Genomic DNA, 72,089 nt, shown 5'->3' on the forward strand with positions numbered 1-72,089 from the left:
TACTGGAAATAAAGTCTGGAGGTGTATCTCCTGCTCAATTTTCTTTGGCATATTTAGGGTTCAGAGCTCCTTTAACTTGGCAAGCCTGGGCAAGGAACACTTATCCATGTGCATGCAGTACATTCGCTCCCATATAATTACTTTTCGTTAATGCTCTGAAATAATGTTCTTTCATTTTAACATAGTCTCCAGTCCTGCAGACATCCAAGCACACGAATAACAGACTCCTAACTTCAATCAGATTACAACTGGGAATAAAGTACTTAGCCATGTGCAGCATCTGGTTGCAGAATTAAGATCATTCATGCCTTGGGTCTTCCTAGGAAGCTTTAGTATGGGATATGTGCATGTGGACTGTGGGGGTCATGCACATGGGGCTGCTTTACCTAAGACGGCCAAAAAAGTTTTTAGAATTCATTGGGCAATTCACACAGCTAATCCAGCAGCTCCTGCAGAAAGTGTATCAGCTCCAACAATCACACTATTTACGCACTGTGGCCTTTAGAGGGGGAAGTACAGTCTGTGTAGGGAGTTCATTAACAGTTCAGGCTAAAATGAAGTGTGGGCCTATGTGTTTCATCAAAATCAAGGACTTTATATATATATATCACCTTAAAAATACATTGCATCTGATATTTCAGAAAGGACAGCATCTTGTAACACCACTATTCACTGAGCTTTACTTGACTATCTTGAAAAGAAGTTTGATTTCTTTGATATCTACAAGTTTCATTAACGTGTACACAAGCTCAGAATAGTGCATGATATTAAAAATTTTAGTGTAATATGTCACACTTTAACCTAAATTCCTCATGAGTTATCTCATGTATTTTTCTATGTCTACACACATTTATAAGATGTGTGTATTTCCAGCAGTAAAGGCGTTTTCTGGTATTTTGCTAAATACATTAAGAGCCTATTTTTAAATTTATGAAAACATTTAAAATTTTAAAAAAAACAAAAAAGCCAACATTTTGAGCTGTTATTAGAAGAGCTAATGAACTTAATAAGCTAACGTAAAAGGGGAAAATAAAGGCATTTTCTGAGTGTTTCTGAATGTTGTTTTTAGTATGTTATCATTAATGTATTAAAACATGTACAAAAATGCATTAAAGGATTGGGAATATTTTCCTGCAGGTACTTAGAACCTAATAAATAATGAATGTGATGATTAACTACATGGGCAGAAGTACAGAGCATTACCAAGGAAAAAACCTGCATAAAATCTGGCCTTTGAATGGATGTGCAGCGTCGTTTTTAATACTTAAAAACCCACTTGAATATACTCAGTTGTGTGTGAAGAGAAAACAAAAGAAGCGAGCGTGCTTGAATTAATATCATATTTTCAAATGGAACATTTAAATACTGCCAGGAGCAGTGAGGGTGTCTGGAGAGGAGTGGAAGGGCGCCAGGGTGAGATGAGCAGAGCGCGGCGTTGCCCGTCAGCGCTGCTTGAGCAGCCACAGAGGTTTGTGCAGGTCCAGAGAGCTGAAGTACGACCACCACCAGGGCTTCTCCCTGCCCGCTGAGGACCCTCCTCGAGCCTCTGGCCGCCCGTGCTGGGCGTGAGGGTCAAAAAGTTCCAGTGGGTCGTAAGGGTCGTAGGCGTCCTCCATGGAGCGGCGGAGGAGCTTGCTGGGCCAGGCCTCGGCAGGCCGCAGCACGAAATCCACCCGGCCGGCCTGCTTCATCCTGGCAGGGATGGTGACCCTCTTCATCACCCGGCTGTAGCCCGGCGCCTGGGCGCTGACGATGTACGTCCCCGCGGGCAGGAGCCGCCAGTAGTCGCCGTCGGCAGCTTGGGAAAGGCACAGGCACAAGAAAAGCGAGCTCAGTGTTTAGCCTCACCTCTGTAGCTGCACACACACGCGGTGGCACAAGCGGCTAAGGGGCCGTGGAAGCAGCACAGATTTGGAAAAAATGTTTGAAGGCAAACTCAAACTGACAAAAAGAAACTTTGCCTGTGAAAACCTGGCCCTTGGGAGCTAGTGGAGTAAAATTCACGTACAAAATGTCAGTAACTGCTGTTCCTGTATCACGGGGAAGAGATGCTTTCCTTCACGCTGCTTTTCCCAAGGGTATAACGAATAACTCCCAAAGAAATTAATTTTAAACTATGTGAAACTTAAGAAAGTGAAATCAGAATCCAGACTGCTATATATATACATATATATATTTAAAATGTCTAAGGAGCTAAGAAATCCCTCTTTTTTATTAAATTACATTCAATTACTTTGCAGACATTCTCGGATGTAAGACTATGGAGCTGGAGCTGCAGCTGGTATAAATTGCCATTAGTGTAAAATGGGTGTAAATTTCCTCCAGCTGAAGGTTAGACCCTGCAGGAAAAAGCAGGGAGCTTTAAAACTGAAAAATTTATTCCTCATTTTATATTTCCTTTATTTTGAATGGCAAGTTTCTTAGTTCAGTTAGTGTCACATTGATACTATTTTCTTGTGGAATTTCTTAGTTCTTTTTAACCATATGACATTTCAACCCTACCTAACTCAGAAAAAATACTTTCTTTCCTACAGTGTAAACATATTTTTATTTAATTCTTAATCCTTTAAAAGTCCACTGCCAATGGGAAGCCATTGTCTGGGAAGAAGTTTGGAAAAAGACCCTAATTCATGCCAGAGTCTCCCACCAGCCTCAAGAATCTGCATTATCTCCACTATTGTATCCCCTCTAATGCTAGTTTTTTTGAAAGCTGGAAAACATCCAGTACATTATAAGCCATTCTGGCTTTCCAAATTGATTCAACAACTATCATTAGAGCAAAATGTAACCATTCATATCTACTGTTTTGCACTTCTATGGCCTACCCTGTTCTCACTGAAATCAATAATAAAAAGAAAACATTGATTTCAGTGACAGCCTAAGAGCTCAGAACTTTATGACTGTGAAAAGTAACAGTTGTATATGCCCCAATATGTGTTTATCAGTTGATGACAGGTATAAAGCAGACATAATTCAATGTTCTAATAATAATTATCCAAAAATTGCACATATTTATGTGTTTCCACATGAACAGAAAGGCTGTGGACGCTTCAATTTCTGCAATTATTCTAGTTGTGAAAATCAGAGAGGATCCTGCTGCACTACCTACAACATACTCACAATATCTCAACTAACTTATTCCATCAAGGCTTCACATCTCCACATGCTGAGTTACAGCCTCTGAGCAGAGCTTTTGCCATATTCCTCTAAATACTGGCTTTGGTGGACAGCAGACTGTTCCAGGTGAAATTTTTCACATCAAGAACTCCATCATCCCAGAGACAAGACAGACTTAGCAGGCAACCTGACATGTCTTCTCTTATTCCAGAAGGGAATCCCCACCTGAGCCTTCAGTTTTCCATTAAGGTGCCATTTCTACCAAACATGACAATACTTTCACAGGTTAAGATCTCAGTACTTTCACTCTACCCCATGAAAAATCTTGAACTCAAAATATTACCTGTGGTGACATCATGCTGAATGCCCCTGACTGAAATACGAGCATTTTTTATCGGGTTGCCAAACTTATCGGACACAATTCCTTTTATTCCCCGATGAACCTGGCAAAACAAAGCAAAATCAGATGGGAGTCACTTACTACAATACCACCTCCTCATCAAAGCCTTGTAGAGAGGAAACAATTGTCAAAGAGTTCAACCCATTTAGAGGCTCTTAGAAGATAATGCCCCTTCAGATCACATTCCCTATTTAGGGAGGTCCAAGGAGACTGAGGGAAAGGGACAATGGGACCAGAGCTTTTTTTGGGATAGGTATGTGGCTCTGCATTGAGAGACCCTTCTGTGCACAAATCACTGGCACCTCATGGTCTGACCACAGTATTTAAGTACTGTTTCTGAAAGTCTGCCCTAGACACAGGACCACAAAGAAATTAAAAGTTAAGGCTTTCAAAACCAATCTGGTGCTCTGAACACAATGAGAAAGCATCACTTCAGGTACTTGTGACTCATCATCACTCTGCTGCCTACACTTCACTGCCTGTCAGAATGTCATGACAGCAGAGTGTATGACAGCCATTTCCCCTTCTCTACAAGCACAGAACTGAGCTGCTTGAGCTGCTGAGAAATGTGCTTGGTGACAAACTAAAGAGCAATGTGAATTCTGTCATGCAAGGAGGTACACAAACACCTATATTGTGAGTTCAATAAAATAAAACTAAACAGAAAAAAAGTTCCCAGTATCTAAACATTAAGCCTCTTTTTGCAGTCATCCAAATTTAAAATACTTTATATTGGGAAATCTATATGACCTTTTTAAGTGAAAAATAATTCCACTTTGACTTTTTCTCTGAGGAGCTCTGACCAACTTGAGCTGTTCTTCACTTCCCCAACTCCTCTTTTCCTTTCATTTTCCCTTCCCCAGTACCCTTGTCACAAAAGAATAGAAAAAAAACACAAAACATCAAAACAATGGGAAACATATATTTGCTTTTCTGTTGGAATATAAAAATGTTTAAAAATAACCATTAAAGTATCCAAATTTACACCAATTCATAATAAAAAACTTTGAAAAAAAAGTCTTGTCTAGTGAGAGCAGTTTTAAATGTGAGGTGAGACTCTGTTGTCACTGCTCTTGTTAAGCAGCTTTTCCATACTATGTGAAGCTCTTCCCTGGAAGGTTTAGGAGCAACTCAATATAAGAATTTGAAAACTGTCCTTTATAATAATGCACTGCAATTTTCTTGCAGCATGAACTTGGGGATTTATCATATGGATAGAGAGTAAATATGGTCAGAGTCATCTCAGACTTAAATTTAATTTACATTGTAGACATACTCAAAGTAGTATGACCTCATCCAGCTTCAATAAAAATTTTGCAATTATTACATGACAGGATAAAAATTTAAAAAAAATGAAATTTCTTTAACAATCTTGCTTTGGCTTGCTTTAGTAAATGTACTATTTTTCATTTTTCCTCAAATTGGTGTCACATGAGTTTGGTAGGGTGTTTTGTTATTGCTTCTGATGGGTAGAAGAGATCAGCATTTAGGACAATGAATTCTACTTCTGTGTGTTAAGCCAAGTAGATTTGTACACACACCAAACAGCCTGGTATATGTCAGAATAAGAAAAGTTTGAATTGGTTATGGCAGACTTAATCCTTATCAGGGGTAATTCAGTCATCCTTATCTGCAAAGTTGTTTGCTTACTGTCCTGCATTTACTCAGAAAGCTTTTCCAGCACAGACTTCTACAGTATCTCACACTATAAAATCTTTACATCTTGAAGACTTCAATTGTAATATATATGGATTTAACCCAGCTCCATTTGGATTCACTAAAACTCATTTTCATCAGACAGCTGTAAAACGAAATGAGTTTGGTGGTCTGTACTGTAGACTTTATTGAATGATAATACTTACCACAAGTAGCAAGGGGTTGCTTAGAAAGGCCATAAAAACACTCCTAACAATTTTAAATTACTGCATACTCTATCAAAATAAGGCATGACAGAAAGCTAATCTACTAATGGCTGAGAGAAAGATGAGCAACTTCTGTTTCTGTGCTCACTTACTTATTGTCAGTGAGGTATTTGTTTTTGCAGAGCTTAAACTCATTATTGAAAATGACATTTAAGTGGCATGTTTTAATGCTCAGGGACACACAGTCTTTTCTTTAGAAGATTTAGCTTTGGATATTTAGTAACTACTTTCATAAAGAAATCAAGATGGAAAGTGTTTAATAGCATTTCTAGCAAGATTTTAGCTGAATCTAACTTTCTTGCTGTGGGACAGTAGGGTTTGGGACACAAACATGGAATATGAAAAGGAAAATTTCAGGAAGTTCTCTGGAGAGAAGATCTTGATGCTTTAGTCCTCGAGAGGAAGGTTGATTCATACTTTTCTGAATATTAAGGTTTTCTCTTTTCTCTAGTGTTAAATTTTGGACAGCTGATGAACAATGCTGCCCAAAGTATTCACAGATAATTTCCTTTCTCACTATTTTCAAGGCCTTTGCAGTCCTCAATCTCAATCCCTTCTGCAGCATAGACAAAATACCACCTGTGTGTCCTTCTAGACAAACTGAGGCACTGGGGCCCCTGGAGGAGTCATCATCTCGAGAGCCAACCAAGAAAAAAAGCAAAGAAATTAATTTTGACAAAGACTGAGAAAGAAAAACAAAAGCAAAAAGGTCTGTAAAAGCAGAGCAGTACCATTTCCATGTAATTCAGAAGGGCACCTTTGTTTTCATGCCAGATTGTAAACAGTTCTTCCTCCAAAGGAAACTTTTCACATCCTACCTCCACGGTAACTTCAAAGCAATTTGTGTGAAGGTAATTAAAGTCTGCCATACCTACAGGTTTAAAAAGAAAGAGGAGAGCTCATGAACAGCCATGTAGCTTTTAACTGGAGCTTTGCTGCTCAGTCAGCTGAATGCCATCCCTGTGGGTGTGGGTTATTATCCTGAAAAAAGTGCTTGCTTATATATAAAAAGTGTTCAACAAATTCAGAATTCTACAACTTGTTTCAACTGCAAATTAACTAATGACAATGACATTTCTTTCAGGCAAAAACCCCATAATTTTACATTATTATTCACCTGGCCAAGAAGTAGCAATAGAGCAATAAAGATTGATTAATCACAGTAATTGTATAATCGGCTGTATCAGAGGTGATTGCCAAGGGTCAGCAGAACAGAAATGACCTTTTGCAATTATTATGTTCAAAACCGTTTCTGTACAAAAGACATTGAATATAATTTTGGGAAGAAAGTAAGCCAAAGAGAACTTAACCTAATTCTCACGCATGCCCCAAAGCATTCCAAATGTCTAGTTTCAACATAATTATTTGGGGATCCAGCTGAGTCCTATTGGAAAACACAACTGAAGCACTGCTGAAAATTTATGAACACTGATATTTTATCCATGCCAGTATTGAAGGAATTCTAAAGAAAACAAAATACTATTATTGGAGAAATCAAATTAATAACGGAAGCACAAGTTAATTGGATGTTTGTCTCTGTTGTAGTTTTCCTCAAAAAAAGAATTTATTTGAAGAGATGAGAAAGCAGCACATGCATAGTCTACAAGATGGATTCAGACTCATGCTGCTAAGGATTGAGAGCATAGCATTAAGCATTTATTTCTATATATCAGATTTAAAAAAAAAAAATTATCTGATATAACAAATTTGGCCCTCGCATAACTTGTTAATTTTCCTCAAGTCCCACTGGGGTTGAGTGCATCCCATGTTATCTGAATAAAAGCATTATCAACATAGATTCTACTACTTAAATCCCCTAAAAATTATGTTTCACATGGGTAGGGCCTAAACCAAACTGAAATGAATAAAATCATTTTGTTCAAACCCTGGTGTCTTATAAAGGTCACATAGAGGTTTTACCTCACTTGATATGATGGTAAAGTGGTTTTACCTCCAGTGAAGCTGTACCACTCAGCACCATTTATAATACCTCCACGATTTACAAAATTCCCACCACAGCGAAGTTCTGACCGGTCTGAGATGACGGGGTGTGCATCTGCATAGGCTTTAGCCAGCATTTTGAACACCTGTAACAGACAGGATTGCAATGTGTTTGCTTTTACAAACTGGAAACTTTTACTTTTCAGTTATTAATAATTATTAAAAATTGCTGTTGTGAGTCCAGACAACAAGCCACCCTGTGTCCTGGAGAGTGATTGAGGTGATGAACTGCTCTGCAAGGAAGTTTTGTTTGTTGCTAAGAAATTTTGATTTGTCTTCTTCTCTAGGGTTCTTCTCTGCAATGCAATAGATTTATCCAGGGACAAAATATTAAATACCAGTGGATTTTTTGGTACTTGACTTCAATCTACCACCTGGGGCAGAAGCAGAGAACATTTTTGCTTGTGCTTCAAGTACTAGGTTTTAAAATTGAAATTTAGTCCTCCTTTAGGTTTTGTCTTAGCTTTTGATATTTTTACCCCTTAAAAATACTTATAGTACTTTCAGCCCAAATAAGCCTTTACACTGAGTGCTGCTGTTTAAGATAGTCAGTGTCAATTTGCTTTGCACTTATCACTCACACAGGAAAACCTGCCAGATCAATCTCAGAGACAGTTGGTTCTCTGTGGGGCAGAAATCATTCCTAAAAAGTGAAGGATAGGACGTGGTGATGTAGGATGTCACCACTGATTTCCAAAGAGTGTTGACACTGATGAAGAGCAGAGCAGTCACCATGCAGAAAGGAGCAGTGGCAGAACATGTAGTGAAGACAGAAGAAAGAGCAGTTATCTGAAGAAACCATTTATTTGAATCATGTTCCTGCCCTTCTTCTCCCGTGGTTATTCCAACTTTGCACAAAAATCCTGCCTCTCCTTTTTGTTTATTGGAAGCTCATCTGCTAAGATTAGTCTTTCAGATTTTGACATTGAAATTGCTGCAGTTATCAGATGATGTTTGATCCCACTATTCATCATCATGAGTTTCTTTCCATATTGCTTAAGACAACATGTGCAAGAAGTTTGGTGGCTAAAATCCCAGTTTTAGAAATGATCCCAAAACTTTATCCTAGTGTTGTCATCAAGGATAAAGACCAAAATGACCAAAAACACTACATTCATTGATATTTGTGATTGCTTGATATTTTGTAATTGTTTCTAATAATCACATGGCTGAGCCAATTATGTAATCAGGTAGGTGACCAAGGAAAGGTGGAAAGAGAATTTAATGTAAAGACACTTTACTGAAATGCTTCTGATGACCAGAAACTAAAAATACAGGTTTAATAGAAAATGTTTTTGCAACTCCCTTAACTTTCTGTGTTTAAATATTGCTCAGACCATAAAATTAAGTGTTCTTCAACGTTTTGCTGAAAAAAAATAGATGTTAATTAAATATGTTAAGAAGAACTTTCACTGCAAATAGTTCAGTGCCAGGTTCAATATCTTTAATTTCTACTGGAATTTGGGTCCCAGTTCTGAACTGTCCATGAAAAGTATTTGATATAAAGTTTAGAAGGTGCCTATCTGAGTAAGGAGTATGATCCTCACCTTTTACAAGGATATCTGCAGATGTCCTATTTCCAGTGACCAAGCCTCCTCTTGCTTCACACCAAGAGGCATAAGGTTTTTGCCTGGCCACTGGTTGAAGTGAAAGTGATAGAGGTAGTGAGAAGAGAAAGTGAGAATTCCAAAAGCAAACAAGATCAATGAAAAAAAAGAAAAGAAAATAAAAAAAAGTTATGCTTAAAAAAAAGAAGTTGCTTTTGTTCCTATTTTTACAAATGTAACAATACATTTGTTATCACTTAGAAGCTAACATATGAGCAGTCATGGAGCTCAAGGAAACTTGTATTTTTAGGTATAATATAGTGGAACAAAAAAGGAAGAAAGAGAGGAATCCTTGTGACTTTGGTAGTGTGAGGTTCCACTCAGTAAAGCAAGGTCAATGCTGTTACTTCAGCCAGAATTTTACCCCACTGACCATTACAGGTTGGGTTTTTCAGGGGGAGGGAAGGGAGTGAACTTGACTTGGTGTGGATATTTCTGCTCTGGTGAGCAGAGGCATCAATTCAGTTTCTTGTGTAACACAGAGAATTAAAACATCCACTTCCACAAACCTCAAAATATGGGAAAGTTTTTAATTAGGTGGGCTGAACCAGATATAAGAATGTGAGTGTAAGGACATGGTCCAGCTTTGAGACTCCTTGCTCTCAGCCATTACTGGCTCAGGTTGTGGTGCAGGCCAAAAAGAGACTTGAAATCTGCAGTGTCTTGGAGCAGAGGAAAGAGAGGATCCTTGTGCTTCCATGAATTCACCATGACAGGCACAGGGAGGTGGAAGTACAGATGGATTTTCAAATGGGTAAACATGGTTTGAATGGATTTCTCAAAATTAGATTTTTTAATATCTGGCTATCATCTGCTCTGCAGCACTTCACCCTGCTCTGCAAGTTTCCCCTGGCACAGCCAATGTAGCAGGTCAGCACTCAGGACAATGGTTATGGCCAAAGCATGGCAGATAACCAAACTGTTGTATTTTGGGATGCAGGTTCCCCGACAGCAGCAGCTGTAGATCACATTACTTAAATGCAGGTCACTTCATAGGTGCAGGTTTTATATCTTTCTGTGTAAAATTTAAAGTGATACTGACAGTGCTGTTAAGGTTCCTGTGCTGTCATTTGAAAAATCTGTTTTTCATTGAGGACAACCCCAGACCTCTCTTGTATGCTCTAAATTTCCAGATTGTAGCCAAATTCCCAGACTTTGCAGTCACTGACTATGCAGCAGTCACCTGTATAGAGTTCCCTTCTTACTGTGCTGCAAGCCAGGAGTGCCACTGGGGTTTGTCCAGCTGTGCACTACACTGGGATGGAGCCCTCTGTCCATGTGGCTGCGTCCTTTCACTCAAAATACACCCACTGTCCCAGGGTGGAAATGATGGAAGCACTGCTGTACTTCCATTCCAGGGGTGACCTGCTTGATAAAGCACACATGGCAATATTCCTTCACCACCTATGCACAGGATAGCCCTTGCCCAGGCAGTGGGATGTAAAAGCACAATTTTATGATTTCCCCCAGTCCTCAGCGAGAGGTTCTGCAGCTCACATTAGCACTCACCAGATATTTCTTACACAGGCTTTTTACTGTGCAGTGCCTGGTTAATTTTACTGCTGATCATTTTCATACACACATACAGCAGGCATTGTACAGCTCAGAAAAAAAATGGATTGATACAGAAAATGCTTAGCAGTCATACATCTTTAAATATTTAATATGTGTTAGTGAGATCTGTAATTTCAGAAAAAGTCAGCCTAGAGATATGCTCGAAGATAAAGGATGCTTCAAGTCAAAGATCAACTTCTGACTATTTTCAACTGCTCTTTGTTTATATAAAGAATCACTTTTCTTAAGAGGCCACAGACATTTTTAGCACACGCTAGAAGCTAGCTGTTCTCCTGGTGGGCATGTCAGCAATGAATACTAGATTGAGGAAACCAAAGGGAAATAGGAAAGATGGCAAAAAATTTCACAGAAGATTTACAGTGAGTCCCAAATGAGGAACTTTCCAGGGACAAGAGGGTGAAACCAATCCCATGCATCTGACCTGGAATAAATGTTACAAGGCTGCCACCATATGGCAATGAGTCTTTTTTCCCCACACTCCTTATGGATTCAAGTGAAAATAGCACTGCTGGTCAGGCTTGCTCCTTTTCTTCTGGAAAACACTGGTAAAAATATCGCAGCCTACTCCCTTTAAAAATTAAAAATTAATAGATTTTCCTAATCTATGCTTTTTGAAACAATATTTAGCCTCAAAAAAGATGGGTAAATCTTCCCAGACCAAGATGATAAGTGTGCAAATGAGCCTATATTTTAAAGTACATTAAGTAATTGTATAAATCAGAGTCACATAATATTCTGAGTTGGAAGGAATCCACAAGGATCATCAAGTCCAGCTCTTGAGTTAAAGGCCTCTGTGGGGATTGAACACTTGACCTTGGCATTATTAGTATCATCTCCATGCAAATGAGCTGGTATCATGTTATATATATGTATATAGACTTGCATTATGTGTATAAATATGCTATTAATTACATATTTAATACATACATGCATACATATACTCACATGTACCTGATCTAAATTAAGCAAAGTTTATTACTTATTAAAAGTAAATAGTTCCATAGTTCCAGAAATGGACCCAACATCCCAATCCAGAAAAAACAATATTACCTTCTCATCAGGTGTGGGGGAGAACATTTTTTCTTCCATAGGATGCCTTGAATAGTCATAAGGATAGGTCACAACCAGCTCTCCCCCGTGGAGGCTGGCAGAGAGCACAAATGGGATAGACCTCAACCACTTCATGACTGCTTTTGTCTCAGGGGCCACCTGAAATCCAGGAGAAAAAAAAATAAAAGCTGTGACTAGCCATGCAGCTCCACAAGGATTTGATCCTGGGCAGGATGAAGCCCACTGGAGAAGAGACTATGTCAAAAGGAGAATGTTGAAGCTCTTTCGTTCTTCCAGACCAAAAGTTACTGGGAGCAAAAAATAATTTTTCTCCAGGGAATGGATAATACACATTGTTCACTGTGGAAAAACTGGAACAAAAAAAAAGAAAGAGAAAATTTGACAGAAGAAACTTTTCACTGAAGGGATATTTTCAGATCACAATGGCAGTACTTTAGGCTGGAAAACTTGTGGCATCTTATCACTACTTGCCTAACTCCCTATCTAATTTCATTTCTGAATCAGCAGGATTGACTTTGAATGGATAAACTGGAACAGGGGGATAAATTTACAGTTCTCATCGCTTGTTGAAAATGCATTTGTTATCCTTAGGTCCAGGTCAATCTGTAAATAAATGGAAGCTAATATATACAAAGCACAGCAAAACCTGCAGTAAATCTGCAGTGAACTGTGCCAGATAAGTCACCAATTTAGGGCTTTTTGACAGTCCCTCCTCAGTAACAGCACCCAAGGGAGAGGGCAGCAGACTCACAGGGATGCTCAGGCATCCCTGTGACATGAGACGTGCAGGAGGTTCCTTCAGCCCGTTTCTGAGGCGTTATTTCTGGGACGTGCTCGGGGGTGAGCTCATTCTGAGGGGTAACAGTGTCATCTGCTGGCCGGTCCCTGCAAGCCCAGACTCACACCGGTGCCCCTGGAGAGCTGAGGTTCTTTTCCTTGCAGCTGGGGAAAACCTGAGCAGGATGGAGGCTGCTCATCTGGACCCTGCACAACTGCAGATATGCAGGTTTTATAAAAATGAGAAATACATGCTATGATGAACTGAGTCCAGCATATATTTAGGACTGCTTTAGGGATTGCTTATCACCCTTTGCTTTGACTCCATCAGCTGTCAGGAAACCAGGCAGCCAGGGCTCCAGACTAACAGTGACCATCAGTGTGCAGGGAGAAAACATCCTGAACAAACAAGAAAAAAACTACCAAGCCAACCAAATAAAGCCCCTAAAGACCTATGTATTTGTGTTTCAACGATATAATTCCTGTTTTCTTTGGATCAGTCCCTAATCTGCTATTGTTAAAAAAACCTTTGGGGATCCACAAACCCAGGTGTGGAGCAGAGAAAAGCACTGTGAAGGTGCACCATGGATATATTATAGCTCCATCAATGAGGCAGAAAGGCAAGGAAAAAAACATATCTAAACATAGTTTTACCTGAATGATTTAAATAGATGTTGCCCTGTCTACTTCTGACTTAAGGAGGAGACTACATCCTTATAGATGCTGTAGTTTTTAACTGAGTCCTTCTAGATCTTGGATTTCCTTAAAATGCCCTTCTGTAGCTATTGATCTGAGCTGGTGCCTTTAGCCACTGCAAGTGTACCTTGTACTAGGGAAGAAATGAGACCCTGAGTTTCCCACTGCTGCAAGATGTATCATTAAATCAGTGGTTTGTGATAAATATATGAACACAAGCCAGTTTGTGCCACTGATCCCCAGGAGAAATAGGTCAGGTCCGTTTTGTCTATCAACCTAGTGGCAGTCTCTGAATCTCTGTGTCACGACCTTTTCTGCTCTGGCATTTTAAAGAGGCAGCTTAAAAAATGGGATGTAACAAGGAAAGTCTGATCAACTAAGGAACACACAGAATGCACTTTGCACACCAGAAACCTAATCAAAGTATTTTTCACATAATAGCGAAGATTAAACACAGAGTTTCCAGGAAGGGCATGACATGAAAAAAATAAATTAAAGAAGGAAGAGAAAGGGCATTCCAAAAGGAAAGGACTTTTTGCAGTCTCATACACCCATTCACACAATGCAGAAAAGAGAGAAGAAAGCAGCCCCCAGGCTTCCTGACAAGAAACTTGGCAGCATCCAAAGAATGCTATCTGCACCAAAGTAATTGTTTTCCTGGCCTTTGTGCAGTGTCCTGGGATGATCTGATAATTGTCTTTATCCCAGTAGTGCTTGGGACTGAACCAGCCACTTCCACTTGCACCCTGGAAGTTCATCCTTTGATCCCATCTCTTCTGAAGTGAAGAAGACCCTGTAAGGGGCTGTAAGCATCACTGCCTGCCCCATGGATTGGGTAGTTTGGGAGATTCTCAGGGTGTTGAGCACCTGGAACAAACTCACACCTTCCAAGTCCATAGCACCAGCACTTCTGAGGAGGTTGCTGACCCTAAATCCCATCATCTCCCTGCCCTGCTGCAGCTGCCCCTGCTCCTGCTGCCCAGCCAGGACGTACCTGACATCAGCCCTGCTTTCAAACAGCAGCCCGGGGCCTTGATAAGATTTTTAAGTTGCTTCTGCAATTCAGTGGACAAGAGTAAAATGTAGTTTTATTTGAAAGCTCCTGATTTCTGTCTCTCATCCTGATCAGCCAACTGGTTAAGCAGATACTTACATAAGCCCCAAGACAGTGCTGTCTCACAGAGCCAGTGTCTTACTGAAGTGAATGTTGTGAAAAAACAGGAGTTTCAATGTCACTATTTTTATCCTTATAACAATTCAGTGACATGAATGATTAAGGCTTTGAAATGAGCATATTCTGCATCAGCTCCACCAAATGATAGCAGATGTTATCTGTGCCACTCTGGCCTTTGGCTTTTCCTTTAATGTGGGTTTTGTGTAGCTCAATTTTTTTTTCACCAGGGCTTTTGCTTTTAAGTTAGATGAGATCAATTTTAAAGTACCCGTCTCACAAGAACAACTCAGAGCACAATTAGAAAACAGCTAAATTATTTCTGCATCAGTACAGAGAGGGGCCACTACCCATTTTAAACCTGAATCTCATTTCTGTCAATTATACTGAAATTAATCACTGTCTGCATGATTTTCAAAGATTTGTTTTTTTCCCTTTTAAAAGCAGCCAGACTAATTTTCTTAAAGAGTATGCCAGCTTCCAATGGCATAGACTTCCAAATTCTGTTTGAACCAAGACAATTGAACTGACTGTATTTCAGATGAAGCCTGAAGTTGGTCTGCCTGAGCCCTCAGACCACTTATTGCTATAATTCATAAAAGTGGGAACAAAGCATGCTGTGTGAAGGCAGGCTCTCGAGGTTGCTTTCTGCTTCCTGATCTTTATACAGTGCCCTGCAACACTCAGGTAATTACTTTAATAAGGCAGGTAATAAACACTGTTAAGTAAATGAAAGGGGAGAGGCTGGTGTTGAAATATTCAACCTAATGAACCTGCACGCACAAAGCACTGCTGTCAGAGCCATGGGTTCATCTGCCTGACCAAACTGAGGCTCATTTAGGGACAGATGATTTGGCAGTCCTGTGGTACCATCAGCAGAGGAGACACAAGGCTGTGAGAGCACTTACTGCCAGGTCTGTGAACCATAGGAAGCTATAGTCAGCGAGGAGATTTTGAGGTGCCACTGAGGCCACAGGCCCATTGGTTCCCTCATTTGCTCTGGAAACAAACAGATTTGGAGATTTTTTGGAGTTTTGTCTATATGAGGATCAGCTTTGGGGCCAGGAGAGCACATAGAAGTTCCCTAAGCTTTGGTGCTCTGAGGAGTACCTTGGATGGCCACATTGTTTTTTCTTTAAAAACAAGAAAAGATTTGCAGGAGAAGGTTTATTTGTGTCTCCAGGTCTGCACCCACTGAGGCAGAGCCCAGGGGGTGGTGGCTGTGTGCCAAGGTTCCCTGGTCCCTTACCTGTGACAGGTAAGCCAGGGTGATGCTGCAGCTGGGGCAGAGCTGTGGTGGTAGCTGTGGGAGCAATGTTAGGCTGTCTCCACCCCTCCCTCTATAAACTGCTGAGATGTTACAGTGTTTAAGAAAGCTAAATACTTGGTTGTAAAAATGACTTCTGCAAGTGGCTGCCTGCCACTGACCATCTCTCTCCCAGATCAGCAGAACCAGGGCAGAAGCAACACTTGGGGAGGGAGGAGAGTAGAGCCAGGAAATGCAGAGTGACAGGGACTCTGGGCTGCACAGTGTGAGACAAGTCCACAGTTTGCACTGGGCACTGGCAAAAAAATGGGGGTCAAAGACACGTTTGTCCTTCCTCAGTGTTGCCTGAGTCCTCAACCCTGCATCTCTGGACACAGAGAGAGTGAGCACATGGCTGGAGGAGATCTCCATCCTTTCCTTCCCATGTTGGAGCAGGGGAAGGGTCTGAGCAGCCCTCCCCCTCAGATGGAAGGAGCACCATAGATAATGTGTGATGAACTGACCACAGCCCCCATTCCCAGTCCCTCTGCACAACACAGGGGAAGCAGGTATAGAACTCAGGTGCAAAATCAAGCCTGAGAAGAAGGCAGAGGTGGGGGAAAAGTGTTTTTAAGATCTATTATTACGTTACTCTGATTCGATTCATAATAAATAAAATAGATATAAATAATTTTCCTCAAGCTGAGTCTGTTTTACTTCTGATATTAATTAGTGACCAATCTCTCCCTGTCATTTTCTCGACCCATAAACTTTTAGCTATATTTTCTGTCCCCTGTCCAGCTGAGCAGGGGAGTGATAGAGTGATTTGGTGGGTACCTGGCATCCAACTAGGGAAACTCACCATAGGCATGAATCAAAATCTCTCTGACTTTTCTCCTAAAATCCCTTTTTCCTCTCCCATTATTTTCATTTGGCCTCAGGCTCTGCTTCTCAGCTCTCAACCTTTCTTTACCATCTGAAGCTCTGAACTCCACTTGCATTTACCAGCTCGCTGTTATCTGATATTATTCAATCAAAAGTTGAAAACTTCTAAGCTTGTGACCTTATAACCATGCAGAAATTCAGTGCCATGGGATGTGTGATCATATGCAAAAATAGAATAAACTACTTGAGCTGAGTTATGGCAGAAATTAGTGGTCTAATACACTGTGTGTTACTGAGCTTCTTACAGCCTTGAGTCTTCACATTATCCTGAGGAAGTGAGGTGCTTCTATCTAGATTTTACTGCTGTGAAATGGGGTACCAGAACACTGCAGCAGCATTGGGATTTTGATCTGGCTTTACATAAGACCACCTGCAGCAGAGTAGGAACCTGAAGTATGAGCTCTCAAATCTTCTGCTAACAACAGATGCTGAAACAATCCTGGTCCCCACCTGTCTGAGGCTTTGTGCCAAAATAAATATTGAATCATAATATAATAGTTTAAAAGTAGAAGAAGAACAGAGCTCCCAATATCTGAACTGCTGATTTAGCTTGCTGTGATTCTTTTTTCAGGGGTAGCAAAGACCACTTAGACCTGTGCTGGGGGCTGCTGGGCTGCCAGCAACCCAGGTAGGGCTGAGCTTTACATTCCTGACATAACATTGCACAGAGCTTAGTGATGATGAGTGTGATGCCCTGTAGTTCTGCCTCCACCCTGCTCCCACCCTGCAGCAGCAACTTTCCCTCTGCAGCTCGACAAACTGTTTCCATTACTCTGTATGGTGACAGTCATTTATAAACATCCTCTCTTCATGGAAGATGGCACCACACAGCTTTACATGCAGCCTCTGTACATTTTCCATGGCAGAAACTCGTATTGTATCAAACCTGTGCAATGAGAACCAAATCCATAAAGCCCTTAACAGGCACCACTCTTTAAAGCACTAATGATGAATCATTACACACTTGTGACCCCCTCGTAACAGTCATTATTCTTAATCTAAACCAGCAAAGTTCAAGTTATCCACAAATCTTCCAAATGATTTGTGACACCTGCCTCTTTGGCCAGACCTACACCATGATTTTCATGCCAATTCTGAGCCTATCAATTTCAGTCCTACTTATAAAATCTGATTACAAGCAAATAACTTCAGAACAAGCAGTCTCAGTCTCTTAATTCCTGAGCTGTCCTGTAGTATATATATGATTTATAAAATGTGTAATTCATACCTTACCCCACCAGTAGGACTGTGGAATGGGGATGTGGTCCAGACGGGCCCCACGAATCCCAGCTCTTCTGTAAGCCTCAGATGTCAAATCTGGGAAATTTCTGTTCAGGTCCAGGTTCTGAGCTGTCTGTCGTCCGATGACCCATCCATTGTAACCAGCTCCCTATTTTGTAACACAGGAGACAACTTCAGAACAGCTCCCTGTCTCAAAATAGCACCTTGTGGAAATTCTTTAATCAAAGGGAAGTTTTAAAAGAAGTAAACTGAAAATGTCTGTTCTGTTCTGTTAAAAACCCACGCTTATTAATTAATCACATTTTGTCCCTATGAATATTAATGCACTAACTAGCATTCAGGAAGTGTTTCACTCACCAGTGATGTGACTCATGAGAGGAGCACAGGAACCTCTTGCTCAGAGCAGCATGCACAATGGGTTAGAGGAGAAAAAGAAAACACAGCTGATGCCCCAAGATGAGACAGAGTGCAATAACTCCAGATTCATACAATAGACAGAGCTCACCACATGAGCAAAAACAGAGAAAGAAAGGTCTAGTTTCATGCTAGTGCTGTTAAAGAAAACAGAGAGGGGAAAGTAATAATCATGTAACAAATAATAGAATCTTGGTTTTCACAGGTCTCCATCAGGCATGAGTTTATCTCTGAAAACTGCCATCCATTACGAAACTTTGACAAAAAATTCACATTTCATTATGTCTACAGTTTTAAAAGAGGGGGAACATCAGCATGGTATTAAACTGCATTTCCTTATAGAACAATATAAGTCATTATAGTGAGTCAGTAGGCATTTTGTTCTAGAACTGATAGCAGAGAGTGCTAAGTGTGTGAAAAAGTAACAGTCATTCTCACATCATCACATGCAGGCAGCAGAAATGACAAATACAGCTCTGATTTCCTCTTAGTTCTGTTCACATCATCTTTGAAAAGCACCACCAAACCTATCTTGGCAGTCAATCCTTAATATTCCCTCCTTTACATGACACTCCCTTTCCAGTTTGTTCTTTCCCATGGAGAATTCTAAAAACATGCAGGCCTGAACACCTCCTTATAATAAAACTTTTACCTCTTCTGCAGCCAGTTCATAGCCATCAGGGTTGAGTGAAGGCAGGAGATGAATTCTGGTGTTGTTAATCAAGGTCTGGATGCGAGGGTTCCCAAGAAGATATTCTGAACACAGATACTGTGCGAGGTATATCAGCAGTTCCTTCCCCACAACTTCATTGCCGTGCATGTTGCCAATGTACTTAAATTCTGGCTTGACTGTGGAATGTGAAATAATGAGATGCTTTAATTTGATTATACCTGAATGGTTTCCAAAATCAGACTAACCCAAGTTGCTTACTGAGGAGCCAAAATTTTATTTACATTAATTTCACGCACACACTCCTTCAAATAGCACAGCAGTTCTAGGTGAACTTCTCTCCATTAAAGACCAGTTCAGCAACAGTTTAAACAGTGTGAAATAAAGTTAAGTCCAAACTATTAGGATTCCAAATCATAAGAGGTGGTCATTGCTCTGAGCTTTTTCTAGAGTCATCATTAATTGTGGGCAAAGGATGCTGAAAACAAAAATATCAAGCCATGGCTGGGAACAAAATACAGCCCTGGCACTCTGACCTACCTTGGGGGGCTTCAATGCCTTGTTTTGTCACAGATATTAGAAACGACCTGCAGATGTGTAATAAATTATCCCTTTATTTGGAAAAGAAGTTGGGTTGTGCATAAAAAAGGGGCTTTCAGGCTAAATAGCCCTGGAATAAGGCTATTAGAAACTCATAACTTCGTAATTCCCTGTAGCTATTCTCCCAATTTCCATCCTTCTTTAGAGGCTAATGGAAAGGAGAAAATAGGTGCACTTTGCAGACACCTTTTCCTGTCTATCCCTTCATCTTTGCCTTTGATCCTGGCCAGCCTTGAGCACCAGGCACTGGAGGGGGCCTGGCACAGAGCTATTATGTATGACACTTGCTCAGGATGGCAAAATTTCAATTTATACCTTATTTTATGCTGTCCTGAGCAGCATGAAGTAACACATTTAGAGAAAAATGATAGATGTGTTAAACTACCACCTTTTATCATGCCATATCACAGTTTTCATTTAAAAGCCTTATTCATAGGCTTTGTGTTTTCCTGGCAAATGGAGTATAAGCTTAAAAAGACACCTGCAACTTACTTTCTTTGAAAAGAAAGGAAAGATGATAGGAAAATGTAATGTAGATCTTTGCTCTTTTAATGACATCTACTGGGATCTGATTAAGTTCAGAGGCACCTCAAAACACCTCTAGACCATGCAAAGCAGCAGAGCTGAGAGTAAACAAAGCTACCAGTCTTTGCCATCCTCTCTGAGTCCTCTGCAGCACACGGAGGAATCAACAGCCTGACCTGAGATCATAATCTCAATAAAGTATCAGGTCAGGTGTAGTTCAGTTCTGCCACGCTGCTGAGGCTGTGCTGATACTGGAGCTCTTCTGATGAGAAGCAGCCCACAATGGCCATAGCAATCCACCATATCTAGACAAGTATAATTTTTGAGCTGGTAACTGGAAAATAACACCTGGTACTGCCCTAGAAAGTTATCTGCTTTGTGAAGAATTTAAAACACTTAAAAATACAGCTCTTGCTGTCTTAGTGATGAAACTATAAAATAGAGATCTTTTACTCTGCAGAAAATCTGTGAGGACTCATGTCCTAATGTATATATTAGCACCTATATATAATATAATAGCATCTATTAAGGGGCCATGAAAATATAAATTCCTGCTATCATCTACCTGTTACTCTGAGACATGAATCTCTGTTCAGAAGGATTGTTTTCTGTGCTGAATCATCCATTTTAGTGTCAATGTCTTTCTCTGTCTGAGGCCTTCTCAGAAGACTTGTGTATTTTAAGATGTGAAGGACAGTGAGGAAGTCGTAGGTGATAGGGAGGGCAAATCAGTAACAGGAAAATGCCCCAAATTTGTACATGGTGCACAAATAAATAATAGTGATGTGACTACAACCAAATATGTGGTGATACAAGGAACAGCATCACCAAGCATGGTCATGCACAGAGACCATAACAGTAAGAATTTGCTTCTGGATTGTAATTGCTACAAGGAATCACCAACTATCACTGTAACTCAGGAACACAAGGGAGGAGAAATGTTTTGGGGTCAGTGTTTTTTACAGTTTAAGCAATGTTCCAGTAAAAGGGGCATTGATAAAACTCACGCAGCTCATGGTGTCCAGGCTTAGTTGAAAACTCAATCACAAAAAGATCCTTCCCTTCAAAACTGCGTCCTATGCTGTAAGTTGTTGCAATGTGGGAGCACTTAGAAGCAGTTTTCTTCAGTGTGCTCACCATTTGGGAATATGAATGGTGTTTGAACTGAATAAAAGTTGCTGGCAAGTCTGAAGGCAAATCTTCCTCAGGATCTATTTCTCCTGCAATGAACAAAATGTAACACAGTGTTTAAAATCATAGTGCTTAGAGGATTGTATGAAAACCTGCACTTTTAAAAAATTATCTTTATATGTAGAAGAATTTTAGAAAATAAAGCTGTAATCAAAACCTTAGATGCATGTAGTACATCCTATACTTTATTGTGGCATATTTTTTGTAAAACCCTACTAATGCATATACACACTAATAAATATTTGTGCTATCTCCAGTTAAATTTGACCTTTGGCATGTTAGCTCATTTCAGTAACAAACTGTACAGGCTTTTCCCTTTAAATTTGGTGATTTTTTTTTTTTTTTTCCGAGATTCATCTGTCTTCAGCTATCTGGATTTTATTCCTCCAAACAAAAATCTGTGACAATCATTAATGAGAATATTTTAATGAGCCATTAAGCTTGACAGGCAGTCACAGATTTATAAGTGCACTAAAGTTTCAGATTTAAAATAAAATATTTCAAATATATAGACAGCTATCATACAGAACAGGGCTTATCTAAATACATCCAAATATCTTGCTTTGAGCTGTCTGTCTTGATGGTCTTTTTTAAATGAGGGAGAGAAATAAATACTTCTTGAGCAGAGTTTAATTAAGTCTTTAAAGTAGGTTGAACAAAACTAATGACACATTACAGGTCTGTACAAAGAGAGCGGGCAGAGATGACAAGCGAGGAGGTTTTGTGCCGTAGATCAGCCAAGCTGAGTGAGACGAGACGCTCCCCACGCAGAGAGGAGAGCCTTCCTCACCTCGCAGCTTTGCCAGCGGGTCGAAGCAGCCCTCCTCCTCCCCAGCAAAGAAGCGGTCACAGTCTAAGAAGTAGGGCCAGGCCATGTCTATTGCATCAAAGGCAGGGAGGCAATTTTTTTTGAGGTTTTCACAGACGTTCCTGCAGGGCTTTATGACTTTGTCCTTCTCACACTGTGGGGCCAGCACTGAGCAGCCCAGGAGCCTCAGGTCGGGGTTGCATTCCCCCTGGAGCAAGTTGTGCAGCACGCTGATGAGCAGGTACTCAGAGCTGTACTCAATCACTTCTCGAGACTTCTGATCCAGAAAGTTAGGATACACCATTTGAGTATAGGCAACATCAGTACAAGAGCTCAGGGCGATATCCACGCATTTTGCTGTGAAAAGGAGATGAACATAGGAAAAAGATCTTTCTTCATTGACATTCTGAATAGACAGAGACTATAACAAATATCATGTCCAATGGACTTATTTATTTAGTTCTCAGGTAGGCTGGAAACGGTTTTAAAGCTGAATTGCATGTTTAAAAGCACTTATAGAAAGAGGTTGAGGAACATGCTTGGGTCTGGGGATACAATTTGAGTTTAGGAATTTAACTAGAGAATTCCTAAGAGAAAGGTGGGAATTTTCTGGTGACAAAAACTCAGATTCTTAAATAAGTGTCTTGTGAAGAACTGTATTTGTATCACTCTCTCCCCTGTCCTTGAATTGTCATATGGATTCCCTGAGTAGCTGTGAGATCATGTAGGTTTTTTTCTTTAGTGTAGAACATACCGCTAAGTTATCTTTTTTCTCAGCTTGCCCCCACAAAATTTGTAGAGTTTAATATCTCTGAAACTACAGACCCTCCATGAAGTTTGATTGAAATTGCCCAAAGAGGTGAAAAGTCATTCTGGTGTTTAACTCACAGGCAAACAGACACATAATACGATTACACGTATGTTCTCATAAACCAAATACATTTTAAGAAATCAGGTCAGAAGGTCTTAGGAAGAATAAGTGTTGGTAACACCTTCAACCCACTTAGAAGTGAAAAAGAGTAATAGAAAGACATCTCTTCATAAAATTACTGGCTGTTATAGTAATGGGTCTACATTTGAGTGTCCTTCTCTTGGTAATGATTCTGGCTGGTAACAAACACTATTGTCACAGCAGCAGTACACTACACTGTGTGAAAACACACATTTCTCTTGTAAGAAAACCTACTGTAGCACCAACATGAGTATACTTGTCAGGAAATCATCAAGAAATACTTGTGGTTTTGAGGTTCTCCAAGAACAGCAAGGAAAGACTTCATACCTTTCTGTACTGTTTGGCATTGACCTGTAAATAAAGAGGAAAAGAAAAGTCATTACAGGATGAGTGTACACGGTTCCTGGTTTGTGTTAGGAATTGTCTGATCAGGTATCTGCTGCAATTCTGTGTCCTGAGGTCCAGCCATACCAGGAACATGCTCATATTCCCAGCAGGCACATATTACAGAATCACAGAATAGGCTGAGTTGAGAAACCCCATTCCCCCTCATCCACACACAGGTGCCTAGGAAATTTCCCTAATCAAAACCTAGGTCTTTTTCAATCTGGTTAAAAGTTCATATGAGTTCTTCTGTACATATCAAGGTGTTTTATCAATCTCCCCTAAAAGACCTTTTTGTCCCACAGAATGCAGTGGATACCTTTCTCATAAAGCAATTCAGCCTTTGGTAGATATGAGGGGACTTTATTTCTTCCTCATCTTACTTCATTGTATCTCTAGCAGTTGCATTTCACACTTTTAATAATATCTTAAAGCTAATTATTTCCCTCCCCAACTACTCTCACAGGAAAGCTTTTCCAAAAGATCACTCTTCTAATGGCTAGAAATTGACTTTTAATTTCCTGTTTAAAAGTATTTGTGGCCAGTTTATATCCATTGTTGTTGTGCCAGCATTGTCCTTTAGCTTAAGTAGTTCTCTGCATTCCCTGGTGCATTCCTTCACAATGCATTTGCAAACAGAAGAGATCTCCTCTGCTTTCTGGTTATTAGACCAAATAAATTATGCTCTCTTGATTTTGAAGGAACATGGTTTGATGACCCAGGAAATCCTTCTTTTGCTCCTGTAGCCAATGATTTTATATTGTTCTCTCCAATATTGGCAACTAAAGAAATATATTTCTGCCAAGGTGTTGGAGATGGTTTTACCAGTGCCAAATCACTCTGTGCAAGCCTGAACACCACCAGGTTCACCTTTCTTGTGGTGTACTGGGGATCTCTTCTGTTGATATTTCTTCTTGCTCTCACTTGGGGGACAGACCTCCAGCTTCTTGCTCACTAAGTTGAGCGTCTGTCCTCACAAGACCAAATTCATTATATTTTCTCTTTTTCCTGCTAAAGAGAGTTTAAACTTCTACCCCTGGCATATTTGTTTAAACATAATCGTCTGCATATGTGTTGCTAATGAGTTGATCATTCTTTAGCCAAAATAAAGTCATTGTAATGAGAAGCAAGTTAACCCTGGGACTTTATCTTGGAGAGGGACATTTCATTGGAAATTAGTCTGATTCTATGTTATGGATTGTAATTGAGCCATATTACCTCATAAAATAAATGAGGCATCAGAACTAGCAGAAACAGCCCATCCCCAACACCAACAAGTTCTGTTAAGCAGCAAGCTAGAAAAAATGATATCCATAAAAACTCCTTTCCTGGCTCAGTTATCAATTATGATAATTGCATTAAATAATACCTGGTTCATCAACAGTGCTTTCCATGATAGGATTTCAGTGTTTCCCCTAGCTAGGCACAATCCCCTCTGTGAGTTAGTTATTAAGGTCAAGGCATTTCTAAAAAAAGCTTCATCTCAGCCCAATACTGCATGCAGTGCTACATCTGGGGATAATCAAGCAATAGCATTTTTGTACAATGCTAGCTGGGAGTGAGAAAGAAATGATCTCTTGTTAGTAAGAGCTCCAGCAATTAATCCTGCTGATAAAATTGGATGTCACTACCCGCTGAATCTGGATAGTCCTGTATACTAACATCATCACACCCACGTTTGAGAGACCTTGGACATAAGTCTGGAGTCAGCCAAGTGTTCCTTACAGAGGGGAGAATGCAGTGTGGAAAGAACTGGCTTGAGTTTAGCCTTGTCCCAGTGAGGAGAGTGACACTATCTCTGTTTATCATCAGGGTCATTAGCAATGAATCCCCCTTGTTACCTTGAGGGGTGGATGAGAAATATTTCACACATTTTTTCCCTCTCCTGAGCAGAAAGTTAATATATCATAGCTATTATGTTAGACTAGAGGGTTGTATGTGCTGAGCACAGTTCTTCATGAATTTGGGGAGTATGAATGGTCTTAATGAATGGTCTACAACTGCTCACATTTCTTCAAAGGTAAGAGGCATTTCCCCCCTCTGCTGGCTCCAGGACCAAGCTACAAATGTCCTTTTAGTTTATCTCTCTGACATGCAATGATCAAATAATGAAACTGAGGTACACACAGTCTCCCCAACCCCTTTTGCTGTGCAGAAGTGCTATTAGCCACCAGTTAGTTTGAGATGTGGCACAGGCCTGTCCTCAATGGCATCTCAGAATTCGGCTGGAGCAAAAAGGTGTCCTGGCAACATGCTGGAGCAAGCAGAGGAAACCAGAGGGAAAATGCAGCAGGCAGGGTCTGGATGTGGTGCTGCCTCTCCCTGCTCCAGCTCTCTGAGCAGCAGCAGACTTGCTGTGTTTAGAAGATGCCTCTTTCTGCCCAGCTGGCCAGAAGGGGAGGCATCAGGAAGCAATGGACAGCTGATGGAAGAGACGTGAAATTCCACTGATATTCTGTCCCGGGGTTCACCTGAGGACTGGCTCCTTTTGTGAGCAGGAGGAGATGTTAGTACAGGAGAGAGAATACAGGAGAGAGAAAGACAACTCTTGTTTCAGACTGTTCTACATGTCATCCACATTTTAATATTTTTACCATATCTATATGGGGAGAGGAAATCTATTAAGCAACATGGTTAGTGTTCATTAACAAAGATGCTGACTGAAGAGGATAAATCTATTTTTCAGATGAGGTACCAAATCCATATAAACCTTTTCCATCGCAACTGAAGTTATTCATCTCAGTATGTAATAAGCAAAGGTAATTCTGCAACACCACTGCTTAATGGATAAAGCTTTTCCACTACTTTGTGATCCAGGATCACAAGCTTTACAAATTCAAAGCTACCAAGACTCACTCATTGATTAGCAAAAGTGATTGCTGCTGGGTCCTAAACCTAGATCTAAAACTAAATCTAGATCTAAGCTAAAATTAGATTTAAGCCTCACATTTTGCAGCATATGGAGGTGGAATTTTCTCTCTGTCTCTCCTTACTAGAGATATCCATGCAACTTCTTCTGACCACCTCTCCCCATCATGCAAGCTGCCATAATATATCAGCCACAGCTCTGTCCTGTAAACACCCAAGAGTGAAACAGCTTGAGATTTCAGGTTCTCAAGAGTCAGTGCACATAAAATCAAGAGAGAAAAGGTCTGGTTTATACCAAACCTTGCCTTATATCCAGACTTAAATGTGTATGTGTGCTGATGTGGTGTTTTGACTTTCCCAGTTTCCTAAAGCCAGTGCTTACATATGTTTTGGAGGGTGCAGCTCTGCAAGGGCCAAGGATAATTCTGCAGGATGTGTGCTTATATAAATAAGTGTGGATACACGTAGCTGGGCCAGAGCCTGCCTGCCTGGAGAGCCAGCAGCAGGAAGCTCTCCAAGGCCAGCTCCCAGGCTGCAGCTGTATGCTCTGTTCCTGCAACCTTGCACCCACTGGCCTGGGTCTCTGCACTCAAAAATCACCAGAAAATCCCCATCCCTGCCTGTAACAGCTTGTGTTCTCTAAGCTCTGGCCATATCAGAAGAGTGCAGCCACTCCCTTCCTCATTTTCATAAGAGAAATGACAGGGGCTGATATACAAAGGGCTTCTCAGGTCTCCCAGTTCACTTGGCAGGCTTCAATCACTGCTTCTTCTGTGCTTGCAAGAGTCTAAAATTTTTCAATATTTTTGTGCAAATGCTTCCCTGGACTCAAAGGAAGACAGTGTCACCTCTTCTCAAAGTCCCATCCACCAACAGGTTGGTACAGAGAGACCTTTTTCTTCCTGACCCAGAACAGCCTTTTCAATTTTTTATGTTTATTTTTGTACTCTAACTATTCCACCAGAGCCACAAAAGTCCTTTCAGTAGCACAGCTTCTATTTAAGATTATGGATAAAATAACTTATTGAAGAGGAGAAAAGCCATTTCAAGCTTTCTGAGCTCTCTCTATAAAATACACTTCTGGTTTTAATTTGCAAAGGCAAGCTTGAAAATCTACAATGCAGCACATACATATTTTACTGCCAAGCTTACATTTTTTCCCCTTGATGATTCAGCACCGAAGGAAGCAAGCTGCTGTGATTAACCCTAACCCAGACAACAGAGCTCAACAGCTACTTCTAGTACCATGGACTGGCCAGTTGTCTGTTCAAGAGCAAAGCCAACAGGAGACTGTGTGATTGATGATCCAGAATAAGCCTGAGGACACGTGTTAAATCTGAAATATCTAAGTCATTCAGTGAAACAGATTGGTAGGGGGTATGCTGGTCAGTACAGATGAAAACAGATGAGATAATTTATATTGTAAAGACCAGCATACCCCCCTCCCAGCTTATTTGGCTTCTTACAATACTTTTTTAAACTAGAAGAACAAATGTATTCATTTTAGTCTGTTTATAGTCAAAGCCTCCACTTTTTGAAACAAAGCATTTCAGTTCCTTATCACATCACATGTTCTACATGGTTCAAGTTGGTCTTTCAGTGATAAGTGTCTTTTAGTGGCCTTTGCCACTAAAGAGACAAAACTTACTATCAGTAGCAAGATACAAACACTGCTGAGCTTTGCAAAGCACAGGAACAGCACCTTCAAATGGCAAAGCACAGCCTGCTTCCAGAGCCAGCTCCTAGCTACAGCAAAAGGACAAGGGCAGGACAAGATCCATTATATAACACTAAAATGGATCAGAATCATCAGGTTACCATCAGGTGTAAGAGGACTAGTGGCAGAAAAATGAGAGAGCTGAGTACCTTGGGCAGTGGGAGAATGGTTGAGCAGAAAGCCCAGAAGAGAAGGCAGCTACACACCTAAGGCATATATGCAGGGGCAGAAGTAGAGAAGATTCCCAGCCACAGAGAAGAAATTCCAGGAAAACTGGAAGAGAGAGGAGTGCTTGCAAAAAACAGCCATGTGGTTAACTCAGTTTTCTGGATACATCAAAGGTTTTGTGAGTAGAGGACTGAACAGATGCTATTAACACTCCAGTAACTGCAGTAACTGCTTGGGGGAGGGATGTGCTTGCAGCAGGCAGAAGCAGTGCCCAAGAGCTCTGTGCAGCCCTCCTTTAACCCTGCTCCCTCACTTGAAGAAGCCTGGAAGCACCTGAAAGAGATTAATGCCTCATCTGTCTTTATTTTGCAGAGCAAGATCACATCAGGAAGATACAAGCCAGTGTTCATTACCAGTCACCCTTCGTTCTAACCCACTGGCTGCCTGGCATTTGGTTAAACATCCATTTTTATTGAATTACTGAAGGTGTTCCTACAGCAATGACACTGCAATCAGCAGTGCAGTCAGGGTTGTTTCTCTCTCAGGACTACTCTGGAGCCAGTGATAAAGTGCTGAAGCTTTCCCATGGATGATGGAAGGTCACAAACTGCAGACCACAGGCCAAAATCTGTGCAGATGCACACCAAGACCTGTCACATGGCAAGGGCACAAAGACAGCCTTAGTGGGCACCAGTAATCCTCCCTTGTTTCTAGTTGTTCAGATGCCACTTAAACGTGTCTGCAGTTGTAGGTGCCTAAAAGAACTGATGAAGAGTATTTCTATCTGTCTGTCTGCCCCCAGCACTGCCTTGGTGCCTCTAGTGACTCTGCTGTCACCCCAGCTGCATCTCTGGCTGGTAAGTGCTGCTCCAAGGAATTCTTCAGGAGCTGCAAATCCTGAATATAAACATAATTTAACTTTTCCAAGTTCCAAGGGAAACATGGCCTGTTGGGAAAATAAAATGCAACAAAGATGGTGACAACAAAGTGGGCCAGCAGTTGCCAAATTGGCTGGAGGTTTAGTGAGTTGCATGTGTGACAGGACTGCTGCTGAATATGCATTTCCTCTGCACCAGGATGATCTGGAGACATATGGAGATCATCTCTCAGAGTCTGGTCAGCAAAGGAAGAAGAAATAAGCTCATATCTGGGCAATGATGGCATTAAACAACAGCTGGAGTAAGGTGGAATAGGTCAGGGAATCTCTTTTTGATCTCAATTGATTGTATCAAGGATCAATTATTTTGCCAGGTTGCTTGGTGAAGGATGAACATAATTATTAACCAGGTAATCTGGATCTGTGATGTCCCCATAGCTTTACTCTGTGACCATACACTCCTTACAGCTCCCATGGTTTAAGGGTGTAGTATTCTCCAAGTGCTTTGGCCAGCAGCCTACCACAGTCAGAAGCTTTCCTTTAAGCAAGCCCAAATCTGTTGAATGCCATGGGACAGAGGATCATGTCTGAAAAATTGAGGGGTTGTATCTTTTCTGCCACAATCCTTCCAAAACATTTGCCAAAACATCATCCCATCCTCTATAAACAGTGTATCCATCCCCCTAGATAAACTCTGTCTTTTCTTTAGTTTAGATGTATGAGGACTGTTATAATTAACATCACATCTGATTCTTCTGTAAGTAGAGTTTTAACCAAATGTGGTACTTTCCTGTTACAAAAGATTGACAGTTAATATAACAACCTTGACTTAAATCTGTGCCTTAATCTCACATTGTCTCTTAGATAAATGTATTCTATTATTAACCTAAAAATTTGGTGTCAATTATATCAGTTGAGTTACAACTGCATAAATTAAGGGATTGAAATTTCAGTTTTATTTCTGAAGTGGACAAAGTAACCCCAAGTCCCTAAACTCCACTAATCAGTGACAGCTGCATCCAGCTGGGAGGTTCAGTAGTCATAAAAACCCTGGATCATAAAAGCCCAGCGAAGAGACCATGACGTGGCCCACCAGCCTCAAACACCATGTTCACAACATGACAGGTGACTTCTGCATGGTACCTCCGTGCTCAGCCCTGAATCAGGCAATAACTCGTGGCATTTACCCAGCCCTTGGCCCAGGCTTCAGAAGGGGGTGGCCCTCACGTGGCATCAACAGTCCAAAGGGGACCATGGTAGCTGCCAGCCAGCCAGCATCCTCCAACACTGTGACTGTGTGAAGGGAGGGGTAGTGTCTACAAATGTTATAGGGGATCAGCCATTAGTGTTATTAAGTCTTGCTAAAAGCCTAGCTGTGACTAAGAGCAGCGGGGTTTTGTTCAAGTTTTGACTTCTATGTATTCACACCCCCACACTTTAAAGACATCTGTACAAGTATTCTGAGGAAAACTTTGCCTTCAGGTTAAAATCCTGCATAAATCATTTCAGCAGTATAAGGTGTTTGATTTTCAATATAAACTTACTTTCCCCACTTAAGTGTCTGTTTCTGATCCCATTTCCCATGTTGAAAGGAGCTGAAGGCCAGTGTTGCTAAAATAAAAATTGTGTAGAAATCCTAGAGCCACTGGCAGGAATTCAGCAGAGCTCACATGATTCAGTGATGACAACTGGCTTCACAAAGAGCAGGAATTTCTCATCTCGTGAGTGAGCATGATGTAGACGCTAGTTCTGCATTTTTTTGTTTTGACACAGCTTGGACACATCCATCTCAGGTCCAGCCAGAGAGATTCCTGCAGCTTGGGCTTTCCCACATGTGGCAGCACAGTCCTGTGTGTGCTCCATGTCAGCACCTGCCAGCACAGCAGGATGAGGGACCACCCCACAGGGCAGGGAGAAGACCCCAGCCCACTGCCAGGTCACTCAGTGCAATCACAGCAGCAGCAGCAGCTGGAGGGGCTCTGCCTCTGTGTGTGCACAGGTTTCACCAGGAAACCAGCATCAGAAACATCCACAGCAGGTGAACAAATTTGCTCAAGTCCCACAGAGCTGGGGCCAGTGTGAAGGTCATGGGAGGAAAATACTTTTCCATTTTTTTTACTTTCACTTAGCAAAAACTGGCACATTTTGGAGTTTGGAGCTGCAGAGAAGAGGGGAAAGGTATAACATCTCTGTGTGAACACACTTTTTCTGTCAGTCTGACAGTGACTAGTCTGACAGTCTTAATGCTATAGCTCAGAGAGGAGCCAGTGCCACAAAATCTGTTCTGGGCTCCAGAATAAATACTGAAATTTTCCCTTGCCTACTGCCCTGGTGGTTTCTCACTCCTCATCTCCCTTCCATGTACTTCCCAACTCCCTCTCATCTCCAGTGGCTAAGGTCAGAGATCCTCAGGAAGGGACAATGTGTGTCTCAGGAGAAAGCCAAAATGATGAAACAAGGTGCTTGGAAGAGGAGGAGAGACCCACAAGTGACAACAAGTGACCAGGTGTGCCAAACAGCACTCTGGCTGCTCTCCTACCTCCACAGCTTCAGGTTAAAGAGCTCCACTCCTCTAGACTCCTGCCTGGAGAACAGGAGGCTCAGGGGGACCTTCTCCTTCTCTACAATTGCCTGAAGAAGGGATGTAGTGGGGTGGGGGTCAGTCTGTTCTCCCGGGTAACAAGTAAAAGGACAGAGGACATGCCCTCAGGATGGTCATGGGGAGGTTTGGGTTGGGTGTTAGGGGAGATTTCTTCACAGAAAGGTTGTCAAGCTTTGGAACAGGCTGCCCAGGGAACTGGTTCTATATATTCACATAGAACATAGAACTGGAAGGATTTAAAAGATGTGTAGATGTGCTGAGCCCAGCGGTGCTGGGTTCAGGGTTGAGCTCGAAGATCACAGCGCTGGATTCCAGCCGCAGCAATCCCACGGTTCTGCCACCTGCCATCGTGCCCCAGCCATCCTCCAAAGGCTGCGGCAGGCATGGGGAGGGCGGCAGAAGGCTGGGGCAGCCTGCAGGGTTTGTGGAGGGTCGTTCGGTGCTCCCGCAGCCCGCGGAGCCGCACGGTGGCACCACAGCCGAGCCTGCGGGGCCAGGGCGCACCTGCGGCCGGCCCTCCCCGAGCGCCCGGCAGGAGCCGGGGAATCGCACCCCCACCGGGGTACCCTGCTCCGAACAGCCCAGAACCCCACCGGGATACCCTGCTCCGAACTGCCCAGCAACCCCACCGGGGTACCCTGCTCCGAACAGCCCAGCAATCCCACCGGGATACCCTGCTCCGAACAGCCCAGCAATCCCACCGGGATACCCTGCTCCGAACTGCCCAGAACCCCATTGGGGCATCCCTGCTCCGAACAGCCCAGAACCCCACCGGGGTACCCTGCTCCGAACTGCCCAGAACCCCATTGGGGCATCCCTGCTCCGAACAGCCCAGAACCCCACCGGGGTACCCTGCTCCGAACAGCCCAGCAACCCCACCGGGGTACCCTGCTCCGAACAGCCCAGCAACCCCACCGGGGCATCCCTGCCCAGAACTGCCCAGCAAAGCTCTCCCCCTGAATACACGTGACAGGAAAGGATTTATTGCTTTTAGCATCACTATTGATAAAGGTTTTTTCACTGTTATGCCCATTCTGGAAGTGTTCAAGGCCAGGCTGGATGGGGGCTGGAGCTACCCGATCTAGTGGAAGGTGTCCCTGTCTGCCATGGGGGCTGGAACAAGATGACCTTTAAGATCCCTTCATACCAAAACCCTTCTAGGATTCTATTATGCAGCCTTAGCCTAACCAAGGCAGCATCACAACTGCAGAGTTGTCCCCAGCTGCAAGGAAATTCATCTATTTGAAGACAAATCAGTTCAGTTGGCTTCTGTAGGTTTTTAGTTTTGTTGTAAATTTTTATAAAGCACTTCATTTAACTAATTGCTGCTGGACTACATCAGACAGTAGCATCAGTAGAAGAGATGCCCAATGGGACTTGTTTTATTAGCTCCCTCTGAGAAAGTTTAGCCATCTCTCAGAGGAAACATGCTCAGCTATTCTTTTCTTACCCAAACTATAGGCTAAGAGGCCAGCTAAACTGATAAGGGTCTGCCAGTGGGATCTCATAGCATCTAATCACTGAGAGAGACAGTAGCTTACTGACTCCCCAGGGATACAGGACACAGTTAGGGAGAAGGGATCTGTCTCTGTCAGTGCCACAGCTCCCAGCTGCTGCCCAAAAAGCTCACCACACAGGGTGTGACGCCTGTGTCATATTGTGGAGCTGGATGACAATAATCATTTCCTTATTTTTCTTAACAGAAAAGCACAAAGCGTTTTCAAAAGATCTTGGTATTGTAAACCATGTTTCATTTTGGCTTCTTATTAAAAAAAAAAAAAAGCTAAAATGAGTCACTGCAGAACAAATACCACCGGGAAGCCTGCAGAAAGCAGCTCCAGCCTTGCTGGAAGTCAGACAGTTGTACTGGTTCTTGCTGTTCCCTCCTGCAAGAGCAGCTCCAGGCTGGTCTCCTTTTGCAGGGCACTGCAGGTCTGACCACTGGGATACAGCAAGGCCTACACAAGGGGTCCCAAAACAGGAGAGAAAGTCCCACTGCTACAGCTGAAGATACAGCCAATGCCCTGAACACTGAGAGGAGACCCCTGCAAAGTCCATTTGTGAAGGTGTGCATCACTGCAGGCCCCTTTCTTTTCATGTGGCCTGACATGATCTTATCCCTCTCTTAGAAAAGAAAGACCCTTGAGAAACCTGTCAGTCTCTCAATGTCCAAGCTGCTGCTTTATTGTCTGATCCAGCAGCCCTCCAGTGTGAAGAGTGTCCCCTAGGTGACACAAAACGTGGTGCCATTGACAGCTCCCTTTCCCTACCTCTAGCCATCCCCCTAGCAGCATATCCTTTCTGCAAGCCCTACCCTAAAGACACCACAGCTGCCAACACACACGAGTCACCCCTCAATGATCCGTACTTTTGTGGTTGCTAGGATTAATATCCCATGGCAAGACTCTGATCAGCTGGAACTGGAGCAGAATCATACCTCACAGAGAAAGGTCATGCTGCAAACCACACAGCCTCTTCCTGTAATTGGCTGTAAATAGTCTACAACTCCTCTTTGTGCAGCTTTATCCAAAAATAAAATCCCTTTAGGCTGTGGTAGACCTCACTTTGATGTTCGTGGGAACAGTACTCTCAAATTATCTGCAGTACATGGCACATGGACTCTGCTGTGTAGCACTTCAGTGCCAGTGACAGTCTATGGCTTATATTTAAACACTGAAATATAGTTGAATTTCCTTGGGTAGCATTAAGGTCAGTTTCAGGTTAACTTATCTCTTCCTGTACACCTATAAAATAAATATTTTTCTGACTCATTTTAAGTTTAAACTCTCTGAAAATAGTTTTCCTGGATTAGACCTTGTCACTACACTGAAATTCATGTCACCACTGTCCCACATAATTAAGCACACTTGATAAAAAAACATGTATTTTTTAAAGGCACTGTTAATATATTTTATTAGTCAACTGTTTACTGAATCAAAATTTTCAATAATTTAGTAGCATGTTCCTATTTAACCTTTATTCTAAAGGGTAAATCTGCTTTTCCAGCCAATCAACTCAAACAAATTCCATATTGCTTATAGCAACCTAAAACACACCCTACAGCTGTCAGATCCTAATAAATCTCATACTTTGGACTTGAAATAAATGACCTAAAGCTAAATGTAAGGAAAAACTTTTCTTTTTTTTTTTTCTGAACAGAAAAGCATACAGAAGGTTAAAAGTTCACTTTCTTTCAATCTGACTACCACATTCCTAGAAGGCAAGGCCAGAGATGGGGCAAACCTACATTCCCCATAAAAATGAAGAGGGGGGCCTAACAACTGGGACCAACACAACAGGGAGCAACTGGGAGCTCCACAGACTGACAGAAAGACGCCTCTGTGGCAGCCTTAAAGACGGTGGTGAGGAATCATTATGTTCCCTTACATCACAGCCTTGTTTTTCTGTTGCACAGCCACACACCTCCCACCTTCCCATCCCAACTTCCCAGGCACAGCCCCGGTTTCACCACCAGCACCATGCACATTTCCAGAGCTGATCCCCCTCATCTCCAGGCGAGACTGACAGCTCCTGTCTCCCTCTCCTTGAAGCTGGAACTCCTTACTTATTTCCAGGAGAAGGAAGAAGAGAGGGAGGACTTTTGGGGTGGTTAGCCTTACCTAGGGTCTCCTGGCCGGTTTCACATCGGGGCGCTGGCTTGGTGGCCCTAAGCAGCCCACCGAGGAGGAGCAGGAGCCTCAGGACCATGCTGGAGCCCCGTGCACAGGCAGCACAGTGATGTGGCACTCACTGCCTGATGAGTGACTCCTCTCCTGAGCCTCAGCGTGGCTCTGGCTCTCCAAGCTGCAGAGGAAATCAGTGCAGTGCAAGGGCATGCCCACGTCTCACAGTGTGTGCAGTCCAGGCGTCAGATTTCAGCTGCATTGGAGCTTGGAAAGCAAAAGGCTTTGAGACAGAGAGGGAGGAGGAATGAGCTCCCCCTCCCCTCTGCCTCCAGACCGTCTCCCTCTTGCAGCCTGGTTTACAATTTCATAAACAGTTTGAGCAAAGAGAGAGCCCCACAAGGCTGTGCCCTGCTGCTCCCACCACTGGTCCCTTTGGTCTCCGCGCTGCACTTTTCCTAAGGGACCAGGGACATTGGTGAAAGTGTCTCCCTGAAGCCAAGAGAACTGTCTGGAGAGAGCAGAGGGAAGAGACAGAGAAAAGCAAACAACTGAAAGCAGCTTTCCTCTCACAGTGGTATTTCATAACACACTTAACTGCGAGTTTGAACCATAGCAAGGCAGTGAAGGGTCTCTGAGCTGCATCCCCTCCAGCACACAGAGAACAGGAATGCACAGAACAGCCACCAGGATCCCCCTCTGCACACTCCACCTGGGCATTTTACTTAAGATAAGATCGAGTTATCTGGAGGGATTCCAGTATTTTCTCTCTACTCTTAAAAAAGAATAACTTCACAGAATAAATTTGTAGGTAAGACTCCAGGACAGCATCATAAGGTTTGAACTGGGTGGTAAATTTATATTAATATTAATATTGACAGCAAATTTATCTTTTAATTTTCTTGTTTTGTTGGTTTTGGTGGAATTTTTTCCGTATATTTTATAGAAATATGTGCTCTATGTTTTTATTTCTGTGCAACAGGTATGGTGGAGAAGCATACCTTAATTAAGATGCATGTCTTACCTACACATCAAAAATCATCCCATATCACAGAAAAAAGGGAAATTTTCCTCAAGAATTAGACCAAAACAGACCAAAGCATCCTATCTTTTCAGTCAGTGCATGTTTCTCTGAGAGCAGGTACCTGCTTCCACACAAGAGCAGAGAATCTGTCCTTGCAGGTAGAGCTTGCTGGCTCCTGCTGATCAGTATCGGAGATCAGTTGGGAGTTGTGTTGTTGTGTGGTAATGTAATCAAATGAACCCCCCATGGGGAAACCACTAAAGAGGCTGACAGGGCAGGAGAAAGCTGTGTGTCTCTCAAAAAGTAATTGATGTCCCATTTCATTTGAAAGAGATGAGAAGCTCAGCATCAGCAGTCAAGTATATCCTCTGCTTCCAGGCTCTGCAAGGCAGGTTGGCCTTTGGTCTCCAGGATTTCCTTCTAGATCTGGAGACTGCAGTCTGCCCTGTCTAAACTGGCTAAACATCACCAAAGCCTATCAGAGTTCAAAGAACAAACTTCCAAGGACAGGTATACTATTTGCCTGCCTTACTTTTTATCCTGATCACACAGCAGTATGGCTGGACCCTCAAGGAGAAAAAAAAAAGTAACATAGCACTGGAAGTGTGGCCTCCAAGGGAAGGGATACTTCATTTTCTGCCTAACTCCCCAACAACTGGCTGCCCTGAACACCAACCTGCACACTTGTACCTGATGTGCTCAGATACAGCTGAGGGTGTGGCCAAGCCCAAGGTTTGCTGTGTGCCCAGGCTGTGCATTTTGTACTAAAGGGCAAAAAGGAGTGGCTCAGCACTAAACAAAGTGATGTGGCTCAATTTTTTACAACAAAAGGCGGCAGAGGTTATACCTACAAACAGAAGCCAACCCTCAGCCCTTGGAAATGCTCATGTCTTTACTGCAGTTTTCTGCAGCCCTTGAGAGTGGAGGGAGATTCTGTTGCATCCATCCCAATGCCTGTGGTGCTGAACTCTGCTGCAGAACTAATCCTGTACTATCTATATTCCTGTCATCTTTGCACTTATTTTTTTGTTGTTGTTGGCATGGTTTTCTGCCTGTAATTTCACTGTTTCCTACCCTCCAGCCAAGGCACTGTATCCTTGTGAGTGTCTTCTCCCTTCCACTGCACTTGAGCCACTACTGCAGGTGTAGATGCCACATACTTTGGGACAGTGTATTTTAAAACACCAGCAAATGTAAGCCCCCTTTACCAGGATCCCCCAAAACATTTTAGAAACCACTGCCACCTGCTTTCACCAGAGCTATTAGCACTGGGATACTCCACATTCATGCTGTGCCATTCATACTGAGTTTCAAACTAATGAGACAAAGTCATGTCCCACTGGGAATCCTGATTTGGTGTCATTTGGGAATGTTCATTTGCTATTTCCCTGAATTAAAATATCGTAGCACACATTACATAATTTCTTGTTCTCAAGGTATTGTACCTACCTAATGTTATTTGTCCATGCATCGATTTCCAGACCCTCACACCACCACCCTCTCCCACAGACCCAAATGGAGGCAACGTAAGGACTATCAGAAGAGGATAAACAAGTGATAAATTAAACCCACAGACCCTCAGGAATTAACAAGCAGGTGATGAAGGAGACATTGACAGGAACTAGAACGTGTTGCTCAGTTCCTGATGGACCATTAAAGGAACAATATGGGCACATCCTTGAGGAGGGTCAGGCTGAACTTTGTCAGTGATTAGAAACAAAAAATTTGGTTAAAGTCATTATTATTGGATATTAGAAGTGAATTCAGACTATGTAATCTTATGATGGCCTGCTAAGGGGAAGGAGTAAAGGGAAGAAGCAGTGTGGATCAGGGAGGCCAAGAGCAGGAAAATCAGAGGAGGAGATTGAAAGGAATGGCTGCATGCAGATAGTCTGTTGGGCTGTACGCTCCTCTGAGCACTTGTGCCTGACCACTGAATATCCAGTCTGTTTTCATATTCAATCCTTAACCTTTTTTCCTCCTACTCTGCAATCTCCCTCTCTGACCTAGGTGTGTGAGCTGGTCAAAATGCCAGCAACCTGGGAGGCTGAGGTGTAAGCTGCAAGATGTAGGTGTCAGCCTCTGGAGAGACCTGGATGTGTCTATATTTGCCAGGTGAACACAATGCCCTGTCCATGTGTGTGCAGATGTAGTTTGCTAGCAAACTTCAGTCTGGATTAGCAGGCAAGTAGGAGAGGACTCATCTGAAAAGACTCAAGGTGTGGATCAGTGGCTGGGTAAAGGGCCTGGGATTCAGACATGACCTGAGAGCTTGTGCTGATGTTTGAGGAGTCTGAGTGTGAGCGTGGCTGTGAACCCAGAGAGAGAGCACGTGTGTTTCACCAGTCAGCCTCCAGCCTGAACAGCCATGGACAGACAGCAGGACTGGTCCCTGTGCACTTCTGTGAGTGCTGGTGGCAAACCAGCTTGTCTGGAATCATGTGTGTGTGCTTGCCACCATGGGACTCACCTTCGCTTCTGTCTGAACTTGCACATGTCCTCATTGCCTGGATGACACCACAAATATCACATCCTTCACAAGCTCCACTGCTTCAGCTAAATAAAGCTGTCAGTAGCTGGCAAGCTCCAAGCTTCTTTGTTCCTCAGCTTTCACAGACTATTTACATTCAATCAGGATATCTATTTGATAGCAGGATAAAAAATTTAGAGCATAAGTAGGATAGATGGGGGCCTAAGAATGACATTCAGGTAATTAAAAACAAAGGTAAATTTATCAGTTTGTTACCACATAAATGTTTCCATGCTTGCATGCCCAAAAGTACAGAAAATGGGTCTGGAAGAGTTATTTCACTTTTAGCTTAGATTGCCTGTTCTTTTCTTCTTTTCCAAGGGATTTGATGCCAGGCTTTAGAGCGTGTCTTTCTGTGAAGGTTTGGCATGTTTGCCACCTCTGGGTTCCCCTGCAGACCTCCACCTTTCTGTAGTTCAGATATTGCTCTTAACACTTACACTATATTACTTGTATTTCCAGCCATCCAGCATTTCTAACTTGTCTGTTTTTTTATAGCCCATTATAAGCAGAGTATATCACTTTTCTTCCTCAAATTTTTGTTGTGTGTTAACACTAACTATAGCAAATGGGACTAGCAGGAATTGCACAGCTGCATGAACAAACCTAAAAACATTAACAGCAACTGGGGAAGGGATGATTGTTAACAGAGGGATTTCTCAGCCTCTCTATTTTCATTTCTGGGTTATAGTAAATATTCTAGTCTTCTCAGGAAGTTGACAACAAGCTCTGGCTTAGGGTTAAATATGAAATTTTCACCCCAATTCTAAAAGAATCTTAAAAGTGAACCAGTGAATCCCAGACTGTTAAGCAGATGTAACAACATTGCCTGGGTTCCATCATTTGCATTTGAATCACTGCACTAAAAGTAGATAATTTAACTAGCTGCTATTGCTGACTGTGTTTTTCCTGATCTGACCTTTCTGTTAGCCTACAGTCCACAGTACAGCAGCAATCCAGAAATCCTCAGACTGGACTAAATACCAAAAATGGTTTATGTCCTTGGCAGGTACTCAACGTGGGATTAAATACAGTACATTTAACTTGCTTGCATTCTCATGATTCTTACTATTGTAAGAGAAATTTAGCAGAGGAATATCTTAGATTTAGACAGGGCTTCGTTACCTTTTGAGTCATTATTTTGACTCTGTTGAGAGGAGGTTGAACATTAAACAGAAGCAGTTCTGTCTAGATAACTTTTCTGAAGGACAAACAGACAGAGACCAGATGAAAATGCTGCCTCATGGCTTGTTATTCTCTCCCCTACCAGGTGCTAGTGAAGCTGGCACAAAGTGGCAGCACATCACATCTGCTCCAGCACAAAGTTATCAGCTGTGGTTTTAGGACTTTACAGTAGTTTAAATTAATCCAGGAGCTATTTTCATTTGCACATAAGCAACCAATTGCATTTTGTGGGTTTTGTTTATTTTCTTTTTACCTCCCTTTTTTCAGTTTCCACAAAACAGGGCAGAGAAGAGGAACTGCTCTCAGGACAGACAAGGAGTAAATCAGCAACTTCCTACAAAGCAGAATCAATATTTTAAAAAATCCAACTATATTCTACCTGCCTTTGCAAGACCTTATCTCCCTGTGAACAGATTGAGCTTCATGTAACAGCAGAGAGCTGAAAAAGGCCCACAAGGGCTTCTCTTTCAACTTCTAGCTGCTAAGTTAAAAAAGGAAAACAGATTTGTTCTCCAAACAAATATTTCTAATTCAAATTAACATGCATGTAGAAAAGAGATGGCTAATTTCCTCTAAAGATACACAGGCTATTCTGAGCTCTGCACTTAAGCAGATATTTTGGGATGCTTCTCTGTGCCTTCTGAGACCATCTACATTACACTTGGGGAGTTTTTAACTTTCTCACTGAGAGTTTTTCCAGTGGTGCCTTTTATCTCAACTTTCAATTTGTTCCTCTTATGACCCACAAGATTAAACCTGCCTTAGAAAATGCCATAAATAAACATTGAGTGCTGGAAATTTGATTGAGACTATAAAGGAAAAGACCACAAGAACAGGTTTTCCTATTTTCCTACACACTGTACCCTAAAATTTTAACCTACATGGTTCATGGACTACATCTGCCTACATGTCTCAAATACTTCAAAATTCCCTGTAGCCCCTACAAGTTATTTTTCATCATTATTGATCAAGTACATATTTGTGCCAACTCACTAGGGGAGAAAGAATAATGCTCCAGTAAACTTCTTCAGTGTGAACCAGTTTCACCATACTCAAAAAAAAATCCTGCAATGGCTTCAAAATTGATCTTTATTTTATTTTTTTTTTATTTTGACATGTTTTGCCAATTTCTTTCCCCCAGTTTTTCCTCATAAGCTGCAAACAAAAGCAAGCAATGAGTGAGTGGGTTTACTTCCCTCACTTAATATTATAATCATAGATACATCTTTCCTTCCTGATTAAATATAATACATGTTAAAAAATTCAGCTCTTGAAAAATATTTAAATTATTTAAATTCAATACAAGTACTGTCAGTGATAATTAAATTCTGTTTTAAACTTCTGATTTGTCACAGATTAGCTAAATCACTGACCCACAAAATTAGTTGCTTGTACCACTTCCAGGTGATTCACTGAACTGATCCTATCATAATGCAGAAGAACACAATTAAAACTGGAGAAGGCCCTACCATCCCCAAAAGATTCAACTGGATACGTGCCTTTCTTTTAGCCTACCCTTCATGTGGTCTCCGTGCTTGTTTGAGTTAATCAGTAAGAAATGAAGCCACTCAGAAAGTTTCTTTTGATGACAGGAGAAAATGATATCTAGTTAAAATTCAGCCATGATCAAAGACACAAATGGTACAAAAGGGTGGAAGGGAACCTGGCACCAGATGGTAGAATGAGACCACAAAGGGACAACAGTAATAAATATGATTCTATATCCAGGAGAACATGTGCAAAATAACATGCACTGATCACCAGATCCTGCTATAAGCACACAATATTATTTAAATTTAATCCTTAAAAAGATAGGGCTGACATAAGGACCTTGTTATCCTCTCAAAGGCCGCCTCTTATTACTCCCACATGTAAAGTAGAAAAGCAGGATTACTGCTGAGGGGTTACTGGTGATGCATTTTGCTGTTTTTGTTCAAGATGAGGCCCAAAGGTGACTCTGCCTGATTCCCATAAAGCAAGAAAAATAATACAAATATGTTAGTGAATCATAGAACTGAATATATAACAGCTACAAGGAAAAATGTGTGCTCAAAAAAGATCTGTGCTGAGAACTAAAGATCTTTCTTTTCTTCTGATCACAGATGGAGTATTAAAAATTAATGTAAGTTCTACCAGAAAAGAGCTTGACAGTCCTATTTTGAGACTCATTTCACTTCATCTCTTCTTCCTGTCTCACAGAACATTAATGCCAAAACATTCAAAAGAGGTTCTCTGGGGCTTGCTTTTCACGTTCACAGAGGTGCTGGGAAGCATTTTGAAAAAGTGATTTGGAGTGCAGTAGTTTGTAGATACCCAGTGGGGCAAATAGTTAAGAGACCCTGATGCTTTTAAAGCAGATCCTTGGCCAAAAAGAATCCCAAAGAAAAATAGGGCCCTCCAGGGTTGGCACTCCCCAGAAAACTGGGAGTTCATGTCAGATAGCAAGAACCAATAACTGTTTCAGATGATACTGACATGACAGCTCTGAGGATTTTAACTTCACTTTCAGAAATACACTTCTGAGACACAAGTCTGGCTTAACACCAGGAGAAAAATGGTGCTAAATCAGTTAAAATTAAATGTTTTATAAGATATTTAAGTACTTCAAAATAACATAGCAGTATACTTAGAGTCTATACCACGCTAAATATCTGTGCCATGATAATATGCAAGTATCTTAATATTTATTTTTTTATACCAAGGTTCCAATTCTTTAGAGTGGAACAGCCTATAAAAAATAAGCAGAGAATCTTTTAAAATATAAGGAGTTTTAGTTCAAATTTTATTTTCTGGATTTATTAAAAGAATTTACAAAACCTCTGTCAGTGTATCAAATATCTACCAGTGGTAACTTCAGACCAAATACAAAATCATCATTTTTTTTTTTTTCCCCCAGACAATCCTTGGAAGACAATATCTCTAGCCTGCGGTATTTAGGCATGCTCCACTCACCATGTTCAGATTAAATTTGTGCTGAATTGCCCACAGGCACCGAAGGCACTGGACAGGGATAGCAAAGGGCAGAGACCAGGCTGGAGGCTGTCCCTGAGGTCATGCAGGACCCCATGCTGCCAGGATTTTCAGCAGCACGATTCCCAGCCCCATAGAGCCATCACAAACAGCCTGCTGAGCCCAGTGTTGTCCTCCCAGCTTCATCAATGTCTACATGGCCATACCAGACCCACATGCAGCTTCCTGGCTCCCCAGGCTATTTGTAAGAAACCCATTAGTATCTAGATTTCTATTTCAAGTGCAGGACGCACAAAGTCCTGAGTGGGGAGGGCAGGGTGGTGGTGCTGTGCCACTTTCAGGGCTGCCTCATGGCTTGTCCCAGGGTCCACTGGAGAGCTACAGAGTCCTGCAAGCACTGATATGTGCCATCCTTCAGCCAGGCTGTTGTGCATTCAATGGCAAGAGAAGCATGAGTGTTTCCATTTCAGGAAAAGCATTAACAAATTGGAAAGGATTTGCAGAGAGGTAACAAATTGGATGGGGGCTTAAGCATTGACTCATCATGAGAAATTATTTGAGCTGTTGAATTTGTTTTTTTCTTGGCCAAATAATGACTAATTTGATAGTCAAGGGTCTGAAAAAATAACTTGAACAAAGCAGGCCAAGACACAGTTATGAGAGGTCAAGAGAATCAGCACAAGGCAGTAGGGAGGGTAAAACAGCTATAAGGTCTTAATTACTAGCCACAGGCTAAACTGAGGAATAATACCAGTCATGGGCTAAACTCTGGGAACAGCTCCATCAGTTAGTCAAATACTCCTCTCTGCTTTTCTAAAAACCCAGCATTCTGGAATAAAAACTCTGCCAGTGTAATCTAGTGCTACTGATATCATCATGCGTCCCTGGTCAAAGAGCTGGGCCAGAACTGCTGAATTTTGAACAGGTATGAGAAATGCCTTTTCATCCACATATCAAACTGAGCACTATGGGAGAGAATTCTTCAGTCTACAAGGCTTCAGGACAAGACCCTTAGGAGCTCCAAGGCTGTCATTGGTCATTCCAGTCATACCATTAACAATCTGAGCTACTGTGACACTGAGATCCCTATGAAAGCTGGGAATTTACATTTTTCTAACTTCCCTCAACCGTTCATATCACTGAGTTATCTTTTACTACCATTAGGGAACAAAAAAGAACTGGTGTCTCATCAAAAAATATTAACTTTACTGGACAAAACTTTTATTAGTCAGGACCTTCCTTTAAAGCACTGCTAAGCAGGACAAATTTGGAGAACAGATATCCAGAGAAATTCCTGAGTTTTTCCATTTCCTTTCAGATTATTGTGCTAGACAGAGCTCAAATCACACCTTCTGTCTCCCTGGAGTAAAATGCATGGTACCAGCAGTCCAACCTCTGTGAGGAAGCCAGGGTGTCAGAGTAAACTATTTACATACTCCACCTTATGTTGATGCTCTTCTGCTTCCAGTTGCCAAACAACAGCCACCCTCAGGCTCATCAAATCAATGTCATGGCAGTGGGGGAAGTGACAAAGCTGAAGGTCCTGGGATCCGTTTATCTGGGTTTTTCGCAGGTTCATATCATGATATGAGAATCAACTGAAAATCAAAAGGTGACTGAAACTCGAGGGCTGAATCTGAGTGCGTCAGATTTGGACATGGAGGCTCTGAAGTGCCAGGGCAATTACAGACATTCAGCCCTTGCAGGAACAGCCTGAAGAAACCCACTATAAACCACATGGGGTGGGTTGCATTTCCATCCAATCTTCCCTGCATTATGCTTATTAGGACAGTAGGTGGGAAGATTTATGGAAGCTCTAACAGTAAGAATGTTATTTTTATGAGGAATTCATGCTGAATACCTTGATTCAGCCATAAATGGATATCTGGTAATTTTATCTGAAAGTGAGAATGTAACAGCAGTCATATTATTACTCTCTATGTACCACTGACTGCAGAAATTGGTAGGCCATAATCCCAAGGGACAAAGGAGATTCAGTAAGATTCTTGGGTTTATTCCTGAATCAGCTTGCTTTCTTGAGAACAAAAAAGTGAGGGGCACAGCTTTCCTGCAATCCTGCAATCCTGCTCAGCTGCACAAAATTAAAAACTGAAAAGGCTGTCCTGGAAAACTGATTAAAGACAACAAAGAAACCCCACAGAAAAACAAAACCACAGGGGAAAACAAAAGAAAAAGTGAGAGTACCATCAAAATAGCCCAAGGGAATGCATCAAGGAGAGAAGGGTCTGAATAGCCTGCCTTTCAGCTGACCTGAGAAACCAGAGGACAAGTATAAACTTTACAAGCCGACAAAGGTGGAGGAAGCACGGGAATTGAATGAGCTTCCAGCAGTAGATAAGGGAAGACAGGCTGGAGGAGATGTTAAGAGAAAATACTGTTCATGTTCAGCTCTAAGGCCGGAAATTGAAATAATTGAGTAGGAGGTAATTTATGAATAAGAAGAATAAACAGGGGGTTTAAGAAGGAAGGAACATACCCTATGTTTGAATCACTTTTCAGAACCACTCTGTTCCTCTGGGTCTAGAAAAAAAAGAGCTTGCAGGTGCCACATTTGGTGGGCTGGAGTGACTGCAGATGCTCTGCAAGCCACAGGAACCCATCAGAGAGAGGACAGCAGGAGTGTGCACAGCAGCCTGAGAAAGCTCAGGGAGAAAAGGGCTCAGAGGTGTAAGTGACTGTCAGAGCACTGGAGTGCAGGCTCCTTGATAGCCACACCATCTGCATTTTCAGTCTGCTTGACACCTTTGCTGCTGCTCTTAGAAAAACATACACCTTGGATTATATTTCCATTCAGTGCTGTTAAGGTGGTTTGCTAAGGTGTACATGAATCAAGCTTTTTTTTATTTTTTATTTTTTATTTTTTTTTATTTAATGTGATTAATTCAGTGACCAGACCTCATAACTGAAGTGGTCTTACACGACCTTCTAAAAAGATTTCTGCAAATTTAGACTTGGAGTCTACGAATGAAAACTTTCAAGTAAAATCTTGCCTCACCTCCACTGGAAGTCAGCAAAGTCAGGATCTTTCCCTGAACTTATTTTCTGATTCAGGAAACTTCTTTTCTGCCCACTATTAGCTTATTTCTACCCACAAATGAGTGGGATGTAATACACAGATGGGACATAAGCAGCCCTCAGAAGAGAGGCAGGGTCATCATCCCTCCTTTGTGATAAATGTGATAAAGCCACTGAACTTCACCATGCTGTACATGGAGCCTGCTCTCTCTCATACACAGCATCTCGAATTTTTACCAAAACCCCAGCCTGGCCAAGGTGGTATTCTCCAAGAAGAGAGATCCAAGCCTGAGCAGTCACACCCAGAGAAGAACACTGAAGCACCATCTAGAAAAGCTCAAAAGGGAGCTGTAGTTTCCACACATACAGCTGTGCTTTATGAGCAAGGGGTGTCTGCCACTCCTTCTTGTGCATGGTGCTGGCACAACAAGCTCCTCAGGATGAGAAGAGGAGCAGCATCCTATTCTTGTATCCTAAATATCTTTCTCCCAAAAATTCAGCTCTGCTGTGGACTCTGAGGTATGCTTAACCATTATGAGAAGCACTTTTTAAATGCCTGAGAATCTTTGAGCAAAAGATCAACAGGCAGATTCAGGATGACCTTATTAGTCTTCCATTCCTAGGTATTTTCTAAACCATATTTCCTGCAATTCGATCCTTTTCTGGCTGTGTGGTCTTTCATCTGTCTGTGCCTCAGGCGTCCTGAGAATAGCAGTTCTAGTACTTATCTGGCTTCCAGCAAGGTATTAAGAATAAAAGGATAATGAAGTATTCAGACTACTCTGTGAGAAGCCCAAAATATATTTTAAATGCCTAAAGCAGGCTTCATTAACAATGATAACAATAAGGGTCTGATTAGCTGAAAAGCCAGATTTCAAGCTGAAAGCCAGTCTGAGCTAAGAACTGCAAGGAGTGATCAGCAGCCTTTTGTAACACGAAGGTCACAAGTCACCAACTAACATTTTGTTTTCCCATGATAAAAGGCAAATATGAAACACAGGACATAAAGCATGTTTAAATGTTTCTGTGGAGGAGCACACACAAACCACACAAAGCCCATCTCCAGTCCCGTGCCGTGGAGCAAGGGCACTGAGCAGTTTATTGGGTTTCAGAAAACATCCTGAAAATGTGCATCAGGGCTGACAGCTGCAAGCAAAGAGAGCAGAGTGGTTGAATATGTAAGGACAGGAATTATAAAAGTGAAAAGAAGGTGGTAATGAGTCTGCCACTTACGGTCAGGCTTCATTGAGGTACAATTTGAGTGCTAAGCCTTGGTTGGAAAAAAATCAAATTGGGAAAGTGGGTTAAGTAAAACTACTCTAGTGTTAGGCATGAGGAGTTCTCTTGGAAAGTGCTTGAATATTTCAATCCATTTGGTAAAGGAAATTTAAAGATATGTTGGTTAGCTTGCTCTGAATTTGCTGGATACAAACCTGTATATGACACAGCAGGATGCAGTGAGATGGATGAAACATGCACAACAAAACTTAGGCTCTGTCCCAAAGGAGATGTTTTTGGAGGTTTTTTTTGGCATCCGCAGTGGACTGCACTCAACAATTTCCACTCTTGTGATAATGGATTGGACACTAAAATGAGGGGGCTTCACTTATGGTTTATAATATTTTAAGGTATCTAGTTAAAAAGTGATGTCACTGAACTGGAATTATCTGTAGTTCTCAACGCTCAAAACTACCTTTAAAACCATATGGACCCTATGACATCTAACATACCTGCTTTGCAATATGTTTCATTTGCATAGAGAATGTATGAGAAGCCTGGCTGGGAGCAGCTCGTGGTTCATGCATTGCTCACTTACAGAAAAGAGCAGAAGCACCAAGTTTGCATCCTGCACCCTCCTGTCCTGGCAAGGAAAATCTGACATTAAAGGGAGAAGAATCAGGGATATGCAGAAATGGGACCAGTGTTTTGGCCTGTTTCCCATTCACAAGCCACAGGGAAAAGCAGCTCCAGCTCAGAGAAGGAGCTGGCTGCATACACTGTGCCAGGTGACATTTTGCTCCCCCAGGCTTCTGAAAGGTATTCATATATTTACAACCTTTCTTAAGGTCATCTCTGCTGTGTCTCCAGCTGAGCCATTAAATATTAATTGGACTGCTTTCCAAAAATAAAGAGCAGAACCTCTAATTTACTTGTGTAATTAACACCTCCCACAAACCAGGTGTCCTCCTGAACCAGACTGAACAAACCATTTGCTCTTCACAGTACTGAAATATGCTATGTGCTTTTGAGACAGACACACAGTCACTTGTTCATTCTATGTGCACAAGTGCACGTAATTATTTGGGGGGAAACAAGCAACTCAGACACAACAGAAAATATGCCCTCTAGGTGATGTAGTCAAACCTTCCCACACACACTAGATAGTTCTCTTCAGTTTGTGGTTTGTGTCTGATGGATTGTTTTGAGTTTTTTTTTAAGTTTCAGTCAGAGGGGCTTGAATATCTTGTTGTAGGTTTTTTTTTTTTTCAATAAGGCTCAATGCTGTTAAATTTTTCTAAAAGCTCAAATTTTAATCCACAGTTGTAAAGAGCATGATCAGTCTCTGTTCATATCCAAGTACTTGCACTAAGAAACTTGGATTGTCACTTAAAATCATAGAGCCATTTAAGCTGGAAATTATTTTTGAGGTCATGGACTCCAGCTGTAAACATATTTAACCATGTAACAAGCCTAACATTACAATTAGCTCTGAAATTTAAGTTCAATACCGGCATTATTCACGTTAAGACAAGGTAAATATGTATTCAATAATCACTGAGCTGCACAGATTATTTGCAGAAGTTTATTAGATGCTGATTTACCCAGATGAATAACATGCCTGCTCTTCAGTGAGGCTAAGGAACATGTGGGGAGAAAATTCACAGAATTCAAGGTCCTCAATGCTCAGCTGCCATCTAAGCTCAGAGACACTAAAGTTCTCATCCAAGAAAACTAGTTTTGTAGTGAAGCACATCCATCCTGTCAGGATTTAGCAGGCTGGGAGCCAGGTCATACCTAAACCCTTTGGGAACCTGTAGTTTAAGCAATACTTTGACTTTATTGCCTCAGAAACTCAGTCTGTCGGTCTCAGAACTTACCTGAAAAAAAAAAAAAAACCAACAAAAAAACAAGCTTTATTTTTCTTTTTTTGAAGAGGTGACTCTCTTTTTCATAAATTAGTATCAGAGCACTCACCTATGAAATAAGGCACACAGACTCTGTTTCTTCCTCTGAAAAGGCAGATTCAAAATGCCAACCTGGATCTCACCTGAAAATATCCAAATCATCAGGCTTGGAAATATTTTGGCTAACATGTGTTAGGAATGAAAGTTTAATGTCTCCACAGTTGCACGGACTAATTAAAGGTTTGTTGTGCTGCAGTTTATTATACCCTGACTGCCATTAGGTGGAGGATGTCATTCAGGGGAGGTGCAGTTCCCAGCTCCAGTCACCAGAAAAAACACAAGTTTGGAGAAGAGGACTTTATGAATTTGAATTGCAAACAAGAGCTGAAAAACCACAGCCCAGGAACTTTTTGGGGGTCCTACTGCTCTGAGAAAATTTCTCCTGCACACTCCTTTAGCAACTTGCCATCTTTTCCCCTCAGCAGCCACAGGCGGGTGACAGCACCTCCTGCTAAGGAAATCACAGTTTCAGGCAGTTCCTGCTGACCCCTGTGGCATTTCCACCTCCACAACACACCTGCTGAGTATTTGTCAGTCTCTTGTCTCTCAGCAAAGGCACGCCAGGCCCCTGGGCAGGAAATCCAGACGAAAGTTCCTAGAGAGCACTACCTTTGGGCTGGCAAGAGTGTGTCAATGGCAAGAGGCCGTTTTGGAAATCACACTTCAGCTTTGTTGGGAATCTTCTGATCCAGACTAAACCCTGCTGTCAGGACTGTGCACCCCCTGCTCTATCTGAAATGTCAATTTGTCAGTAAGAGGGAATCCACAGCCTCTGGTGAATGTTCCCATCGTGTGAGATACATGTAGCACTAAATCCTTGAATACTTTTGCAGCATTCCAGAGCAATGGGGGCAGAGTGTGGTTCCCCCCATCTCCTCCTGTCCCTGAATAACCCACCCAGGATGAATGGAGCACAATTCCAATGAGTTCTGCCTATGCCAGGAAGCTAAGGGAATGAAATCGAGACCTGACACTGAATGTTTCCTGCTTTGTTAGAAAAGTAGAGCAAGACCTTCTCTGGTGGAGAGCAGGGGGTGAGAAGAGAGAAAGGAAAAAATTACCTGGATACTGAGCAGGGGGAGATGCCTTTTGGTAATGCTAAACAAGGCTGTTAAACTTCATTGCAAATCAGGACTGAGAGCACTGTAGCTCTCCCTGCCCTGCCTCAGTTTCTGGTCTGCAGCACTATAGATCTTGGCTTCCTAATTCCATGTGGAAATAAAATCTAAAAATGTTCTGCAAAACCTAGTGCAGGCTCAATTTTTATTTTTTTTCCATCTAGACCTGAGCACCTCCAGAAATATTCAATGCTTAGTGAGGTTGAGTGGAACTGTAAAACGTACACCCTCAACTGCCATATGTAATTGTCGTTAATTAACCTAATAGCAGAGATAGCATTTTAACTAGCTTCTGGTTTATTCCTTTAAAATGTGGCTTATAGCTTATTACCTTTAGAAGTTTATTACTGTAATAGTTTTAAAGTTTATTTTTTTTCTCCTCTCCCATTCTCTCTAATAATAACACTTCATTTCATTTGTATGTCTTGAAGGTGACAATTTAATACACTTAACTGTATGTAACATATTCCTTTCCCAAAGTGAGGACCATTTTGTTTAGGAAACCAAGGGTAAGCTAACAACTGTAGGTATCATTAAGCTCATGTTTATTCATGGACAGCTACTGTAGGCTATTAAAACTTTTTGGCACAAAACTGACTAAAAAAATTACTGAAAATTTAGCATCCCCCCCACTCCCCACAGAGTTATCGGGTCCTTATGTTGCAGCTGAAATGAGAGACTGAAACATCAGGTTTTTCTAGCACCATGGAAGAGGGGGAGGCATATGGAGACAGGAAGACATTTAAACTGAAAAGATTCCATAGACACCTTTTTTTTTTTTTTTTTTCTGAAATACTGTATTTACACAAAATTGAAGAGAGTACAAATACTTTACTAAGACAAAACCATTATAGTACATTCAATTTAAACACAGGCAGAACTATAGATGCAAAGAGCAGAGGCCTAAGGTACTTGCATGGGGGGAAGAAAAAAAGAAAAAGAGCATGATAAAGGCCCCAGAGATTAAAAGCAGGAGGTAAGAGAACACCATGTTTGTTAGGCAGCATCATCCTTCCTTGACTTCAGTGGGATTGAACAAGACACCCTCCTTCCACACTGTGGATGGTGGGAAAAACCCTCTCAATGTGCTGACAGCTCAACACTGATTTTGCAAAACAGTTGAGTGTGTATTTAATTTTCAGCATGGAAATAGAACTGTTAGCTTCAAAGAAAATTATATTTGTGCCTAATCACATGCTTATATGCTTAGTTTGACCAGAAATAGCCTTCTCAATGCTTTATAGGGTCAAGTGTATTGTTACATAAAAAATAAGATTGCTTTATTGTCATCTTTCTTTTTATTTTTCTTAAAATATACTTTAGAATTGCTTTACTTTTTCCCTTCTGTACTCAATTAGAAAATAGTTTATTGAATGCCATAGAATTCTTAAATTTTAATAAATGTCTTGCATAATCAAAAGAATATTGTTCAAAAATAATTCCCACAATTTTCCAAAACCTGTTTAAATCTTAAAAGAAATAAAAGAGAAATATACATATAATAACAAAGCAGCTTTATATTTCTGGGCATTTGGCATCAGGTCTGTTATAATATTTCTCACATCTCTTGTTGTCTGTTAAAATCACCAGATTAATTTATCATTATTAAAGAAAAGATTGTACAGTATTATGACAATCCACCATACATAGCCAATGCATGAAATATTTTACATATTATATATCCCTTAAAAAGAATTAATATATTTTAGCCTTTTCTTTGAAAACAGATAGCTTCTGAAGTAATATATCTTAAACACAATGGTATCTGTCACTTCTACTGATTTTTTTTTTTTTCTGAATAAAAAGCTTGCTTGAATAGGACTACTAGCTCAGTGATGGAACTACAGTGCAATTTAACTAAATTCCATACATGTCTTTGTTACTGTTGCTGCAGTTATTGTAATCACATACCACTGAAGTGCTAGATATTTGTAACTCAGATATGTGGACTTTGGTTATGCTTGATAGAATACTGGCATATCAAATATATGTACCACTTCCTAAAGGCTATGTTACAATCATGATGCCTAGTAATAAATAATAATAATAATTATAGTAATAATAAGAATAATAGTAATAATAAGAATAATAGTAACAATCTCAAATTCAAAGTGCTGACTCACTTGAGGCACCAATACAATTAAACCAATCAATTAAAAGATCTATTTTTAATGTTCAAAACTAAGAGCAGATCCTGGGCTGCCAAGTCACATGCGCAGCACGGAGGACTCTGAACCCGTCCCTCCAGCGTGGGGATTCCCGTGCTCCCAGAAGACACCGGAATGTCACGTCTGATATGGAACATCCCAGACATACCAAGTCTTCACGCATGAAACATTAAGAGATGTCTAAAATCCTCTAAAGGCTTTCTCAAAACCCCTCAAGCCAATTCTGTTCACTGGGGACAAGGTTTTGCCATGGATTGTGCTTGGCTGCAGACCAGGGAAGAGCCTGTCGATGAAAGTCCACGGTGAAATGTGTCGCATTAACGCAGCCTTCACACCCTGGAGACACTGTCACCACTGTCAGCATGAGAGGAGAAAGGCAGTTTTCCAGCAGCAGCAAACACCTGTCTCCCTGGAAGGGGAATGCTTTCATGTTGTCAGTTTGTTCTGTGCAAGCAGTAATCGTTTTCAGTGTCGAGAGAACTGTTGTACCCCGATGACGGATACAGATCCCTCTTTAGTATCCTGTTGACGATGTTGATCAGAACTTTTTTGTACTGTTGACGTAAAAGCGAGTAAACAAACGGATCTGATGCAGCCTTACTGTAGGTGAGGCACTTGCTTATAATTCCCCAGTAGTAATTTATGGTAACAAAAGGAATGAGCTCTATCAACCTGTTAAACATTAAAGAGAAATGGAAACACTTGAGCGTTATACTCACACTGAGCCCCGTGCTCAACTCATGCTTCATGAAACATTCAAGCATTTATTTTCTTACAGCACACAGTCCCTGCAGGAGAAGGGCCGTGTACTTACTCCTCACATTCAATAATGGCAAAGAGAACTTTCCTATCAAGGCCACTGGGAGACAAAATCAATTCCTACTGTGGGAAGAGGGAAAAACTGTTTTCAGTGGTAATACTTCTGTGCAGAGTTGATAAGAGAGTGCTGCAGTTTACTGCTCACTTTCTGAATTTACTGAGCAGTGCTGGTAAGTGGTCAAAATTGTGGTGACATAAATGACTACCTCTCTCCCACTGCAAGCTTGAGATAGACACACGTGACTTGGGGCACCCAGACTCACTGAGCTCAGTTTCCTGAGTAGAGCTCTCAGGTGACACTTGAGACATTTGGACATAACCCCATTGGCATCAGGCTGCTGCTCCTGGAAGATCTGCTTTAGGTCCTGTGGCATATCTGCCAGCCTAGGTAAAGGACTCTGATACCATGCAGCATCTCAAATGACACCAGAAATGTGGTCTAGGTCACTGAATCCATCTCCTCAGACACAGATCAGCAAACCTTCGTTACAGCACTGTGGTGAATTAACACGGACACAGAGCAGATTCATGTCAGACCATTGCAGTATGAAGAACAACCTGGCAGTATCCCAGGCAGGTCTGACTGGCAGCTGCAACCCCACGGTATGATTAGCAGCACACCTACAACTACTTAGCCTTGGAAGTTTTTTGTGTGCATTTAGCTGACTTCTAGACTGGCCAAAGAAAACAAGGAGACAACACTTTTATCATCATTATATGACCAGTCAGCTACATCCAGACCTGTGTCTCCTGGTCTGTGCTTCACGGATGATTAGTGGCCTCAGCACCTCAGCTGAGAGGGATGTATTAATCATAGGGGCAGAAACCACAACTAAGTTAAACAATTTTTCCACAGAAGTGAGGGCAATACTTCAGACTATTCCAGCAAATGTCTCACCCAGCTCATCTGCCGTGGGCAAATCCTCCAGGAAGGTGCAAAGAATAGGGTGAGGAATTTTTATTTTGTGTATTTCTTTTGTAAAACCTTTTGCAGGAGCAAGAGTATGCTGCTTTGCTCTATTCATCCCAGAAGTAAAGAAAATGTTCTGGGAGATAAAATAGCCCTTTTCTCTACTCTAAGACATCACTGTTTGAAGATGTAAGATCAGAAGTTTTCTTGAGGCTTGAAGAACCTTCTGTCCTCTTTTCAAATTGCAGAGCTCTCGACTTGCAGGGTGTTGACTTTTGAAGCTGTTCCAGTCCCTCCTCATAGAAAAACTGACTTACCATCATTTGGACTGAACATTGCTGCAGGAAAATTTCTTATTTATATGGCTAAAAGTTAAATCATTCCTATGGCAAGTGCATTTAAAAGAACAGATGTCTTCTGTTTGAAACTGGTCAGAAAAAGTTCCAGTGAATTCAAAATAGACAGAATAGGAAGATGCAAAATATAAGAAATAAATGTACAATAAATGACACTTGCTCTGTGATTGCTTAGGTTTATCCCATCCTGCATATCATCCTAATACAAGAAAAATATTATTGATGTTTTTATAAAGGCACTAAATAAGAAGAGAAAGATATCTTTCAGTCTTGAAAATAGATGTATTGCTATGTTCCCATTAATGCATTATGGATCCAAACTTAACTGCGCTGAAGCCAACAGAAGAAAAATTACACAGATTTTAATAAGATAAAGGGTCTGGCCAAAACAAGTCAGACTTAGAAATACCCATCTGAATGCATCTTAGTAAGATTTTCTTGTTTTCAGTGCTGTTACAAAAGAGATTAAATTCATCTGTCGTCTCTTAGTGAACAGACGAATATATTGCTAATGAGACTAATCTCCTTCAAATTTCTGAAGTGAGGAGCAAATACTGAGCTCACAATGCAGCCTGAGTCACCAGGCCAAGCAAGACAACAGGGAGATGGCTTTTATGTTGCCTCCCCAGAGAATGCTTCAGTGCCACCCCCACTAAAAGCCAGGATAAGGGAAGAACAGAGAAACAGGCACGGCAGCAAGTCCTCCAATCTCACCTCCATCACCACCTTTCATGGAGTGCTGTCTTGGCACAGCCTTGTCTTTGAGACAAGGAGCCTTTTAGGATGTCCTCCCTAAATACCTGGACACACATTTCCACAAACCAGCCCTCAGCCTTCTCTGTAGTGATTCAGTGGGTACCACTTTGTCACACATAGAAAATGCACCATCTCACGTCTGCCAGATGCAAGGTCTGAGGAAGAAAGTAACTTTCATTTTAGAAGTTTATGAGAAATATCTCCACCCTAAAAAATTCCTCCATGTTTGGAATTTGCTGAGCTTGGTAATGTTCAGATGGAAAGAAGATGGTAAAATCCACTTTGCTCAACATAATTACATCCTGATTATGGCAAAAGTGAATAGATCATGACTCAAAATGTACTGAACAATGATAAATTAACCTTTTAACTATGTGATGTAATGTTAATATTTGTAATAATCCTTTCAACTGCAGAAAAAAGATGTAGTTATCCAGGCAATCAGGAAGGAATCCCTTTCAACATGTAAATGGGAATTGAAATAAATGTCATTTAAAAAATTTAAAAAATATTGTCAGTTTAGTGCTCCAGCCTTAACCTGTCTCCTACTCCTCTCAGAAAAGGGCAGTGGCACTGACCATAAATGGCCTGTATGTGTGTGCCTGTGTGAGATCAGAGCACTAAAGCTGGCCAGTTTCTGTGAGCTGCTGCGGCTGCAGACACTGGCAGCTTGGTAACAACCTTGAAGAAGCCCTCAGCAGGAGGTTTTGCACACTAGTGCACCTCAACACAAGTCAGCACTCTTCAAGGCTGTCTTGAACACACTGTGAAAGTGGGAAATATTTTTAAAAATCACTTTTGAAAGATGTAGCCCATTTCAGTTTAGAGAAGAAAGGTTAATTGCTGGGATGCTGCAATTCAGTGAAGTTACACAGACTTAAAACTCACTGGTTTATACAGGATTAAAAAAAATAATAATCATCTGTTCTATGGAGACTACACAAGTGGATAACAGCAGTGATGCACGGACACTTCAAAAGGTGCAAACACCAGGATGGATGTCTATAATTCTGTCCAGTTGAGGAACATGGTGTTTCCTATACATTTAAGAAGTTTAATTATTGTTTTTCCTGGGAGATAACTTTTACACCTCATCACAAGTCTGTGCTGAACCATTAGCAATATATTTACAGGCATTAATGTTTCTAGACTGAAATCTTATCTGTCAAATTATCAGCCTGGACAAATTTAAATTATATCAACTCAGCTTCCAATAGCAGCAAGCTTGGCCTTATGCCTAAAACAAAATAAACAAAAAAAACCAAAAAGCCCTAAGCTAATCAGGAAAGTCTGTTCTCTCTGTTGCTACGTTTGTGCTAATAAGGAAGGGTGGCAAGTCTTTTAAACTGCTTTTATCTCTCACTGGCATATAATTAATTCCCAGTACTTGTCCTAAAATCCACTTGCTTTTGGCAGAGGTGCCCAGACCTGGCTGTGATGAGGGAAGGAGAGCCAGGTCCTGCCGGGGCTGCCCCTAGGACTGGGTGTGTGGGCAGGAGCAGCGTGTCAGGGTGTGTTTGCGTGTGTTTGTGTGCTCTGCCCCTCACGACAGGTCCCGGGGGTCCGTTTGGCTCTGGTCTCCCAGAATTAGCTGTAGGACCCCTGGCACATCACAGGACATCTCGATCCCGCAAAGTCTCCCACCCTCACAGGGGATACTGACCTGGTGATAATGTAAGGACCAAAACAGATCACGAATGACCCTATAAAAATACTGATTTTCTTGGTAGCCCGCTGCCTCCTCCTTTTCTGCTCGTTCAGACAGCGCTGCTTCACACTACAGAGGGAAAAGAGCAGCGAGGGTGTTAAGGCAAGAAGGGAGGAGGTGAGGCGTGAGCCCAAGGAGAGGGGAAGAGCCCCCTCCACACCCTTAGCCCCTGCAGCCGGGAAGGGAACGGGAGAGGAGGGCAGCCCGGTCGGGGGAAGGGCAGCCCCGAGGGAGGAGGGCAGCCTCCCGGGGGAGAGGAAGGCAATTCCCCCGGGGAGAGGAGGGCAAGGAGGGCAGCCCCAGCCCCGCCGAGCCCCGGGACGGTCGCACTCAACAAAACAGTGACTCCCGCTTGAAGGGAGCTCAAGCAAGTGAGATAACCCGGAGAGCCCGATTAGCATTTCAACAGGTTACAAATGCCCAAGGCACCGTTCCTGGCGCTGCAAGCAGCGTCTGAAGCTAGAGCCATGCGGCCGGGGCAGGCAGGAAAGGGTGCTGGAGAGGCGGGATATCGCTTCTGCCCGGGAGAACTACCGCGAGTGACCGCGGCTGCGAATCCCAACGCGCACGCTTTACCTGGGGTGGATATCCACCAGCAAAACCAGAGTCTGCATGGTAATAATGTCTATCCGCTTGCAGTGGAACCGGGCAACTTTCAACACCTTTAAATAGGTGAAACACAAGATCACCAGAGACAGCATGAAACTGGTGGAGTGAAAGACAATGGTGAACACTGTAAACCTTCTCCGCTCCGTCTCCTCCTTCAGGTGTAAGGTGCAAGAGGCGTAAACGCTGTTGTAATCTACCCACGAGTAAAACAGGGATACCAAGGGGAACGTGAGGGAGTGGAGCCACGAGTAGCCCATCAGTATCACAGCGTCCTTATACCGCATCTTGCTGGTGTAGCTTAGGGGGAACACCACGGCAATCCATTTGTCGATGCTGAGCGCTGCCATGCTCAGCATCGTGTTGGAAGTCAGGAAAGTTTCCAGGAAACCCACCGCCTTGCAGACGCAGCCCCCGAGGGGTTGCTGGTTCCTCAGGATGCCCAGCAGGGTAAAAGGCATGTTCAGAACGGTGAGAAGCAGGTTGCAGAAGGATAAGTTCACCAGGAAAACCCCGGCGACCTGCTTGCGGATCTCCGTACTGTAGACGAAGCATAGCAGCACCAGGAGGTTGGAGAGCAGAGAGACGACCAGCACCAGCACGAGGAGCAGCGCCAGCAGCACGCCTGCCAAGTCCATCTCTCAGCGGGTCGGCTGGAGCGGGCGAGGGCAGGAGGAAGGGGGCACCGCAGCCTCGCCTGCCGCCCGGCGCGGCCGCCCGCGCATGGTGCCGGCGGCGGGGCAGCGCCGGGACAGCGGGGAGAGAGAGAGGGGCAGGGGCGGCCAGCCGGGACAGAGGAGGTGCGGAGGGGGGGGCGAGGGGAGCCTGGACGGGGCAGATGGGGAGGACAGGGACAGCGGGGCCCGGGCTCTCTGGCAGCAGAATCAGGCAGCGGGGCAGAGGGACCCGGGAGGAGAGCGGCCGGAGCCGAGGGTAGGGGGTTCGGGGCACACAGCGACAGGATCGGGAGAAAGGGGGAGAGGGGGGTACCCGAGAACAGGAGCTGATGATAGGGGGCCCAAGGCGCTCAGAACCCGGAGCCGGGGGGAGCCGGGGGAACGGAGCCGGGGCAGCGGGGCCGGGGCAGCGGGGCCGGGGCAGCGGGGCCGGAGGAGCGGGGCAGGGGCAGCGGGGCAGGGGCAGAGGGGCCGGGGCAGCGGGGCCGGGGCAGAAGGGCCGGGGCAGCGGGGCCGGAGGAGCGGGGCCGGAGGAGCGGGGCCGGGGCAGTGGGGCAAGGGGACTGGGGCCGGAGCAGCGGGGCCGGAGGAGCGGGGCCGGAGGAGCGGGGCCGGAGGAGCGGGGCCGGAGGAGCGGGGCCGGAGGAGCGGTGCTCGCCGTGCGCTGTCCGCGGTGCTGAAGCGGGCGCTGCCCCGACGGCCGGCCCGCTCTGCCTTCAAGCCGCGGGGCGCGGCCCCCCCAGAGCCCGCGGCCCCTCCATGCCCCACCGCCGCTCCGCTCCGCCGGGCGCACGGCCTCCGCAGGCTCTGAGCATCTTCCCCCGCTGCCCAGCCCCTCAAATACTCCAGCCGCCGAGCCTCCCGCAGCGACTCATGCGCAGACGAGCGGCTGCGAGGCACAGGCTCAGCCAGGGATCGCGGCGACGCGCTGATCCACTCCCGGATCGCAGGCGAGAGCAGCAGGAAGCCAAACTTTCCGCTAGTGTGCAGCTCAGGAAGGGACAGACCTGGAGATGAGTTACTGGTGCTTTGATCCCTGCGCTGTGCTCAGGGACACACTGAGCGCACCGGCTGTATCTGGCACTCCTGAAACCTCTTCAAAACCCGGTGTCTGTGTCCTTTGGCAGGCTTGCCCAGCTTACATCTGAGGGATTGCTTGCCCTTTTCCCCCTTCAATGCTTGCTATGATTGCCCTCTGGGCATTCACACCCGCACCTGCTGGCCAGCAGCGAGGGATGGTTCTTGGTTGGAGGCTCCACTTTGAATGCTTGGACTCACCAGCTGGTTGGACAAGTCCCCACATTAGGGTGATGCTGGCACACTCTGCCGTAATCTGTAGTCTCTCTTTTTACCATTTTCCAGTCACACCAATAACATGACAATGTGGTGAACAGAAAGATTTTTTCTCTTATCACATTCTGGCAAAAGCTGAAAAGACAGACAAGAAAGACAACAGAAATTCCCCCCCTGCAGCTGTCAGAAATGTGGATCAAGTGGCTAATTCCCAAAGATGTGAATCTTTGTCTTAGATTAAAAAAAAAAGACCAACACAAACGAAAAAAACAGAGAGAAAAAAGAGAATAAGTTTTGGTGCATCAAAATCCTGATAAAGAAAAAAGCTGCCATGTCTAATCACTGTCACATTTTACAGCTGATCGGCAGAACTGACACAAAGAAAAAGGAGAAGAAAAGGTGGCTTTCCTACCATCCAAAATTACTATTAATATCCTAAGGAAATGCTGTATTGTATATATTGTGCCTACAGTGTAACCTTGTCACGCAAGTGTGACCACTGTGTGAATAACTGTACATAAAACTGCTTGAAAGAGCCTGAAAGCAATGTAGGTTTTGTTGGGCTTTTTTTCCCACAAGAGTAGCTAAAGTTTTGGATCAGTCCCTAATTGAAAAGCTTGCTATGGTAAATTACATGTCTAAAGGAAAGAGCAAAGCAACAAGACACGAGATGTGTTATTTGGAAGCAAACCAGTACAGTACTATTCCTCAGAATGGAAAGAAAATGAATGTTTTCTTTGATCAGAAAGCTGTCATTTCCAAAGTTTAAAAAGTGCAGATACATTTTACAGGGCTTATGCTTGAAGAACAAAAATCCTGTATCTGTGTAAGCATTTGAGGGAAAAGAAATCTATGAAAGCATGACAATACCAGTTTTCTCAGAGTTCAATTGTTGCACTTCTATCATCAAAGAGCCAACACTGTGAGGGAAGGGTTGAGAAGAAATGAACCATCATGGGGAACTGTATCCTTACAGAACAAAGGTTCTGCAATTACTCCCTCTCTCACAGCAGCAATTCTTACAGTTCCTACTGGTCAGGAGCCATATATGACCTACCTTTCATTTAACAGCATCACAAGGTTATGGAGCCTTTATGTTAGCCAGCTGGGAATAGGGGCTGAGTAGTGGTGTCAGGTGGGGTAGGTGCTATTTTATATCATCTCAGAGACAACCTAGACGTGCTGTTCCCTTACTGGGATAGCTACCTGAGAAGCTGTTTCCTCTTGGATCCAGACAGAGGACAACTTCTGTCTCTTTCTTTCTCTCTGTCTGTACACATACATATATACATACATAATTTCTCTCATACGGCTTTTTCAAATGAAGAATGTTTTTTTTTTCTCAAAACTGATGCAGAAAGAATACATTGATATAACACAAGAAAATAAAAAAGGCGTCAAAAAGGTGGGAGAAAAGTTATTCTGGTTTTTTCACGAGTTCTATAGTACTCTGCAACTATATTCTGGGATCAAAGAACCCTGTACAGATGACTTTGTTGGATTTCTCCTTTTGCTTTCAGTGGAACTTTGTTAATGTGATGAGTTAAACATGCACATGGCTTCCTGTGGGATGTGAGTCCTCTGCTGACCCTTTCCCATTTTCAGTCAGCAACCCCTAACACTTCATACCAGACACCTTCCAGTCTCACCTGCAGCTTATGAGGCTGGAAACAGCCAGAAGGCTCAGACTTGCTGTGCTGGGCTTGCAAATGTGGGCAGGGCCTCCTTAGCCCCCAGAAATACATTTACTCCTGCTACCTTTTCACATATAAGCAGACATATGTATGACATATTATGTAATTTCAAATGCTCACAGCAGTCAAACTAAACACATACATTTTCCCAATCAAGATCTTACAGAATTTATCAAGGCTACTGTCTTGGTGGAAACTGGGGACTGTAGAGACTGCTGTAATACGATTAAGAAAAGGAAAAATAGGGATGTTCCTGCCAATAATTATCCCTTAATAAACATAGACTTCTTAGTTAACACAGATTAGGTAAGTGCCTGAGACTTTAACAGCTGCATCATTCATTAAATCTACACAGTCATCTGTTCTAAATATTGACCACAACTTATTTGATTTAATGGTGAATGGACTGTATTTTTTTGAAAAGAATGGGGTAAGATTCAAATTCCTTTTTTAGTTTCACTCCAGGAGAGATGTGTCATGCAAATTTCAGTGTACATCACAACTGCACATAATCAGCTCTAATCAATTTATTCTGCAATGGCTAGGAACACATTTATTTTGGTTCTAATTTTAAGAAAGCACCGTGAAAGAAGGAAACCTCAAACAAATTATATCAATTAATTCTCAAGTACAGAGAAAAGCAACCCTTTTCCCCTGATCCTCTTATGACAGGTGAAGAGAGGGAAATTAAATTATATTAACCAATATGGGGGGAAATGACTCATGGAACTGATGTTACACAAAAGCTTTTCACTTCTAGGGCACTTGCTAAAATGTGACCCATTTCAAAAGTGAGTAAGACTGGTTAATACCCATGAGAATTTTCAATATGTCCTGTAAATAGGTCTGGTACTGATAGATCCTGACAAGCACAGAGAAATATCATCTTACTTCCACAGTGACTGCAGGTGTGTTTTTATTTTCACGTTTCATTTAGCTAATGAAGCTTTAGTGAAGTCAGAGTCCTTCAAATCTCTTATTATTCTTTTGTTCTTTTTTTTTCTTTTTTTTCCCCTCTTTCTTTTCAGAGGACTATTTTATTAGGATTTGAACTATAGAGTCTTTGAGCAAGCAGGGCTACTACACAAATATAGCTTTTATTCTTTCTGGAACAATAAGACAAATAAAGGAGCAGATAGTACTATTGTGACAAGTGACATCCTGTTAGTTTCTAAAGAAAAGATGTGAAGCCTGACTCATCAGTCTAATACAATTCTGAAAGACTGTTCCTGTGGCAGAATTCCAGTAGGCACATTTACCACCTGTGGAATAACTTTGTCCTAAAGATCTTCCTAAAATGGAACAAAGGAAAACTCTACATGTGTAAAGCCCACACATTCCTTCACTAGGCCTCTACTTTTCAGGGGAAAAATTTGGAGCAGAAATATGAAGTTCAACCATGCCACAGTTCTGCAGACTGAAATTTCTTCAAAATTGCCTAAGGACTATAATGATGAATCTCAAACTTCAACAGATAATCTTGCAGTTGTATCAAAAGTCTATACTTTAAAAAAAATCTTTTGAGTCATATTTTCTGTTTATGCAAAACAGATATATTCTTATACTCTGCAAAAATACAGCTCAAAATCATTCCAGAAGATATTATTTTATTTTGATAGATGGAGAGCAGCATAGCTGGTGAAGGGTCTGAAATCTTATGAGTGGCTGAGGGATCTGGGCTTATTTAGCCTGGGAAAATGAGACACATGGAGAAACTTTTCACTCTCTACAACTGCCTGAAAAGAAGTTGTAGACAGGTGGGGATCAATCACTTCTCCCAGGTATCAAGTGACAGAACAAGAGGAAATGGCCTCAAGTTGTACCAGGTGAGGTTTAGATTGGACAATAGGAATAATTTCTTCACCAAAAGGGTTGTCAAGCATTGAAATGGTCTGCCCAGGGAAAGGGTTGACACATCATCCCTGGAGGTATTTAGAAGACCTCTAAATATCTTTTAAGTGTAGGTGTGACACTGAGGGACATGGTTTAGTAGGGACTTGGCAGTCCTGGATTAACAGCTGTACTCAGTGATCTTTAGGGTTGTTTCCAACCAAAGTGATTTGATGATTTTATTATTGATATTCTTAATGGAAACAGAAGTGCAAAATTGAAGATGACAGGAAAACAAAAAAATTCACAGAAACTCAGGCAGTTTCAGTTGACCTACAATTTGAAAAACAGTTATGTGTGGATATGTGTCAGTGCTTCCTCTTTCCCCACCAGTTCATTTTGCCTTTTTCCTCTTTCACAGCGTGAGGCAGCAAGTAGAACCAGAATTCTGGACTGCAAAATTTGGCTTTGGAATCAAGCTGGCTGGTTTTTTTACTTGTTTGGTTTTGGTTTTTTTTTTTTTTTCCCTAGAGTGCAATGCAAAAGTGTGAAGGCAAAAATATGCTATTCTACTGAGCAGCAAAATATATTGATTTCAGTGAAGTTTGTGTCAGGAGTTAAATAAACCCTAACTGGCTTTTACACTCAGAGGCTTTACAACTATAATGCAAGTCTGAAATATTAATGGAGGAATACTGTTGCCTCAAGCAAGTGTCAGAGTACCTTGAATCTCTGCCTTTCATAACTCAGAGACAAGTTCTTCAAAATATCCAAACTATGTCTGTTCTTTCCCCAGACTGGTTCTACAATAGAGTTACTCCTGATTTAATTAAATATTCAGGACTTGGGCTTTAACCAGAATTTAATATTTTGCAAAGGTACAATTATTCTGCAGTCTCCAGAAAAAACTAAAATGGTGAGTGGAATCTTACTGAATGCAAGAGCACATATAATCTCCTTCCATTTTCATCTGTTTTGGATCTTTTTAAGGATTTGGTATATTGATATATTTGTAACCTGACAGGAATAAAGATTAAAGTGTGGGGTTTTTTTTTTTTATTTTTCAGTGCCTCAAAAATACAATAGTTCTTACTAGAAGTAAGCTGTACTACACCAGATTGTTATAAAACTTATCAAAGCTGCACGCATGGGGATGAAACTCCCAGGAGCCTCTTTCTGACATTTTCAAAAAATGTGACAATGCTTAGCAATTCCAGAGGCCAGCAAACATTAAGTGGCGTTTTTCAGAAGCTGCTGAGGAAATTTATTTAGTGTTGCAGTGAAGTTCCAGGAGCCAACACATGAAAAAACCAGCATGTGTTCTTTCACTGTACTCTTGAAATTCTCCTTTTCCTGCTTTACTTGTTCAAAATCTCCCCCACATCTTACAAAGATGGTTTGATTCTGTTTTCCCTGAGTCAGTGCAAATCCAAGATAAGTCTCTTAAAGCCACTTGGAGACCAATGCAGTGGAAATGAAAGCAATCAAACACAAGACTGTAAAACAGTATGAAGCTTCTAGGATGAGGCCACTTTGATTATGGTTATTTATTATAGAGAGCACTCTAAGCAAGCACATTAAGAAAAAATTAACCCCACCTTGTGCAGTGGAAGGGCTGATTTGCCAGGGATCTGTGCTGAGCTGCTCAGGGACAGGTGCACAAAGCCCTTTGGATGGCTGCAGAGGAAGGAGCACAAGCACAGAGGTGAGAGCTCTGTCCTAAGCTGTTTGCTCTGGAGCAGTTTAAGCAGATGCTGGATCAAAAGGGCAGAAAAAGCTGGGCTGAACAAGTCGCCTTGGTTTGAACTCACACATGACCAGGGTGGCTGCAGCAGGACAGTATTCTCTGGCATTACAGCACTTTGCCTCTGGGCTCTAAAAATCCCCTCCTACAGCATAGGCACAACTTATCTTCACACAGCAGCCCAGGCCCATAATTCAGGATAAGAGATGTTGCCCACCCTGCCTCAGCCCTTTAACCTTCACACATCAATCTTTCTGCATCAGTATCCTGCTGGAACACCTTAGTTTGCCTTTCCTCAGCCCCACACTGCAGAGACAGTTCTTCACACCCTCACTAGCAGGTACAGCTCCTATTGGTGAAGGTAATCAACGGGCACCATCTGCCTTGAGGAATAAATAGCTGAGATATTTTTTACAGCAATATCTAGGCACTGTCCTCCCATCACACCCATCCTTTTACTCTGCCTACCCACCCATCCACCCACCCCCACATCCATCCGCAGGAACATGTTTTTGCAGAAAATACTCTGGCTCAGAGGCAACTCCACTCTAAGAAATGGAATTGGCAGGTAATAAATAGGCCTGCACTATGCTGCTTTCATAGAAACACTCAGGAGCTAAGGCTTTTAAATGTGAATACAGGTTATTATGAGTGCACAGCTATCTTGGAGCCTTTATTATCATGCACCTTTCACTGTGTGTTTCACTGAGTGTATTAAAAAAAACAACAACCCAATACCAAAAAGCCCCTCTTTCAGTAGGGTAAAGAATGAAAATCAAGAAACTGCCAGGACAAGATTGACATTGAATAATACAAACTGCACTGGCATTGCAGGGGTTCCCACAGGCAAGTGAGTTGCTTAGGAACAATAATAACATTCGACCCCCCATCATCCCCTCCAAATTTGCCAAGAGGGGCTTAGTCCCCCTCCAGAAGCATAGAAGTGAAATATTTATACCCTTCCTTGAGTCTCTCATCCATATCTGGATGGGCTTTCATCTGGAGAACACAGGACAAGTTATTCCCAGTCCTGCCAGGAACCCCTCCACAAACAAATGCTATCAAAGTTAGCAAGATCTTCAGAAATTCACAGGAATGAGGAACCAAAGGATAAGTGCAAATAGTGGCTCTCCACTGCTCCTACACCTCCTACAAGCACCTTTGCTCACCTGTGGGGCAGCCTGCAGGAAGGGCTCCAGACGATGTGGTGGAGTCTCCGTGTCCGCGGCGGCAGCGGCTGACTGAGCCTTGGGCTGGCCCTCGTGGCTTGTTTGCCACACAGGGGGTTCTGCTCAAACCTTGCTCCCACGGGGGGAAGATGGGAATGAAGGTCTTTCACAGGCTGGGGAGAGGAAATGCCACGAGCTCCTTCTCACACAAGGGCTCTGGGAGGTTACCTACGTTTGCAGCTCTGTTGTACCTCACTGCTCACAGCTCATCCAAAATACCCCAACTCTTACCCTGTGAGCCCAGTGCAAATCAAATACTCTCAAAATATTTTTTCTTCCTTCTGCTGATGAGGTCCCTTGAGTTTTGTAAGCTCTGCAATATCTTTGGAGATGTGTTACAAGTTAATAATTTATTCTGAAATATTTTTTATTCTGAATTATTTTTGTTGGTAATTCAGTTCATTTTTTGTGCCTCTTAAGGTCATTTAGAATTTTGTCTCTTTCATGGATAATTGTTTTCATTAACATAGCAGTAGTCTTGGAAACAGCTAAGCAGAGCTTTGTACCCATCATCCAGCTTCATGCAATGAGTTAAGCAAGTAAAAATATTCTGTCCTCATCTGTGTTGTCATACACAGAGCTGTTCTGGTAAACTCTTGTGTGGAGCTGCACTGAACTCTCCCTGCCATTTCAATGCACACTCAGCTTCTGGTATTTTTGACACAGCAGTTTCAGAAAAAGGTAACAAGTAATCTGAAAAATGCCTTTAATTTACACAAAAAAATGTTCCAGGATATGGAAAAGCTCCCTTTCTAGTTGAGGTAATTAAGTTGCAAGTCTAATATAGGAAAATTTTTGGTTTAATTCCTAAATCTGCCTGAGCAATCCAGGGTAAAAGTTCTGCCTTGTTTTAATATATCTGATCCTGTTTGATATGTTAATTAATTCTAGAGTTTATGTTTGTTTAGTAGAGCAACTTTCACTGCACATTTCCATGGAATTCTTTCTTAACACTATTTAGTAATCCTCGTATTTCAGTATTATGTATTTTCTCTCTGAAACTGTGTCCTTATTTTAATCACATTCCATTCTTTATTCCTCAAACTAAAAAGAGCTGCACATTTTTTTTTTTGGACAAATTTTCAAGTGCTGGGCTTTAGCTTCCCACAGGAATAGACACAAGGTTGGGATTAAAACCAACAGAACCCCCAAAGTCATTGACAGAGTTAGTATATATGAAACTGAATTTCATAAGAAGTCAGTGGACTTGAGATATCTCAGTAAAGAACAGTGTTCTGATATCTTTTTAAGGTAGAATTCCTCAAATATGCTCATTCAAGCCAGTATTCCTCAATGTTTATGAAGGGATATATCCAGTAAAAAGGTCCCAAGAGCACCCATTATGTTCATTTTTTAAAATTCTCTGTGTTCTTTGAGGTTATATATATGCTATTCCTTTCCAATTATATTGTATAATTGTATTCAAAAGCAAGGTGTCTGCTAACTTTAAATGAGTTTATGCATAACCTTGAAAGTTGTGTTGTTTAGTTTTTAATTAGATAATGTTAAAAATCAATAATCAAGATATATTAAGAGGATTTATAGATCATCAAACCAAATAAAGGTAACAGCTGTGATAATTTCTTTTGACATTCTTTTAGAAATGGGTATGCAATTATGTTGTTTGTTCTGCAAAACGAGTAAAAATTCAAACTTAATGACAAAAAAAGGGAATTATGCAGGGAGTCTGTAGCAGGGGACCAACCACATTTGTCCTGGCTAATTTCTCTCTCTGCTAACAAAGATATGGGTCGTATTTGAGCCGCATGTGTTCAGAATTAACTTTAGCCAGGGGATGGTTTTTACATTTCTCCACCAGATTAAAGAGCCAGTAATCCAAATTCTGTTACTCTAAGCAGACAGATTAAGTCCACCAGTTTCCAGTCCTTAATTTGAGCCCCCTCCAGTTCAGCATGTCTTTAACAGGGGAAATCACAATCAAGCAGAGCCTTCCAGATGCACTCATAGGTAATACCCACCACACTGATTATGGAGCAAAATAATCTGCTATAAACTGGAGGTTTATATTAAACAACATTTGTTTGCATCTGTGGCATCTGACACAGCTGATTTCAAAGTTACCGGGAAATTCATGTTGCAGCACTTTCTTCCCGAGTTCAGAGGGGTCCTTCTTTACAGCATAAGGTAAGTGGAATGGTTCTACAGGTATGATTTTACACTGGCTGCTCTAACTGTGCACACACTGCACAGTTCTTTTAGCTGACTGATCTGGACCACTGTAGGCCATAGATCACTGCATTGTTACTTGTCTCCATTTTCTTTTTGAGATGAAGTTTTGTCAGTGATCTTATGCTATCTCCCAAGTCTCTGATCAAAGTATTAAATATTACACACCAAACCAAATTTTCTGTGGCATTCTCTAAGACACATAATAATTTGATGGTATTTCTCAACTTAAAATTGCCTTTTATGTAAATTGACTCCTATAATAACTAGCTCACAAATAAAAACTGACAACCTTATTATGCTGTTGGAAAAATAAAAACCCAAACAACAAACAAAACTTTTATTAAAGTAATGATTGAAGTCTGGCCATTTCTACATTCAGATTCCCTAAATTATATTTTTGAATATAAGTGACAATCAGAATATTTCTGCAGGGTATGAGGAGCAATCCTATAAAACAACGAGCTGCAGCTCAAAATAACCAGTGTGCACTGTTTTGTAAGACCAGCGTTTTTGAGATACTCTTTGGGGAGGATGGAGGCATCAGGAATCTGGGGATTTATTCCCATTCCTGCTTGAATTTGGGGTTTGTTTGGATGTGATGCAATTCCTGCCGGTTGCAGGAAGCAGCAGAAGGAGGTGCAGGACCCGTGGGTGGTGTTTCCCTCTCTCCCAGGCAGGTCACCAGCCCATAGCCATCCCCTTCCCTCCTGCCCAGCCCAGCTGGCTCTGCAGCCTCCTGGCAGAGCTCAGCCCAGCAGCTCTGCTGAAGCCTCAGTTTCCTGGTTCCCAAAGGCACTCAGGAAGATTAAACTGGAGTGACTAAGCATGCACCTTACTTTTCCAAGCAGTTCTCAGAAAAAGACAAACCATCATTTTTGGTTAAACAAATAGTGTGTGCCTTTGTTCTAAACAGCAAAACCAAAAACAACTGCATGAAAACAAAATGATGGGAAAAAATGTTTAAACCCAAAGTGTAAAATGTGGAAGAAGAAACTATGTTAACTGAGAAAAATAATGTCTAAGTGGTCCAGTTTGAGGGTTTTGATGGTTTGATTTATTTGGCTATTTGCATTTTTTTAAGTCTTTTTGCAGTTGGATTTATCCTTTTTGTTTGTTTTTCTGTTTTGTTTTGGTTTGGATTTTTTTGCTAGCACTTTCCTATGTCCTTGGATAGTAAAAGTACAGAAGAAAAACCAACCAAAATATCTGGATTTTAAGTATTTTTTTCCTCTGAGAATGCATATATTGGGGCACACTGTGAATAAACTGCAGCATCCCAGCCTATAGTTCTTTCATCATTGATTGCCTTCAATTACACTCAATTTATAGCATTAGTGCTGCAAAGCAAGGGGTGTCCTGTTCAGAGTCCTTTTCAGTTGGCTAAGCATTAATGGATGATGATTAACAAAAAAACCCTCTATGCCTTGCCAGTCCAGGCTAAAAGCAAATTGATAATTTGGCCAATGTGTGTGTTTGTTGTCCACATATCTGAAAAAACAAGTAGCATTAGTGGTGTTGCTATATAAATGCATGTTGCAATTATCAGTAGACCAACCTAGGCACTCTTTTTCTTGTTTTTGTTTCAGATTAAATTTCAGTTCCCAAACTGCCTCGCAACCATTTGGTCAAGCTGAATACATTGGAGGTTCATTGTTATAAAACTGTACATGAATATCCACATACCACCTGGTAAATACTGTACTCTGTCAGCAGATGGCTGAGATTTGGGTGGAGGATGGGGCAACACACAGCCAGAAGTTAACAAATTAGCCATAATAGATCAAGACACCTAATTGGCTGTGGCATTTCTTGTTAATTTAGTTTTGAACCCACTTGGTCCATTCCTTTCACCATGATAGAAAGGGAGCATTTGCAGAAAGACCTCCCATCAGATTGCACCTGCATTTCTCCTCTCTATTAAACGGGAAGCAGAAGCATCCCCATTTCAACATCTGCCAGCTCTAGCACAATTTTTTGATGGTAAAAGGCTGCAACCTTTGTAGTTGCTATAGAACTCCCAAGATGCAGATGTAACAAGATTTTTGCACATGGTGAAATAAGATTAATGAGTGCAAATATATAGAATATCTTATGACATGCTGCACAGTTAGCACTTACCAGTAGAACCCATCTATTTATGCAGTAATTTGTAAGTAACTCTCCTTTCATTAAAGAGGAAACCAGATTTACCACAAGATGAAGATTTGGGAGTCTTATGAAAAATTGACATATCATAAGGCTGTGTCAGAATAAAACTACAGTGAAATGATGGTAGAATGACTTAATTAACATGCTCCTTAGTCCAAGGATTGTATTTTTGTTTGCAAAATACATATTTTGGATTCTAAGGAATACTCTCAAATATATGTATTTTTAAAATATAAAAGTTATTAAAAAAATGCTTACTTTTAGGTTTTTCAGTTTATTTCAGTGAGCTTGTAATGGAATAAAATGGCTCTAAATATTTTCAAGGAGGAAAATATCTAGTACTTCTTATTCTTTAGAAAAGTCTGCAGGTTTGGCTGTTTGATCAGTTAAGCACAGTTCAGTTTTTTTTTTTGACTTCTCTGAATTTCCTTGGATGTGTTTGGGGTAATGTGAGCACTGCAGTCCTTAGGAAGGATGTAGTAACCAGGAGCCACAGGGAAAATGTGTCTCTGTTACTCTCCTCATCTCTGCAATGATAAGAGCTGGCTCAGAGCTTCACTGTCCAAACTGATGTTCCATCACCACACAACAGAGGAAGATTTCAAGCAGTAGTAGTGAAATAATTCTGATCAACAGTTAGTAGCTAATATCATAAAAAATTAGTCCATTACATCATGGCTTTGTACACACATTCTGAAGTCACTGGTTTATATTTTTTTTCTTGTGTCATAGTCCAAGGTATTGTATAATGCACTTCTTGATTATTGTCAATAGATCTTTACAACTTTCTAGTCTTTTTTTCTCTCACTGTATTTTTAAAAATTATTTTTAGGTTCCTTGGATGGGATTTTATTATTTAGTTTTGCTTTGTTTAGGGGTTTTTTCCTGTCCAAATTAATCTTGTTTCTTAGCCCTGTATTCATAATCTTTTTGGGACTTTGGATCTCTAGACCTCAAAAAGATTAATTAGTCTCTGAAGAGTTATATATGTACTTCAGTTTTTCCAGATTTGGGTCTCTCTTTCCAGTTAATATTTAAGATGTTTATACTCATAATATAATGAGATGTGGTTAGTTGCAGTCCCTACAGTAAATGCCACCAGACAGATATCTTCAACACTGTAAAAGGAAGACTCTTTATCACTGCCACGTGTTTACAATTTGCCAGGCAGTTTCCAGCCCACATGAGTATGCTGCTATCCAAGCCAATCTGAATTAATTTAGCAGTAAGACATCATGAAACACACTGCCAAATGCTTTACTGAACTCTAAATGTGCCACATCCTCAATTTTCCCTTCACACATTTATAGTAGAATAGCTGGTGAGGGAAATTTTCAGAGACAAGCATATTTAAGCATGAAACCCATTAACTTTCACTTACAGTTTCACTTTGATTTACAAAGGCATTTAGGGACTCAGTTTCCATTGGTGTCCTGTTGTGACTTGGGAAAAAACATCCTTGTATCAATAAAAGAAACTACATTTTCAGAGCAAGTTATTCTTCCTAGCCTTTCCCTATTCAGTTCCTTCCCAGCTATGCTAGAAGAAGAAAATGTACAATCCAGTGGATCCTGGAATCATTTCAACCTGTTAGGATATGTTTTGTATCCTCATAGGATGAAAGGCAACTATTCCTGGTGGATTTTTTGTCCATCTGCTGTGCAAACAGGTAATAATCACTACAGTCCGTGTTTTGGGAAAAAATATCCCATCAAAGGTGCTTTTGTCTCTCATTAAGAGTTCT

At 41.9% G+C, this 72,089-nt stretch overlaps 2 protein-coding genes across 2 annotated transcripts; both read right to left on the bottom strand.

Moving 5' to 3' along the window:
* Window positions 1–1,232: 1,232 nt before the first annotated feature.
* On the bottom strand, window positions 1,233–35,439 carry CPZ (carboxypeptidase Z). The gene is made up of 11 exons (XM_023925571.2): window positions 35,167–35,439; window positions 23,258–23,281; window positions 21,961–22,335; window positions 20,987–21,199; window positions 18,837–19,033; window positions 17,757–17,918; window positions 11,673–11,831; window positions 7,391–7,526; window positions 6,171–6,310; window positions 3,461–3,560; window positions 1,233–1,798 (listed from the first exon to the last, which is right to left on the bottom strand). Exons 1-11 carry the CDS (start codon window positions 35,252–35,254, stop codon window positions 1,443–1,445), a joined length of 1,950 nt encoding a protein of 649 aa, XP_023781339.2. The 5' UTR covers window positions 35,255–35,439; the 3' UTR covers window positions 1,233–1,442.
* A 16,277-nt stretch (window positions 35,440–51,716) lies between these two features.
* Window positions 51,717–58,637, bottom strand: GPR78 (G protein-coupled receptor 78). The gene is made up of 3 exons (XM_023925570.2): window positions 57,511–58,637; window positions 56,890–57,003; window positions 51,717–53,057 (listed from the first exon to the last, which is right to left on the bottom strand). Exons 1-3 carry the CDS (start codon window positions 58,176–58,178, stop codon window positions 52,820–52,822), a joined length of 1,020 nt encoding a protein of 339 aa, XP_023781338.1. The 5' UTR covers window positions 58,179–58,637; the 3' UTR covers window positions 51,717–52,819.
* Window positions 58,638–72,089: the final 13,452 nt, after the last annotated feature.

The sequence above is a fragment of the Cyanistes caeruleus genome, chromosome 5 (genome assembly GCF_971803275.1).
Source record: "Cyanistes caeruleus chromosome 5, bCyaCae1.hap1.1, whole genome shotgun sequence".
Lineage (NCBI taxonomy): Eukaryota > Metazoa > Chordata > Aves > Passeriformes > Paridae > Cyanistes > Cyanistes caeruleus.

Coding starts and splice junctions, on each gene's coding strand:
- CPZ (XM_023925571.2), bottom strand. CDS start 35,254: ATGGTCCTGAGGCTCCTGCTCCTCCTCGGTGGGCTGCTTAGGGCCACC. Junction 19,034..20,986: donor GCCTGGACACCATGAGCTGC/GTGAGTTTTATC, acceptor CACATTCCACAG/TCAAGCCAGAATTTAAGTAC. Junction 6,311..7,390: donor GTGGTACAGCTTCACTGGAG/GTAAAACCACTT, acceptor TTAAACCTGTAG/GTATGGCAGACTTTAATTAC.
- GPR78 (XM_023925570.2), bottom strand. CDS start 58,178: ATGGACTTGGCAGGCGTGCTGCTGGCGCTGCTCCTCGTGCTGGTGCTG. Junction 57,004..57,510: donor CTGGTGGATATCCACCCCAG/GTAAAGCGTGCG, acceptor TTCCCTCTGTAG/TGTGAAGCAGCGCTGTCTGA. Junction 53,058..56,889: donor GGTCCTTACATTATCACCAG/GTCAGTATCCCC, acceptor AATGTTTAACAG/GTTGATAGAGCTCATTCCTT.